The 70,780-nt window shown below is 39.6% G+C and overlaps 8 protein-coding genes, 1 long non-coding RNA gene and 1 other non-coding gene across 10 annotated transcripts; 4 read left to right on the top strand and 6 right to left on the bottom strand.

The window, feature by feature from the left end:
- The first annotated feature begins 4,764 nt into the window (after positions 1-4,764).
- On the top strand, positions 4,765-13,236 carry LOC131240839 (prefoldin subunit 6). Its single transcript, XM_058239335.1, has 5 exons — positions 4,765-4,934; positions 5,055-5,125; positions 5,208-5,332; positions 9,781-9,841; positions 12,953-13,236. The coding sequence occupies exons 1-5, from the start codon at positions 4,859-4,861 to the stop codon at positions 13,004-13,006; spliced, it is 387 nt and encodes a 128-aa protein (XP_058095318.1). The 5' UTR covers positions 4,765-4,858; the 3' UTR covers positions 13,007-13,236.
- On the bottom strand, positions 13,180-15,000 carry LOC131239103 (pentatricopeptide repeat-containing protein At3g49170, chloroplastic-like). Its single transcript, XM_058236660.1, has 2 exons — positions 14,496-15,000; positions 13,180-13,313 (listed from the first exon to the last, which is right to left on the bottom strand). The coding sequence occupies exons 1-2, from the start codon at positions 14,998-15,000 to the stop codon at positions 13,180-13,182; spliced, it is 639 nt and encodes a 212-aa protein (XP_058092643.1).
- A 231-nt stretch (positions 15,001-15,231) lies between these two features.
- LOC131239102 (pentatricopeptide repeat-containing protein At3g24000, mitochondrial-like) lies at positions 15,232-15,972 on the bottom strand. The gene is made up of 2 exons (XM_058236659.1): positions 15,575-15,972; positions 15,232-15,475 (listed from the first exon to the last, which is right to left on the bottom strand). Exons 1-2 carry the CDS (start codon positions 15,970-15,972, stop codon positions 15,232-15,234), a joined length of 642 nt encoding a protein of 213 aa, XP_058092642.1.
- A 9,627-nt stretch (positions 15,973-25,599) lies between these two features.
- Positions 25,600-25,706, top strand: LOC131241749 (small nucleolar RNA R71). The gene has a single exon (XR_009169310.1). It is a non-coding gene; the product is annotated as a small nucleolar RNA R71 (small nucleolar RNA).
- A 6,098-nt stretch (positions 25,707-31,804) lies between these two features.
- LOC131239101 (putative pentatricopeptide repeat-containing protein At1g56570) lies at positions 31,805-33,799 on the bottom strand. Its single transcript, XM_058236658.1, has 4 exons — positions 33,495-33,799; positions 32,777-32,906; positions 32,552-32,689; positions 31,805-32,389 (listed from the first exon to the last, which is right to left on the bottom strand). The coding sequence occupies exons 1-4, from the start codon at positions 33,797-33,799 to the stop codon at positions 31,805-31,807; spliced, it is 1,158 nt and encodes a 385-aa protein (XP_058092641.1).
- Positions 33,800-34,712: 913 nt separating this feature from the next.
- Positions 34,713-35,540, bottom strand: LOC131239100 (pentatricopeptide repeat-containing protein At5g13270, chloroplastic-like). Its single transcript, XM_058236657.1, has 2 exons — positions 35,325-35,540; positions 34,713-35,255 (listed from the first exon to the last, which is right to left on the bottom strand). Exons 1-2 carry the CDS (start codon positions 35,538-35,540, stop codon positions 34,713-34,715), a joined length of 759 nt encoding a protein of 252 aa, XP_058092640.1.
- A 96-nt stretch (positions 35,541-35,636) lies between these two features.
- LOC131239099 (pentatricopeptide repeat-containing protein At5g03800-like) lies at positions 35,637-37,529 on the bottom strand. Its single transcript, XM_058236655.1, has 3 exons — positions 37,309-37,529; positions 36,099-36,210; positions 35,637-35,942 (listed from the first exon to the last, which is right to left on the bottom strand). The coding sequence occupies exons 1-3, from the start codon at positions 37,527-37,529 to the stop codon at positions 35,637-35,639; spliced, it is 639 nt and encodes a 212-aa protein (XP_058092638.1).
- A 2,018-nt stretch (positions 37,530-39,547) lies between these two features.
- LOC131238714 (uncharacterized) lies at positions 39,548-40,383 on the top strand. Its single transcript, XR_009168028.1, has 2 exons — positions 39,548-39,686; positions 40,310-40,383. It is a non-coding gene; the product is annotated as an uncharacterized LOC131238714 (long non-coding RNA).
- A 482-nt stretch (positions 40,384-40,865) lies between these two features.
- On the top strand, positions 40,866-42,756 carry LOC131238713 (protein HIGH CHLOROPHYLL FLUORESCENCE PHENOTYPE 173, chloroplastic-like). Its single transcript, XM_058236324.1, has 4 exons — positions 40,866-40,980; positions 41,102-41,225; positions 42,010-42,123; positions 42,347-42,756. Exons 3-4 carry the CDS (start codon positions 42,022-42,024, stop codon positions 42,500-42,502), a joined length of 258 nt encoding a protein of 85 aa, XP_058092307.1. The 5' UTR covers positions 40,866-40,980; positions 41,102-41,225; positions 42,010-42,021; the 3' UTR covers positions 42,503-42,756.
- A 4,330-nt stretch (positions 42,757-47,086) lies between these two features.
- Positions 47,087-52,892, bottom strand: LOC131239098 (pentatricopeptide repeat-containing protein DOT4, chloroplastic-like). The gene is made up of 4 exons (XM_058236654.1): positions 52,488-52,892; positions 48,967-49,153; positions 48,820-48,891; positions 47,087-48,324 (listed from the first exon to the last, which is right to left on the bottom strand). Exons 1-4 carry the CDS (start codon positions 52,890-52,892, stop codon positions 47,087-47,089), a joined length of 1,902 nt encoding a protein of 633 aa, XP_058092637.1.
- Between the last annotated feature and the right edge of the window lie 17,888 nt (positions 52,893-70,780).

The following is a 70,780-nucleotide window of genomic DNA, read 5'->3' as shown; positions in this document are numbered from 1 at the left end:
TAATAAGTGGACCATCCTAATGTTCCTTCAAGAATTTACCCAGTGGGACCTACTGATGAGTGGACAGGGTCACCGACACGCACGCAACATCGGCACGGTACAACCAAGTTAGCAGACGGTATGTCAAGGAGACTTGTGAATCAAGACTGTCCATCTTGTTCGGTCTATCTAGAGTTGTACATGAGCCAAACCGAGTCGAGATGGGCACAACTCGGCATGGAATGGCCAGAGCCTATCCCAGTTCGAGTTCGGCTCACCTCAATTTATTCAGTAGCTTGGGTCAACTCGAGCCGAGTTCGAGCTTGAGTTTTTGAGCCAAGTTGAAGCTCAAGCTTTTGAGTCGAGCCGAAGTGAGTCAAGTTCCGGCCGAGCATCAAGTCAAACTTAGGGCAGCTCAACCTCAACTAAAAATCCTTTCGAGCTAAAAAAATCAGCTTAACTGGGCTTGAACATAACTTCGAGACGAGTTATTTGAGCCGAACTAAGCAAGTTGACCAAGCTAGCTCAATTCATGTTATGCTCTAGGTCTATCAATCACGGTCGTCCATTCCTCTTCACCTTATCAATTGTCTAACTCTGTGAAGGGTGTAATGGTCCCCTAAACATGAGCGGGTCACATCCATTCTACCATAAGCGAGAGATCACCTAAAATGGTCGTCCATCGACCTACCAAACTCTGGCAAGCAAGTCAGGTGACCCATTTTCTGTGGAGTTATAGGATACTCAGGCTGCATGTACACTTGCACTCAAGTTACATCTCATATACTAACTCAAAATGGATACAAAACAGAGATTAGTCTATGCATGCATGAATAAATTTTAAAAAATAATTCACAATTTCAAAAAATAAAATAAAAAATAAAAATCTACAAACCGCAAGTTAAATCGTTTTCAACAAAAAAGAAAGCATCCATGAAATGAAGGTTGGGTTGTCCAATAAATATGATTTTAGAGTTAGGACTCAGCAACAGTTGTTGGCTAATTGCTAGCTTAAACTGGTGGATGCAGCGCTTTTCTACGGGTTACAGCAGAATTTTGCTACGTCCAACAGCTCTACTCAATTTCCTTGGTTAGCTTAGCACTCATGAAACACTGCTTAGTGTCTCTGCATGCGCCCGCTTACACCCTTTTAAAAACTAGACATGGAAACTTCAGCGAGTATCCAAAATGAATGAAGTAGGTTTAAAACTGGCCTTAGTCATCCAAATATCTGCCTTTGAGATGGTTTTAGCAAACAGGTTGACCTTTGGAAAAATGACTATAGAAGTTGCTTTACAAAACTACTTAATGGTTAGTTTTCTAATGGGACCAGCAACAGTAGATTCCATGATTTATAGCCTGTTTAATTAGTGGTGTTTGTTGCATGTATGAGTTTCAAGTGCCTTATGCATGGAGCTTAATAGTTTGCCAGAGTATCAAAGAAGTTCTCCTTACATAGGAAGAGACCAAAGGCATGCCATGGATTGAGTGGCTACCACATCACAACATTCCATGGACCAAAAATAATGTTGGTCATATCAATTTTGTATGAGAAAAATGAATAGTAAGGAAAAGTCCAACAATCAAGGTTCAACATATGCGTGGCTCACATGATGAGTGCGCTACCTTGATTTTCATATATGGCATTTTCTAAAATGCCTTTGGAAACATCTCCTGATCATAAATATCGCTCTCAAAACCTCTCAGAGTCAAGTTTGAAAGAAAGAAGCCCAAACTGGCATGTATGGTCCGATATGAACTGGTTTTGCCCCGAGCCTTCCAAATTCCAATACAGCCTACCTGAATGCTCAAGTAGTGGTGACTTTGAGTCACCCAGGACCTGACCGTGTCGACTTGGATGACTCGACTGGAATTCTTAGAGGATAGTTTGCATGGGGACCGCCCATGATATTTATTGGAAATCCATCCCGTCCATTGGGCGACCACCCATGATGTTTATAGTAAATCCATTCCGTCCATTCTGTCCATTGGGTGCAACCCTTAGTGTTTGTTTCTTAGTCCAAAAACAAAGCTAAGTGGATCACAATGGAGGCGACACCCACTATAGAAAAAAAATGATTATGTTGTGTTTGGTCCCACTCCGGTGTCTATTTACCCATCTCACCCATTCACTCCATGAACCTTACTAAGATGAAGATCATCATGATCAGCATCTGTCCTACCAACACGAAGAAGATACGAACAAAAAATCAATATGATCCAGAACCAAGGTGGGCCACACCACTTGAATTCAGAAGACTTGGGCTGATATTTACATTAATTTGGTGTTGGTAACGTAAGTTTTTGATCGACCTATTTTTTGGGATGCATTGTCTTCGTAGTGGGCCACGCTTGATGGATGGGTTGGATGCCAGATATGCGTCAAAATAGAGGAGCAAACACCTCGACATGATGGCATGTACACTGCAAAATACTCACTCCGACTTGAGTGTCACTTGATATTCGAGCTGAGCGTGAGATTGGGTCTGCATGCAGTCGTGCATTAAACAATAAATAAATAGTAATAAAAAATAAAGAAAGATTGTGGAATCCGCTGTCGCTGAGTCACAATCTCAAATCGTATGGGTTGAGCAATTCTAGCTTTCGTTTTATTTGTCCAAATCTTTTTACTGAGATAGGACCATTGGACCAAGGGGGACTCAGTCTTTTGCATGTGTTCGTCATACGGGGCGGATTTGGTCAGGCCAGCTAACGGGGACGCGGATTTCCTGTGAAAGCCTTTGGTACTAAGTTAGTGCGCTCGGAATCTGGGTGGGGCCTACCTTGATGTTGGTGGGAAATCCACCCCGTTCATCCGTTTTGTGAGTTTATTTTAGTATGTGAAACTAAAAATAAGTTAGATCCAAAAACCAAGTGGGCCACACCAGAGGGAAAATTGGAGAAAAAAATGTCTACCATTGAAACCTTCTTGGGATACACCGTAGATGTTTATATGCCATCCAAACCATTTATAAGGTCATTCCCACTGGGATTAATTGAAAACAAAAAATCTTAGCCTGATAAAAAACTTCTGTAGCCATGTAAATATTTCAACGGTGTCCCACTGTTTCCCCTCGTGTGGCACACTTGGGTTCTGGATCAAGCACGTTTTTGGTTTCATACCCTAAAATGAGCTCTTAAAACGGATGGACGATATGGATTTCTTACAAACATCAAGGTGGGCCCACTTAGATTCCCAAGAACTTTCAACGAGAGCCTTTTGATGGGCGTCCAGGTAACCGATGTGCTGTATATCCATGCCATCCATCAAAATTTCCAGGGCAGGACCACACCTTCCGTCAGTGATTGACCCTGGGCCACCTTGATGTATGTGTTGTATATCCATGCTGTATATTAATTTTGCCTTAATATATGTGTTTTATATCAATGCCGTAGATAGATTTTTTAATGTGTGATAGAAGAAAAATGAAGATCCAAATCTAAAATCTAAAGCGGACAACACCTTAAGAAACACTAGTGATCAAAGGCCTACCATTAAAAACTTCCTAGAGCCCACCTAGGATAGGAATGGCGTTGGAACCCACCTGTAACCAGCGTTGGAACCCACCTGTAACCAGTCCTGGTGGGTGCTTGCACCTACGTTCATTCATTTTGTCAGGTCATTTTAAGACATGAGGTCAAAAATAAAGCTGATCTAAATCTCACATGGACCACACCATGGGAAATAGGGGTGCACACCGGTCGGTTCAGTCTAGTTCTGGGGTGAAACTGGAACTGAACCGTTACTAACGGTTCTACGATTTTCGGAATTGGAACCGGATTATTAGCACCCTAGAACCAAAATGGAATCAGAACATGAAAAACAGTTCAAATTCGGATCGGTTCCCAATTCAGCAATAGACTGTGACTCAATCCATTGCTCGAGGCTCTCCATCGAAATCCACCTCCATTGTTGTTTCAATATGCAGCCTGCCCAAACCCATCCGCAATCATCATTGTTTCCAGCAAGGTTGCACCTGCTGTTCGAAAAACCCCAACCAAATACTATTGGCACCACTATCATCACCGGCCTCTGCGTTCACCGCCGTTCCCCGAATCTGTTGCCAATGCTCCATTATTGAACTTGCATCCAACGGTAGCATCATTTCTGGTATATTCTCTCCTATTAATCTCATGCTATTCTTTAACTAACCCTTGATCATCCCTCATCATCTTCAATCCTTCCATGGTTCGGTTTACAGTTCGGTTTGGTTCTATATGGCCCTAAATTGGAACTAAACCGTATTCAACAACTCTTAGAAATTTGGAACCAGAACTGGTGCAGTCTGGAACCGGGCCAAACCGGACCGTTAGATTAGTGTCATTCCGGTTCCACGGTTCTACTGATTTGACGTGCACCCCTAATAGAAAATGGTGATTTGACGCCCACCGTTAAAAAAACTTCATGGGCTAACTATAATGTTCATTTTCTATCAAACCTGTTGATTAGCACCTGGTTGAAAGGAAAAAACACAAATATCAGCTCGATCGGAAACTTTTGTGCTTCAAGAAGTTTTAATGGTGTGCTTTGAATCACCACTGTTTCCTAAGGTGTGGTCCACCGAAGATTTGGATCTCCCTCAATTTTTGGCTTATGCCCTGAAATGAGCTGGCAAAATGATGGACGGCGTGGATAAAATACATACGTCATGTGAGGCCCACATAACACTGACAGTAGCGACGTCGCCACTCCAGGTCCAGTAGTCCACAACTTGAACGGTTCCGATCATCAGACACTCAACACGCGGCCCCAGTGCGCAACGCCGCCCAATGAATACTGAGTCGCGACAGAGGCTAAACGAACTCAGTAGGAACGACCCGCCCTGCCCGAAGTAAATAGAGTGAAAGAGAGCGCCTCGAAGAAGAATCGGAAGAAGAAATGGCTTCGTCTGCCGTCAGAGAAGTACAGCACGATCTTGAAAACCAGGCCAATGCTCTCAGCAAGCTCCAAAAAGGTAATTTCAACCCTTTCTCTCTCTCTCTAATACCCTAACCCTCCCTTTCCACCCATCCTTCCTGCTCTCTTTCCCACCATTCTTAATCCTATTTTTCTTCCTTAAATATCCTACCTGCAGATATTGCGAAGAATCATCAAGTAAGAAAGCAGTACACGATTCAGCTTGGCGAGAACGAACTGGTCCTCAAGGTAATTTCACATTATTCCCTGCCCATTTCCCCTATTTCCATGTATAATTTCCGACGAATTCATATATTCGTTTGATTAGTAGGAATTGGATCTGTTGAATGAGGATGCGAACGTGTACAAATTGATCGGTCCGGTGCTGGTGAAGCAAGACCTGGCTGAAGCCAATGCTAATGTCCGCAAGAGGATCGAATACATCTCTGCTGAATTGTATGTTTCCTTTTCCGTTCTCTTTTCGCTTCTCAATTTTCGCCCCTTCTGTTTTCTGTTTTTTTTTTTTTCCCGGATGAATTCGTATGGTTATTTCTTTAATCCAAAAAAGAAAAAAGAAAAAAAAGAACATGAATAAAAGAAAAGGAAATTTATTCTTCTTTCATGACATCTATAGAGGCAGGTTCCTCTATTATAGAATAAGCTCATCATTGTACTAGTTATTCACCTGCATGCAAAAGTTAGTCACATGCTTATTCATTCACCTGCTGAGAAGCTCCCTCTCGCAATCTTTCTATTTTAGAATATCTTTTACGTCTTTCCTATTAGGTTGTGCCTTTATTTCCAGCAAGTATGAGAAGAGGGGATTTTGTTGGGTTGTCTTTGGTTATGGTTTATTTGTGTTGTCTTTGGTTTACTTCTCTTTTTTCTCAAGGAATGAACAAGTGAATTAGGAGGTACGATTTCCCTCAAAGAAATCGAATCAGGCCATTCGATACGTGCAGGAATGTAACAATTTGGTACCAGAGCAAGGATCAACACAATTTATGCAGGCCACAGCTTGAGTAGGAATGGGGGAATTGATAAAACTTTCAGAGCAGATCCATCAACACTATCAAGCTCTGGTGCAAATCTTCTAACACCTTAGGGAGGCGAACGAGCACAACAACAGTTAATGGCTGCCTTGCAGTTTAAGTCTGAAGGTGCAAAGTAGATAATGAGGAGTCTAACATGCAAAATGAAGTCATTATCAATATGAATAAACAACTCCCAACAAAAAGAAGGAAGAAGTTGAACAAGTGTTGTGAATGAAGACTGCTAACACTCGATGGGGCCAATACAGGCAATACTTGGTGAAATGAAAGAACAAACCCTATTCTGAATGCACATGGATCACGGGTAAGGACTTGAAAAGATTGGATCTGGGCCTCTACTACTTGAATGAAGTGTCTAAGTCATCGGAATCAAGTTCTTTACAACTCGGGGGGAATTGATGCAGGCCCATGGCCCATCTAGGCCCACTGTAGGTAGGGGTGTACATCGAGTCGAACCGAGTCGAGCTGGCTAGCTGACCTTAGCTCAAACTTGGCTCGACTTGGTCCTCAAGCCTAACCGGCCAGCTCGGCTCGGTTCGGTCAGCAGCTCGGGCTAGTTCGAGCCGAGTTTGCCTGTGCAGCATTTCCATAAACACCTGGATTACACCTTCAAAATCCCACTATATGTAAAACAACAACAAAACTTTTTCAGGTATGTTATCAAACACCTTCTAAGCAACAAAAAAAAGAAAAAAAAAAAAAGGGTGTTTGTTTCATATACATACCTTCCTTACCACCAGCCACACTTCGTTGAGTCATTTCATCAAACACTTGGTGAGCAACATCAATATCAAAGTAACCGAGGCACCGAACTGGTTCGATCCGAGTTCGATTCGAGTTGGGTTCGATCCGAGTCGAGTTGAGCTGGGGCCAGCCCGAACTCGGCTCGAACTCATTTTTGAGCTAAAAAAATCAGCTTGACTCGGCTCAAACTTAGCTTCGAACCGAGTTGAATCGAGCTTTTTCGAGTCGAGTTGAGCTAGCTAACTGAGCTAGCTCGGTTCGTGTACACCTCTAACTGTAGGACCCACCAATAATGTATGCCCATAGCCCACCGTAGACCAAACGTGTGCTGATTTTTAGGTTGATTATTTATAGATTTGGAGATTATAATTTACTATTTTTGGAAGATATGGGAGGCTAATTTTAAAATGTGATGAGAATGTAATTGATATGACTGAAGATATGGGCTAGATTTAGAGATTTAATTGCTTACATGTTTTATTTTCATTGAACTTTTGTCATATTGAGAAAGATTAGATTAGTTTGTAATAAATTGTTATTGATTCTTTTAGTTGTAGAGATTTCAATTAAAGATTCCTTTAGCATCTATAAAAGGGGTTAGTGGTGTAGGAGTAGGTGGATTCGAATATTTTCTAAATGTGGTTTTTCTTTTAAGTTTTGTAAGAGAAAAGGTTGATATCAATAAAAGTTTCCTCTCTCGCTCTCTACTCCATTTTTCTTGTGAGTATTTTTTTTTTTTTTTTTTTTTAAAATTTCTTTACAATTTGGGTATCTAAATCTCATTGACTTGATTACTGAGTTGCACCATGTTTGTATGCCACTGACCCTTGCATTAAGTGAGCCCAACCATGACAATGGGATGCCCCAAAAGGCAAGCCTATCCAATCATATGTGGCCACACCATAGAAACCAATGGACAACCTCCAAAAAGCCATGAAATTCACATGGTGGCCCACATAATGGTTGGATCAATTTGATTTTTGGGGTGTCCAACTTTCATGGTGGGGTGACCCTGTTATACAGAACCTATAGGGTGGATGGCATAGTCATGCAGGACACATGATTTAATGCTAGCATGCAACGTGGAGATTATGAAAGAGTCTATAAAGTAATTCAATTAACAAAAGATGCTAATCCACCAAGTAATTAAGAGTAAACAATAGGAAAAAAATTTGATTTAACTTAAATCACATGCCCGCATGCTAAGAAATCACATAAACAATTAAAACTAGTCCTGATGGAAGAATAGAACTTCCAATTTAGCATAGGCACATTCCATACTCAAGGGACAAATTTGTAGGTTTTATGATTAGGGTTAGGAATGGGAAAATCTGAATTTTGAAAAATTAGGGTTCATGATAATTGGAGATTTTGGAATTAAGGTTTTTAGAAATTGAGGAAAATAAGAAAATGAGGATCTAGGGTTTATGGTAGGATTACGGATGGGGAATTGATGGGTTTTGATGGGGAAAGTAAGGGAAAATCAAAGGATTGAGCAGTTGTCCATATAGTCAGCCTAGGGGCTCGCATATGTGGGTCGTTAGCTACGGTTTTTGGGTCCTCAATAGTTTATTTCGGTTGGGGTTGAAGTTGGATGATGAAAAGTTGAAGAAAAAGATGATTTGGATGGTTTTTGAGAGGAAGGGAAGAAGAGAGATGAAGTTTTTGGGAAAATATCTCTTTTAGATAGAAAGGAATAGAGAAGGAAGATGATATAGAATAGAGTCCGGAGTGGAATCTCGGTTTGAAAAATGTGATTTCATCTGCTAAGTTGTTTATAACTATTTTTGGTCTTTTTAATTTAATTGAAAATGTTCTTAACTTAAAAACCAAGCCGACATCCTTAAAAAAAAAAAAACCAAGCCGAGTCGCAAATGGTCAGGACAAGGCTGTGATGATGATGATGACGCCTGAGTGGAGTTTCGTGGAGACTCAAATGATTCTTAGGGTTGACCCCCAATCCAGCTGGAGATTTGAGTTGAGTTTCTGGCTTTCGAACTACGATTGAAATTTGGAACCTAGTCCCTTAATATGAACATCAAGGGAGGTAGTTACAATTTAGTCATTTCCACTTTATTAAGGTAATAGTTGCAATTCCTTACCTTAATTCATCCAAATGTAGTCCTAGTGTTCACCACGTTAGTGCAGAAGACTTCCAATTGGTGGAAAAGAATCATGTATTTATATGTATTCATCCAAAAAATCATGTATTATATTCGATGAGGTTCATGTTGGAAACTTGGTGGTATGGCTTTTTATGTAAAAAACGGAACAATGATGGTCAGATATCATAGGGAGAATGGCTTGCCTTCTAGAGCTAACCATTTAAGAAAGAGAGTGAGATGATTTTGTTACTATTAATGGGCATAATCCAGTACACCTAGCAACTGGAAGATGAAATGCTGCTATTTTTTCTTAGGCTTAGTTTGGATGGATTCGACAACAAATATTCCTGCAGAATATGCATGTCCGGTAGATCTTTAACTATAGGGTCACAACGAGAGAAGTTTGCTTGGACACTTGCAATCTCATGAGGACAATTCACGAGAACCAACTTTTATACTTTAAACCTTTTGTTGAATGATGTGGAGGAGAGATTGGTAGTGGATAACTGGTATTTGTTGAAAACCAAGCAGCAGGATGCAGTCAACAGTTGCAAATTGCAAAAATGCAGAAACCACCAACTGGATGGCTGGATCATCTGATGGGGGAGATATATGGGCATGGCCACTGTGCATGATGAATGTCACTAAATGGGTTGCTTAGCTTACTTAAAGGTGGGCACCATGCATACCGTTCTGGGCTGGAATTTAAAAATGGCATTTCTATTGACTGAGGATTATACAGTGCCTATAATTTTGCTTAGAAAAACGCCTATAATTTTCATATATTTAATATTTGTCTTTCTTTGACCTGTCTGACAGTTTCAAGGTCTAAAAACCGCCTGACATGAGTGGTTTTTTTTTTTTTTTTTTGCATTCTTCTCCTGTAACCACCCTGTTCAATTCTGTGTTTGTTGTGTTCCACAGGCTTGCATTTCATAACTGTAATTGTCACATTGTTCAAATGTTGATTCATAATACCTAAGAATTTGTTTCTGCCCCATAGGAAGCGTCTTGATGGAACTCTTCAGGACTTGGAAGAGAAACAAAACAGCAAAAAAGAATCGGTTTGTATTGTCTGCCTGTCATCTCTTATATCTTCATAAAGATTATATGTTAATAACTTAATGCTTTCATATTTTGCTTTAAGTGATGTTATAGAATGGTAGATAGAATCTACCTGAGTCAATGCATGAATGTTGTTTTGGTTTCTAATATCTATGTCTTTGGCTCAATTGACCTAGCACCTTTCAAGATTATTTTCTCCATCTAACCTATCAGGTTACAATCGATTGATTGGTGGAGCTGCTATTTTGTTTCATGACTCAATATATAGAAATTCGTCTGAAAAGAAGGGGCAAAGCCCAAAATTGCAAGACTGGAAAATAAGGAGATCACAGGGCTAAATGGGAACACTATCTACAAGAAATTTATTGTTGGTTGTTCTGTTGAATTCATTCATTTATTGTTCTTTCCCATTTTGTAGCATCCATCACTTCTAGGGTCTTTAGCTATGTTAACTTGGTGGCCTCTTTTTTGGATTTTTTGTTTTTATTTTTTAAATTTTTTTGGTTAATCTTCCTTTAGTGTTGCTGCTGAGGTTAAAGTATTTCAGGATACATATGATGTGCATGACCTTTGGAGAAAAAGATGTATGCACCACAAAATGTGATATGATTGAGCTTCTTCTTAATATTGACATTCATATTATACAGTGAAATTGTTTGGTTTATAATGAAATAATCCACACCATAATACTTCTAATTCATTCGTTGTGTATTTTGTGTACACGTGCAAGAATGTAGGTCATTGTACAAAAAGGGTGTGGTGCATTTTTGTAGCGGTACATGGAGGTTCTTTGTAGAGTTCTGGGCTTTGCTAATTGAAGTTGAGCTCTATTGGGTAGATGCGATTGGAGGATTTGGTGATGGCCTGGGAGGGAGGGAGACATTTGTTTTACAAGCAGCAAGATCTCTAGGATTTCTTTCTTGTGCAGGATCGTTTAGTCTTATGAGCTTTGTGGTTTGTTGGAGAGTTAGATGCTATGGAGAATTGAGGTACAATAATTTAGCTAAAGAGTTCTGTAACATACTTTGTGATGATGCATGGCATTTGGAACAAATGGTCTCTGCATGCATTCAAACATAGGTGTCTGGAGTTCTGCAGACTTGTAGGTGGTTAGGGGAACTCAAGGTTGTCTCCTTGTGTCAGGGATTTGTACCCGTTTCAGTAACAGTTCCTTTCAGTAGACTTTACTGCTGCTCATCAAAATGTAAAAAAAAACGGGGGCACCATTGAGGAAGTTGCAGAGCAGGGGTTTTTCTTTCCTGCTTCAGGAGGGTTTCTTTGTTTTGGAAGGTAAACTGCATGTAAAATCTAAAACCCCAACATTGAAGTGAAGACAGCCCACCATTGAGCCATGGCTCGAACTCCCCTTACCCATGATCTTAGATTTACCCAATTCCTATCTGCTGGGTTTCCCATTCAGTGGCGCAGTGCTGCTTTCTTTTATGGATTAGTATTTCTGGGACGTACTGGTGATGGAAGACATGCTTGGAGTAAATCTTCACATATTGTTGGGGGTTTGGTCAATGGGATCCTCACAGAAGGCTGATCGGATTGCTTTATTTTAGTATATAGGAAGCTATTTTGCCATCAGTTGGAGTTAACGTGCTCTGTCGGTGATCTCTTTGTAATCTGCCATGGGTTCTCTGCATGGTAATGCGAGAGACTAAGAGCAGGATGATGTAACAATTGTTGTGATGGTTTGCAGCACTTGTAGAGAAGCGACTGATGGGTGTTCAGAGATTTGGGCTTGTTGGAAAGGGCAATTATTTTCTTTCTAACGGTGATCGTCATTAAGATTCCTCTCCTCTGTTAACATCTATGTTAGTTATAGCAGTTGCTGTGGGGTGATATCTTATCTGTGTATGGTGGTTTTCAGTAGGATGGAATCTTCACCATGTTGCATTGGAAGATGTACATCATTCCAGATAGCATGAAGTTCAGTAAGTTTGAGGTGGTTTTATTCCGTAGATATTAGAGCTGCAACTTGGGTTCAGGTTGATTGACCCAAAGGGAGTTCGGGTCAGCGTGGTCAAGGTCCTCTGTCTGTTGGATTAGGGTTGGAAAATGCCAGCCCGATTTAAAATTGGGTTGGGTTCGGGTTGAGCTAATTCGGGTCAGTTTATGTCAGGTTGGGAATTATCACATGTATTTGAACCGGGATGGGTTGGTCAGAATGGGTTGGGTTAGGTCATGAATATGAGAATTTGGGTGGGTTGGGCACCTCGGATTGGAATTCAGGTTGGGTTGGGTCCTCTTGAGGTTGGGTTGACCCTCAACCTGACCCAACCTGCCCAAGTTGCACCCGTAGATAAGAGGAATTGGCGAGCTTTGCATAATGGGGACATCCCATCCTGCCACCATCCTGGGTAAAGAGGAGGGTTAATCTCCAGTTTGGCGGATATTGTTTTGGATCAAACTTTTGCCTTGTAAATAGTTAGAAATACTGTTTCAGATATTAATCGCTGATGAAGTGGAGTTCACATCAATTACTATTCTTGGGTATGATGATTTATCCACAGTCACTGTAGTATTTCGACTTGAGGATGGAGGGTGTTGGGTTCTCTCGTCTTTGGGCCCACCATCGATATTTATTGTCCCCTTCGCCAAAAGTCCTAAGTGACGGGCCATGGCATGTTGATTGGATAAATGGGTGGAGTGGGGGGAGACTTTGGCTCAGCATTCTCATCTTTTACTTTGAGACAACTTAAATTGATGGTAGGTGTGTCCCATTTATGGAAAGATAATCAAATTGCAAAAATTTCAAAAACCTTGTATATGTGAACTGATGAAGCTAAAATATGAACTCTTTTGACCTTCTGTTAGCACTACACTTCACCTGTGTGGGCCATGACCAGATGATAGATTTAGTCACAAGGTAGTACAGGAATAATAATAATAAAGAAAAAGTGGAACTCAACACTCCATTTCCTTTTTAGTGCGGCAATTTTGGAGAAGCAGTAGGCAACCACTATGAATGGAAGGAAATTCATGCTTTCCAAAATTTTTATTTCTCCTTTCATACAAAACTCAAAAAAATAAAATAAATAAATAATGCTGTTGTTTCATTTCACCCAAAACTTGGATTGACTGAAGGTATTGCTATTTTGCAGATATTAAAATTACAACGGAAGATGCAAGCTCTCCAGGCTGGGAAGAAGTCCTAGTCTCCCTTTGTGGGCATCCATGGGCTGGCTCACCGCCGCTCTTTTTTCTTTTTTTTCTTTTCTTTTCTTTTCTTTTTTTCGTTTTTTGGCCGTTTCTTCAAGGTCCTCTCTCTACTATTTATACATGAAGCTTGTAGTAAAGTAACTAAGCACCTGCCCAACCGGCTTCCAGTCTATTCAGGATGTGAAAGGGTTTCAATTACAATGCTTCCATGCCTGTTCTTTTTCTCCTCTTTTGTCGCTAAACCAAGGATGGTGCCACAATAGTCCATCTTAGCCATGCGACCATCAGTTTGTGATTTGCAGCCTATAAGTGGACAGTTAGAAGAGATACAGCAATGGTCTACGGTCTATGTTTGATGAAAAAATTTCCCAAGATTGGTAATGCTACTAGGGTCAACCAATTTGGGAGAGTTTTGGAGAATGGTCCATCCAGTGGGATGCATTTGAGCAATGGTCTGGATTGCCGAACCATGAGTTCCACTAGTCAGAAATGAAAAGCCATGCATACTGTGGAAAACTGCAAGAAGTCCTATGGCTCATCTTTGTAGGTATTTCGAGGGTCATAAAATTGATCAAGGTCCCGCAAAAGAGGGTTTCCCGCAATTTTGTCAATCAGGCTTGCTAAGAATCAATTCCAATTGGTTTTCAGTGAGCGGGCTTTCAGCGCTTATTTCGCTGAGTGGGAGATCAGATAATGGTTTGTGAAAGTGCATCCAAACATATGAACCAACTGTGGTTTTGCTTAAAATGGTGTTTTGGCATCAAACCACCCTTTTCAGGGTGCATCTAAATGGGCCCTTTTAACTAATATGACCAAAGGAAATGCTTGGTATGGTGAAACTTCCATCTTAGCTAAATTGATAAGCTCTTTTTTTCTTTTTCTTTTGACACCGGCCATTGTATGGAAACTGTTGGGTGCTATTTTCCTAATAACTGTTACATAGTAGAATAATGAAACAATGGCTATTATCAGCACAAACCATTTTCTCATCATACAATGGCATTAGCCTATGGTTTTTCAGCTAAAAATGCATAATTTGCAATGTGCTTGTGCTTTTAATTTACGACCACAGCGCGATTAAAAAACAAGGTTTTAGAGATGGTGTTATGACATCATAGAAGTATGCAAATGTTATTGTGATACATATATAATAGTAATGTTGGCTGTGAAATTGGTTGGGGAAAAAAAGAAGGAAAAAAGGTGTTATCATCGGCACATATTGTCATGGTTGAAAAACGGCTGTAGCATAAAACAACCCTTATTCGGCCCCTTGATGCTGCTGTTTAAAAAAAGAAATAGCCACTCTACAAAAGTGTAACATCCATTGTTTGTGAAAGCTATTTTAACTGCAACAATATTATGTAAACAGGCTTATCTATATAAACTATGATCTCTAGCAGTTAATTGGTGCTATATAAAATGAGATGAATTCATTTTTTAAGTGGCAACCAAACATGCCCTTAGGTTGCACTTGAATCCAACTACGGCCAGGGTCTTTGTTCATATTCCCTTTTCTCATTTTCCTTCTCACTTCCATGGAATCTTCCCACATTGAAGCTGATCTATAAATGTTTGATAACAGGACATAAGTGGAAGGTTGATCTCGTTCCAACTTGACTAGTATTTCAGCGATCCGGTTTCCTGCTTCAACATTCATATGCTTGCCGTAGGCACCCAGCATTGTCCTCCACAGGAGAGCTTTTGATTGGAATGACGCCTTGTTTATAAAGGCTTCTGCTTCATCCATGCGTTCGGCTTGACCGATTAGACCGACCATGCATGCATTGTGGTTTATTGTTGCATCCAAACCGTAGTCATTCTTCATGGACTCAAAGTGATGCCAGCCTTCCTTTACAAACCAAATATGGCTACATGACGAAAGAACCCCAACAAAGGTAATGCTACCAGGCTCCACTCCGGCCTCGTTCATCTTGTCAAACAGCTCAAGAGTGTCCTTTCCGAGCCCGTGATGGGCATATCCGGACACCATTGTTGTCCAGGACATCACATTATGTCCCCCCATTTTATCAAAAAACTTGCGTGCGTCTTCACATTTACAATATATGTTCATGATGCCGCAATTGACATGTAAATGAGATTCAAATTCAGTTTTGATGGTTTTGGCATGAATTTGTTTGCCCATGTCCAATGCTACCAAGCTAGCGCAAGTTGATAGGCAGCTAGACAAGATGTAATCATTGACAGGAACTGATGACCTATCTTAAAAGTCTGAGAGACGCTTCAGAGCTTCTTCACCATGCCCATGTTGTGCATACGATGCCATCATGGTGCTCCGTGTGACAAGATCTTGTTCGCCCATGTTTGAGAATGCTTGGAAAGCATCATTTACACTACTGCACTTTGCATACATGTCTATCAACGCACTTCCAATGAAGGCATTAGACTGAAATCCTAATTTTATGTCGTAGGCATGGGTCTTTCTTCCTTGATCAAGTGTTGCTAGTCTTGAACAAGCCTGAAGAATGGCAACAATAGTAAACTGACTTAGTTTTGTCAACGTGGAGGAGTGCGTATTACGAAACAACTCCAATCCTTCCATTTACCTCTTCAATTCGATGTACCGAGATATCATGGCTGTCCATGAAAACTCATTATGCATATCCATTTCTTTAAACACCATAGCGGCTTCATCAACTCCTTTGCATTTTGCATACATCTCGATGAGAGCATTTCCTAGGCATTGATCGGATTCCCCAAAGGCTTTCATGATGTATGAATGAATGGCTTTGGCTTCTTCCAACATATCAAGATCTGCATAAGCCCCAAGAACATAGTTTAGGGTGGAATGTTTTGGCATCAATCCTAGTTTTCTCATCTTCGAAAACAATTCTACAACACTTACATCATCGAAATCTGAAATAAAACTTGAAATCATGGCAGTGAAGCATATTTCATTCTTATCTCTAACATCAAGGAATCCTTTATAGGCGTTGGCTTTCATTTCGAAAGTAACATACATCTCAATGATAGCACTTCCCACAAATGAATCCAGCACAAATCCAAATTTCACAAAACATCAATGTACTTGTAGACCAACTGCTGGAATCTCTAAATCCGAACACAAATTGAACACGCTTGTAAGTGTAAATAGGTCGAGTTTATAACCTTATGAAATGAACTGCATAAAAAAAATCCAAACCCTTTTCTGCATTGCCACTCTGATGAAAACCAGCTAGTAATATGCTCCACACCACGTCATTTTTCACTTCTAGGCTTGAAAACACTGCAAGCATCATTCATAGCTCCCCATTTCGCGTAAATATCAACTAGAGCGGCCCCCACAAAACCATCATTTTCTAAACCGGCCTTGATGACCCAGCTGTGAAAGAACCTACCCATATCGAGATTTAAGATGTTGGCACATAATTTGATAAGAATTGAATATGTGAAACAGCTTGGCAACATTTTAGAGAGCAGCATCTAATGAAATAATTCGATGGTCCTATTAGAGTCCAAGTTTCGCACATAACCGTCAATCAATGTATTCCACAAGGCTTCAAACTTTGATGGAATTTCTTCAAAAAATCTATGGGAATCATTCATATCACCTCACCAAACATACAAGTCAAGAATAAAATTACTACAAAATGCATTATATTTGAAACCGCATTTGATTATAAGCCCATGAAGGTGTAACGCCCTAAAAATCGAGGGTCGAGTATAACTCAGCTCCCGAGTTCCAAAACATCACTTATGCAACATGTTTAATGATAGTTGTATGTTGCATGTATTAGTGCATGAAACATGAAGTAGATTAAACCAAATCAGCAAAACATAATTTAGGGACAGGTGAAATATGCAAGGCGAAAGACTGAAGAAATATATATATATATATATATATATATATATATATATATATATATATATATATGTATATATATATATATAAAACCTAACTAGAGTGTATGCTCTGCCAGGTCATAATTACAAGTGTTTGTTTCAAAATACAAGTATCAAAATGAAATAAACCACTGCAACAATAACCCTAAATCCCCGTAGCTCAGGACACGGCTCACATAAACCCGCCTGAGAACTGCATAAAGGAGAATGCCTCCTCATCATCCTCATACTCCTGCTCTGCCTCATGGGTCGCATCATCATCTGCATCTAAGACAGAGTTTAGTTGGTGTTTAAACACCGTCCTAGAATGTGGGAGTGAGTGATCAACTCAGTAGAACTATATAGCAAAGGTTAACATGTTATCAATTCAATCAAGCAGTAATAATAAAGCAGTACAATCAAACAAGTACTAATTACTCTTGTTAATGGAAGGATGTATGAAGAAATGATGCATGCCCTCGCCTGCACTCCCTCATCGTCTTCATCTTATGGTACGCATGACAACCTCTCGCAATGCTCCACAACGCTAAGGCACATGCAATGCGGTGCATGAACATGATTATCAAGTTCTTATTAATCCTTTTCATACAGCAGAATTGGGAAGCTAAGGTACCACCCTTTATATCATTTGCCCAGCATTGATCCATCTAGGGTCATCAGTCCTAGTTAATCACATACGATAGGCAAGTTCAGGTCACTACTACCAACACCCTACCAACTGGCAGTCTATTTTCGAAGGCGCGTCACCAACCCGACTGGGGACCACAGCCAGGCTACGTCGAGGTAGGCCTGCTCATACTCGAGGTCACTCCACTGTCGCCCTACCAACTGGCAGTCTATTTTCGAAGGCTCGTCACCAACCCGACTGGGGACCACAGCTAGGCTGCACCAGTGTAGGCCGACAACTCGAATACAGTGTCCCATACCACCGTATTCGGCTCATGAGTGTAAGTTGCTCACTGGTCACTACGGGGAGGCTCGTCGCCCCAGCGTAGGCCAACAGCTCGACCACAGTGTCCCATACCACCATGACCGACTCATGAGTTTTAACGGATCATGGTACCAAGGTTAAACGGGCATTTCACTAGTAAGTTTGGTACCTCAGATTCAAGCAGTAGCGTCCAAACATGGTGACATACATTGGGTCAATCGGGTTAATTGATGAACTCGACTAGTATGAGCACACGTTGAGTTGATCGACTGATTGCTTGCCTCCAAGTGCAGAGGTTCATAAGTAATATCCTGTGAATACAGGGTCGATCCCACAGGGAGATGAATCGCGAGAAGGAAAAAATCAAATGCAAAACAAACTAAGTAATAAAAACTAAACTGATGATTTGATTTTTGGATTTTTGAATGGATGTAATTCAATTGAATAAAAAACACACAAGCTTCAAAGTTCCACACATAGGTTAATGTTCCAAAATCATGATGACTTGGACAACACAACTAGGATCTGAGCACTATGGTCAGCCTAATCGGAAAATAAAACACTTTAAATATTTTAATAAATGATATAAAAGATTAGAAAATAATGGATTTGCACCATTGACATATACTCTCAAGCGCCAGTGATTTTAAGTATTCAATATCTATAGGATAATGAATATCAAAGAAATATAACAGGTTGAGAACATCTCCTATCTAGGAAATCTGATTAATCTAGGGTAAGCCTATCCATCAATGTGGATCTCATATGATGGAAACATATGGATCTTACAAAAGGAAAAAAACAAAACCTAAATAACAGATAACATGCATACATCATTCTTCTCATCATTAAAACAATTAATCATCATAACTTAAAGAAATATTAAACCCATGTGCTTCCCTTCTAGCTTGGGCTAGAGGGAACTTAGAAAAACATAATTAAATTGCAGAAATAAAAAGTAACAAGAAAGAAAGAAGAAAAATTGTAAATAGAAAAGATCTAAAAGGAAAGAAACAACTTATAAATCTTTAATAAAACTAAAAACTCTTAAAAAAAACCCTAAATATTGCTCTTGAATGCTTTGAATGATATTTTAGAATGCCCTAGGAGGCCCTATTTATAAGTAGGGAACTCCAATTTTCATACAAAGTTGAAAACCCTAGAAAACGCCTCAAATATACGTATTTTTTCAAAATAGACTTCTCGCTGCATAGTTCGTTTAAAACAGACTTCCTGCTACGCAGTTTTCCAAAATAAACTTCACAGCTTCAGAATACACTTTTTTAGGACAATTTCAGGATTCTTCACTTCAAATCTTCAATTCTCTTCATTCCTTGCTTGGTTTTCTTGGATCTTTAGCATATGAATTCTTCAATCTTAATCTCCTAAGATCCCCCTCTTGCCTTGGTGATTTTTGAGCATCAAATTCTTACTTTTTAACACATTTTTCAATTCAAGCTCTTAAATTCACCTTGCAATACATATATGAGTAAAATAGAATATTAAGATGATTTATGTTCATAAAACCAAGATATAAATGGAAAAATTATGCAATATTTGAGGCTCAACACACCCCCCAACCAGCATTTTGCTAGTCCCAAGCAAAATAAGCGAAGAAAAATAAAAATAAGAATAAAAAATAATTCTAGAAATAAAATTAAAATGAAAACCAAATTCTAACTACACCACTTTCGCAAATAATCTCGATTGCATTTAGCATATGCAACAAGCCTTTAAACCCATAGGTTTCCCGTAGTGGACGAGTTATAGTCTCGTGAGGGTTTCCAGAAATGTTACCCACAAACATTGAAAATAAGAAAAATATTTCAACACTATAAAATTTATACAATTATGCCTCTATTCATCATATGAATTCCAAAACAAAACAATACTTACCCTAGATATGAAGTTAGCTAGAATCTTAATTTTTTAATCCATTACATCCTTGAGTTTAGAGACCTAATCAAAATTTAGAATAGTTATAACCCAATATCCTTAGGTGCTTTGTGACACTAGTCTAACTTTGAGAAATATGCATGTTCCCTATCCTAACTCCTTTCAATCATCCCAAGAATATGAAATCTCTAGTTATCTCATTTTTTTTATGACATTTCTTCTTTTATCATCATATCCTCATTATTATAGACCACCCTTAGATGAAGATTCACATCGGGTTTGCTTCATAACTTAAGGTATCGTACTTGTAATGGTAACAGTAATGGATACTTAGGTATTCTTACTCCGGATTACTGACACGATTGTTATGGTCATTGCATTCATGCTCTATAATAAAAATTTCTTTTTTCTATCACTCTTTTTTTTCCTTTAATATTCTCTCTTTTAAACATATATCAATGGTACTAGTTCATTCAACCTTGTTTGAATCAAAAGTTGTTATTTTAGTTCACATATCATATTCCTCACTTAGTTAGCTAGGGTGTATTGTGAATTCAGTACATCAAATTACAACTCACTTTAAACCAGTGATTAGATAATTGAACTCAAGTTTATAATTTTCAGTTGTCAGAATTCGGACTACTATCAACCTAGACTAAATATTAACTTTGCCTTTGGAATTCGCATAATATCATGTTCACATTCTTGTATAAAAATATTATTTTGAAAATATTAAATTTATTTATTTATTTTTATTTTTATTTTTCATAAACCTAAAAAAATAAAAATAAATAAAAAAATAAATAAACTTAAACCTAACTAAAACCTAAAAATAATAAAAATAATAATAAAATAAACTGAAACCCCCAAAAAAAAACTTTCACATGGATAACTATCCACACCCCCCAACCTAAAATCTACATTGTCCCCAATGTAATGATAATGTAATGCAGAGAACAATAAAAATAAAAGAAAGGGTGGATAGTACCTGCCATGAAAAACTCACCTGTTATGTGACACTAAAAAAAATTGAATATGATATAAATCATACACAAATGCTCCGTCAGACCAGGAGCATCATTCTGAATATTCTGGCTCATGAAGAGGGACGGACTCCTCTCCCAAATGAAAGTTTTCCACATAAGTCTTCAATCTCTGACCATTAACTTTATACACATTGTCATTACGTGGATTCTCAATTTCAACAGCCCCATGAGTATAAACATTCTTCACCATGAAGGGGCCTGTCCATCTTGATCTTAACTTTCCCGGAAAGAACTGGAGACGGGAATTGTACAATAGGACCTTTTGCTGAGGTTCAAAATTTTTCCTCAGGATATTTTTGTCATGAAAAGCTTTGGTCCGCTCTTTGTAAATTTTAGAATTTTCATAGGAGTCTCTCATCAACTCCTCTAATTCATTTAACTCTAATTTCCTTTGTCTACTTGCTTGATCCATATCAAAGTTTAATTTCTTTATTGCCCAGTAGGCTCTATGTTCCAATTCCACAGGCAAGTGGCAAGCCTTCCCATACACCAATCTGTATGGAGACATTCCAATCGGGGTCTTATAAGCAGTCCTATAAGCTCATAAAGCGTCGGATAGTCTGAGGGACCAATCCTTCCTATCTGGCCTTATAGTTTTCTCTAAAATGTGTTTAATTTCCCGATTAGAAATCTCAGCTTGCCCACTCGTTTGTGGGTGGTATGGGGTACTCACTTTATGCTTGATGCCATATTTCTTCATCAAAGCCTCAAATGTTCTATTGCAAAAGTGAGACCCGCCATCACTAATGATGGCCTTTGGAGTTCCAAATCTAGCAAAAATATTTTCCTTGAGGAATCGTATGACCACTTTGTTGTCATTGGTCCTACTTGGAACTGCCTCAATCCACTTTGAAACATAGTCCACACCAACTAATATATAAAGAAATTCAAAAGAAGATGGAAATGGACCCATAAAATCAATACCCCAACAATAAAAAATCTCCAATGGTAAAATTGAGGATAAAGGCATCATGTTGCGCCGAGACACTCTTCCCAACCTTTGACATCTATCACAAGCAACACAGAAAGCATGAGTATCTTTAAACATGGTGGGCCAGTAAAAACCACACTGAAGGATTTTTGCAGTGGTTTTCTTAGCAGAAAAATGGTCACCACATGCTTCCATATGACAAAAAGAAATAACACTTCGAACTTCATCCTTTGGGACACAGCGTCTAAAAATTTGATCAGTCCTATATTTATATAAATACGGATCATCCCAGAAGAAGTTCCTAACCTCGGTTTCAAAACGCTTTCTATCTTGTGACTTCCAATGATATGGCATTTTCCCCGTTACAAGATAGTTTACTATATCTGCATACCAAGGCAATTTGGAGATCACAAATAATTGTTCATCAGGGAAAGTGTCCTAGATATGTATCTCCTCAGTGGAATCATCTAACATCAATCTAGAAAGGTGATCGGCCACTACGTTTTCTACTCCTTTCTTATCTTTTATTTCTAAGTCAAATTCTTGGAGTAGGAGGATCCATCTCAAAAGTCTCGGCTTTGCATCCTTCTTAGATAACAAATATTTCAAAGCCGAGTGATCTGTGAAAATGACCACTTTGGATCCCAGCAAGTAGGACCTAAACTTATCCAAAGCAAAAACTACTGCAAGTAACTCTTTTTCAGTTGTTGAGTAGTTCACTTGGGCCGAGTTTAGAGTTCTACTCGTATAGTGAATAACGTAGGGCCGTTTATCTTTCCTTTGGCCCAAAACAGCCCCTATGGCATAATCACTTGCATCGCACATTAGTTCAAAAGGAAGTGTCCAATCTAGTGGACGCATGATAGGTGCAGTGGTAAGGGATGATTTAATTTTATTAAAGGCACTTACACACTCATCTGTCCACTTAAATGGAACATCCTTTTGAAGAAGATTAGTCAAGGGTCTAGTAATGGCACTAAAGTCCTTGATGAATCTTCTATAAAAACCAGCATGCCCTATAAGTGATCTAATATCTCTAACAGTTCGGGGGATAGGTAGATTAGCTATAATGTCAAGTTTTGAGCGATCTACCTCGATTCCATTTTTGAAGATAACATGGCCCAAAACAATTCCCTTTTGAACCATGAAATGACATTTCTCCCAATTTAAGATAAGGTGTTTCTCTTCACACCTAGACAAGACAAGAGATAAATTGTTGAGGCATTCTTCAAAACTACTCCCAAATACAGAGAAGTCGTCCATGAAAACCTCAAGAAACTTCCCAACCATATTTGAAAAAATACTTAACATACACCGTTGGAAAGTTGCTGGGGCGTTACACAATCCAAATGGCATCCGTTTGAAAGCAAACGTGCCAAATGGACAAGTGAACGTGGTTTTCTCTTGGTCTTCCAGGGCTATCTCTATTTGGTTATATCCAGAATATCCATCAAGAAAACTATAAAAGGAGTGACCAGCTACCCTCTCTAAAACTTGATCAATGAATGGTAGAGGGAAATGGTCCTTCTTTGTGACTTGGTTCAATTTTCTATAGTCAATGCAAACACGCCAACCAGTGGTGACACGTGTTGGTATGAGTTCATTATTAGAATTCTGCACAATAGTTATTCCAGATTTCTTTGGGACTACTTAAGTTGGACTCACCCAAACACTATCGGATATTGGGTAGATGATTCTCACATCCAATAATTTGATCACCTCATTTTTTACAACTTCATCAGGTTTAGATTGAGACGCCTTTGAGGTTGTCTAATTGGTTCGGCGTCATCACCGAGGTGGATCCGATGGGTGCATATGGAATGGCTTATACCCTTGATGTCAGAAATGGTCCAGCCCAAGGCTCCTTTGTGGTCCCTTAGAACTTTCAACAATTTAATCTCTTGATCCTTCTCTAAAAATGAAGAGATCACCACAGGATAAGTTTTATTTTCACCTAAGTATACATACTTAAGCTCATTTGGCAGTGGTTTTAAATCAAGCTTTGGAACATTGGTTGGTGATGGTAGAGGTCGCAAGTCCTCGATAGATAGGATTTGAGTACGCGGTCTCCATTGGTACATACCAATGTCCGGGGGGGTAGTGCTCTCATTGTCATCAGAAATTTCAGCAAGCACTTTTTCTAAATCAGAATTTTTCAAGTTTCCAATGACTTGAATCAATTCCTCAATCAGACTAGGTTCTAATTCCTCTTCTTCTATCAAGCAGTCCATGAAATTCAACTCATGGATCTCATTATTATCAATGGGCTGCTTACATAGATTGAAAATATTTAGCTCTAGAGTCATGTTACCAAAAGACAAGTTCATCATTCCATTCCTGCAATTTATGATTGCATTTGAAGTTGCTAGGAATGGGCGGCCTAAAATGATGGGAACTTGAGCGCTAGCATTTACACATGGTTCAGTGTCTAGTACAATAAAATCCACGGGGAAGTAGAATTTCTCCACTTGGACTAGCACGTCCTCTAAAATTCCTCTTGGTACCTTAATAGAGCGGTCAGCGAGTTGGAGTGTAATCGTGGTTGGTTTAAGCTCGCCTAACCCCATTTGTTTGTAAACCGAATAAGGTATTAAGTTAACACTTGCACCCAAATCTAGCAAAGCATGCTCAATTTGAAAATTTCCAATAATACAAGGAATAGTGGGACTTCCCGGATCTTTGTATTTGGGAACAACTCTTTGTTGAATGATAGCGCTCACTTTCTCAGTAAGGAAGGCCTTTTTGTGCACATTTAATTTTCTCTTTACAGTGCACAAGTCCTTAAGATATTTAGCATATGATGGAATTTGTCTAATGGCATCAAGCAGAGGAATATTGACAGTAACCTTTTGGAGCACATCCAACACCTCTTGATATTTCATGGGGACAATTGGATTCCGAAATCTAGATGGGAACGGAACTGGAGGCTCATATGACTTAGTGTCTTTATCCTTTTGCTGTTGCGGCTCTTGAACCATAGCCGGTTCATCATTTTCTTGAGATAGTGACTCATCCTCCGGTATTTCTATTGGTTGCATTATCTTGTTATCGACCTCTTTTCCACTTCTCAAGGTAATGATGGCCTTAGCTTGTTCATGATGTAACTCACTTGGATTTGAGTCTCCAATAAAATGTGTGTTTCGAGGGTTTGGCACAGGTTGAGAAGGAATGGTGCCTTTTTCCCTAACATTTAGTTGAGTCTCAATCCTAGCCACAGCTGTCTTTAATTCCTGATTTGAATGGATTAGAGACTGATTCATTTGAGCTTGAGAGTTCATGAATGTGATCAATGCATCCTCCACAGATGATCGCTTTGGCGGGGGCACATATGGTGCATTGTTAGGTGCCCCAAAGAAGTTATTTTGTTGAGGCATTTGAGGTGCATTGGGCACATTAATTTGTGGTCCATTCCTCCAACTAAGATTAGGATGGTTACGCCAATTTGGATTGTACGTGTTTCCTAATGGTTGCATAACTGACCTTTGGTAATTATTTATAGCATTTGCTTGATCATGCTCATGCGTGATATTTTGTACAACTGAGATTATTGGACAATCCTTTGTGTCATGGTCTGTACCACCACAAATGCTACAAAAATTACCCAAGGAAGTGTTTGCTTTAACCATATCAACCTTCCTAATTTCCAAGGCTTCGACCTTTCTAGGCAATGCAGCGAATTTTGCATTAAGGTCGTCTTCCTCTCTTAGGACATACATTCCCGCTTTCTCTCTAGGAATGGGTCTAGTTTGATCTGATTTAGCAGAGACATCCCATGTCTGAGTATTCTCTGCTAACATATCTAGAAAATCCCAAGCCTCATTATGATCTTTGTCAAGAAAGGTTCCACCACACATCATCTCTATGAACTGACGGGTATCCATGGTGAGCCCCTTTCGGAAAGCATCAATCACGTGCCATGGTTCATAACCATGATGTGGACAAGTAATTAGAATGTCTTTGAAGCGCTCCCAAGCTTGAAAAAATAGTTCATTCCCCTTTTGGGAGAATGACATGATTTCTTGTTTTAGTGCATTTGTTTTGTGCTCGGGAAAGAACTTTTTCAAAAACTCTCTACTTAAGGCTTGCCATGAAGTGATGGTATTAGGTCTTAGAGAGTTAAGCCATGCTTTGGCCCGATCCTTTAGAGAAAATGAGAATAACCTAAGCTTAAGTACATCCCTATTGCCATTGTTTACTTGTAACGTTGCAATTACTTCCTCAAAGTCCTTGAGGTGCAAGTAGGGGCTTTCAGAATCTAAGCCATGAAATTTAGGAATTAATTGAATCACACCTGGTTTAAAATCAATGTTCCCTGTGTGAGCAGGGAATACTATACAAGATGGTAAAGTTGATCTCTCAGGGTGTAAATGTTCACGTAAAGTCCGTGGTTGATTTAACACATTCCTATGAACTTCATTTTTATCCTCAAAAGGAGGATTATTTTGATTTATAGTTGGATCTGACAGATTTGGATTTGAATTATCAACTGGGTCTGCCATGGAATCCAAGTAATGTTGAGTGCCTCTTCTAAGTAAATGATCAAGGCCTGGAACTAGTCCCCCTTCAGAGGAGAGTCGATTGTTTTGATCCCTACTCCAACGGGACATAAACCATTCACACCACACAACAAATACCACTAATTCAAATCGCAAGTATGATACTTAAAATAAAAATAAAAACTTAAATCAACAACCCAGGTGGCAAGGCCGACCATGAGGGTTTAATCCAAAAAGCAAAATAAATCAACAACCCAGGTGGCAGGGCCGACCATGAGGGTTCAGTCCACAAAGCAAAATAAATCAACAACCCAGGTGGCAGAGCCGACCATGAGGGTTCAGTCCACAAAGCAAAATAAATCAACAACCCAGGTGGCAGAGCCGACCATGAGGGTTCAGTCCACAAAGCAAAATAAATCAACAACCCAGGTGGCAGAGCCGACCATGAGGGTTCAGTCCACAAAGCAAAATAAATCAACAACCTAGGTGGCAGAGCCGACCATGAGGGTTCAGTCCACAAAAAAAATAAAATAATAATAATAATAAATAAATAAATAAATAAAAGTAAAACTAATGCAGAAATTAAATTATGTTAATCTGGAAAATAGATTCAACGGATGATCTTTGTGATCAAACAGCAACTATAGGACAACCATAGCACTTGGGTGATAAAATCCCAAGCAGGGCAACCTTATGTCATAGTTAGTGCTTGAAAGACCCAACTGAATTTATTTTCAAAGAAAAAGAAAAGAAGAAAGAAAAAAAATAAAAAATAAAATAAAATAAAATAAAATCTACAGAAAATCTGGAGGGTTTAGAAGAAAACTTACCTTAGCTATCTTGCACAGATCTGATCTATCCCAGTCTCTCCTCGGCAACGGCGCCAAAAACTTGATTGCTTGCCTCCAAGTGCAGAGGTTCATAAGTAATATCCTGTGAATACAGGGTCGATCCCACAGGGAGATGAATCGCGAGAAGGAAAAAATCAAACGCAAAACAAACTAAGTAATAAAAACTAAAATGATGATTTGATTTTTGGATTTTTGAATGGATGTAATTCAATTGAATAAAAAACACCCAAGCTTCAAAGTTCCACACATAGGTTAATGTTCCAAAATCATGATGACTTGGACAACACAATTAGGATCTGAGCACTATGGTCAGCCTAATCGGAAAATAAAACACTTTAAATATTTTAATAAATAATATAAAAGATTAGAAAATAATGGATTTGCACCATTGACATATATTCTCAAGCGCCAGTGATTTTAAGTATTCAATATCTATAGGATAATGAATATCAAAGAAATATAACAGGTTGAGAACATCTCGTATCTAGGAAATCTGATTAATCTAGGGTAAGCCTATCCATCAATGTAGATCTCATATGATGGAAACATATGGATCTTACAAAAGGAAAAAAATAAAACCTAAATAACAGATAACATGCATACACCATTCTTCTCATCATTAAAACAATTAATCATCATAACTTAAAGAAATATTAAACCCATGTGCTTCCCTTCTAGTTTGGGCTAGAGGGAACTTAGAAAAACATAATTAAATTGCAGAAATAAAAAGTAACAAGAAAGAAAGAAGAAAAATTGTAAATAGAAAAGATCTAAAAGGAAAGAAACAACTTATAAAGCTTTAATAAAACTAAAAACTCTTAAAAAAACCCTAAATATTGCTCTTGAATGCTTTGAATGATATTTTAGAATGCCCTAGGAGGCCCTATTTATAAGTAGGGAACTCCAATTTTCATACAAAGTTGAAAACCCTAGAAAACGCCTCAAATATACGTATTTTTTCAAAATAGACTTCTCGCTGCATAGTTCGTTTAAAACAGACTTCCTGCTGCGCAGTTTTCCAAAATAAACTTCACAGCTTCAGAATACACTTTTTAAGGACAATTTCAGGATTCTTCACTTTAAATCTTCAATTCTCTTCATTCCTCGCTTGGTTTTCTTGGATCTTTGGCATATGAATTCTTCATTCTTAATCTCCTAAGATCCATCTCTTGCCTTGGTGATTTTTGAGCATCAAATTCTTACTTTTTAACACATTTTTCAATCCAAGCTCTTAAATTCACCTTGCAATACATATATGAGTAAAATAAAATATTAAGATGATTTATGTTCATAAAACCAAGATATAAATGGGGAAAATTATGCAATATTTGAGGCTCAACATCGACATGAAGTGCATAAGCACTTCGTGTGGCCTAATCACTGCCGACATCCCAAGTATGGTTCGAATTTATCGAACACATCCTGCGTGGCGAAAACAACCTCAGCCACCAGTTCGAGGCCTGTTACCGATTACCTGGACTGTGATATAGTCCTAACCACGTACAATCATAACAATTAAGCATATGAGATAATCAAAGCAGTAATGAAGACTTAAGTCAAATCCTACAATCATTTGAGTATACCATGGAATATAACTTAAACATGTTTATATAGTACATGGAAGAAATCATACACTCAGTTAAACATGAATTGTATACAGTACATGGGGGAAATCATACACACAGCTAAGGTAGTTGGGATTCGTATCTCAACTCCCTACAAATCACAATTTACTAACTACTAACTCATTCAGTCATTTTTACAAACACTTGGACTACACTTTGCAACATACATCACATATGTCGGCCATATTACATATTAGGGCAAATCCTTTTTGCCAAGGAGTTGTCACATACATAACAATCATATTCTTACGACAATTAATCATGGCAACCACAACATCAGATTTCAAATGCATACAAACATTTCAACAAACACATGAAGCACTCTATTTACAACATAGGTTATACATATACGTAAAACGAAACAGATATCGCATTTGGCATATGAAATGACACCCACGTCAGTAATAAATCATTATCTGACATTGAAGGCCTTGAAAACTATAACCTATACGTATATAGTCCGCACCTTACGCCGGTAGACACATAACGAACTCAATTCGTCTGTTAATACATCATTTACGGCACAACGACAACCTATAGTACGAAATAGGTTAGCTATTTCATCTATTACACTATTTGAATCCCTAGAACAGATTAGGGTTAGGATTTCTTACCCAAGTACGGAGTCGGAATCATCAGATTAGCGACACAGATGTGGTAGCCAAGCCCGTGGAGCGATGGGATGGAATCCCAGGAACTCTCTCCCACTCTCTCTCTCACTTCCTCTCTCTTTCCTTCTCTTTTTGCTCTCTTCTCTCTCCTAGGTTTTCTAAATTCATATGGAATGAGAGAATGAGGGTTTAAGACCCTTATATAGGCCCAAAACTAACGAAAATAGCCCCAAGGCCATGGTATACTTAGGTTATAACCAAATCGGGCGTATTCCGATCCAACGGAGCATTTCTGGAGGTCCTTTTGCTGAATGTGGTCGGACTTAAGCTCACAGATATTGGATCTTGATCAAGTTAAGTTTTTAGTCCGATCGGGTTTACAAATCGTCCATGGCGGATCAGTTTCAGTTCAGCGGTCATTGAAACTCGATCGGGGCCACAAGTATATTGGCATATGTGGGCCATCTTCTCTGAACCGAGAGTGAATTTGGGTCAGAATCCAACAGTCAGAATGCTTATAATCGGCGCGCAAGCGACGCGACTCAGATTACTTAAATTTATTTTTAATTTCTAAATGGATTCACCTTTCTCACACTCTTCACTCTGGACTCAAGCAAATCGTCTCAAGACATCATCTGGACTTGATTTTTGAGATGATAGTTAAGTCCAACTAGGCGATCATAATTGTCTAAGTTTATCGCTATCGGACTTTCGACGTGCGGTTCAGGTCCGTCATAGAGTTTCTGAATGCTCCCGTGAGCAACTGGGTTTAGAGTTGGATCCTAGATTTCAGGGTAACGTAGAGTTAACGATTCTACAAGTTTTGGGTCATGCAGATCTTATTTAAAGTGATTGGTGCTAATTTCACAGGTAATCTAGTTTAGCGCTAGTTAATCCTTGTTAATTTCTAAAGGATTTGGTCCTAAGTGGTTTCTGTTTGAGGTAGTGCTCGGGTTTCTGTATGGATTTTTTCGGGATGTTACAGAAGGAGCTTACCTGCCACCAATTCACCATTAATTTCGTACGCCTTGAGCGCTGATGACAACCCAAAATCATTCGGTCACAGCCCTATACGACACATGAAAGAAAACAACTGCATATTGAGATCGGCAAACCCATGTTGTACATACGATGATAACATACTCATCCAAGAAACCAAATTAGGTTCTGACATTTCTTCAAACAAAAGGTGAGCACTAACCAAATCCCCACAATTCGCATACATTCGAGGGATATTGTTCTGTATAAAAACATCTCGATTGTACCCATCTTTTATAAAGATTGAGTGAAGCGACTTTTCACGATCTAAGTCTCTAAAATCACCAAAATGCTACAAAAGCAAGGCGCAATGTTGCATATGGAAGTCAACACCGTTTTCCCTGGAGATGGTGGTGATATGGGCTTTTTGTGGAGATTGAGATATGAAGTTATTGGAATGGATAGAAGGTCTCTACAATTGCGTTTTAAAGAGAGGAAATCTTGGTACGGCAAAAATTCCATCTTAGCTAAACTAAAGCTCTTTTTTTTTCTTTTTCTTTTGACACCAGCCATTGTATAGAAACTGTTGGGTGCTATTTTCCTAATAACTGTTACATAGTAGAATAATGAAACAATGGCTATTATCAGCACAAACCATTTTCTCATTATACAATGACATTAGCCAATGGTTTTTTAGCTAAAAATGCATAATTTGCAATGTGCATGTGCTTTTAATTACAACCACAGCGCAATTAAAAAACAAGGTTTTAGAGATAGTGTTATGACATCATAGAAGTATGCAAATGTTATTGCGACACATATATAATAGTAACATTGGCCGTGAAATTGGTCGGGGAAAAAAAGGCATTATCATCGGCACATATTGTCATGGTTAAAAAATGGTTGTCGCATAAAACAACCCTTATTCGGCCCCTTGATGCTGCTGTTTCAAAAAAGAAACAGCCACTCTACAAAAGTGTAACATCCATTATGTGTGAAAGCTGTTTTAACTGCAACAACATTATGTAAACAAGCTTATCTATATAAACTATGATCTCTAGCAGTTAATCAGTGCTAAATAAAATGAGATGAACTCATTTTTAAGTGGCAACCAAACATGCCCTTAGGTTGCCACTTGAATCCAACTACGGCCAGGGTCTTTGTTCATATTCCCTTTTCTCATTTTCCTTCTCACTTCAATGGAATCTTCCCACATTGAAGCTGATCTATAAATGTTTGATAACAGGACATAAGTGGAAGGTTGATCTGTTTTCAACTTAACTAGTATTTCAGCGATCCGGTTTCCTGCTTCGACATTCATGTGCTTGCCGCAGGCTCCCAGTAGTGTCCTCCACATGAGAGCTTTTGATTGGAATGGGGCCTTGTTTATAAAGGCATCTACTTCATCCATGCGTCCGGCTCGATCGAGAAGATCGACCATGCATGCATAGTGGTTTAATGTTGCGTCCAAACCGTAGTCATTCTTCATGGACTCAAAGTGATGCCAGCCTTCCTTTACAAACCCAACATGGCTACATGACAACGGAACCCCAACAAAGGTAGTGCTATTAGCTAGGATCCACCCCAGCCTCTTTCATCTTGTCAAATAGTTCAATATCGTCCTTTCCGAGCCCGTGATGGGCGTATCCGGACACCATTGCTATCCAGGACACCACATTATGTCCCCCCATCTTATCGAAAAACTTGCATGCATCTTCAATGCTTCCACATTTACAATACATGTCGATGATGCCGCAATTGACATGTAAATGAGATTTGAATCCAGTTTTGATGGTTCTGGCATGAATTTGTTTGCCCATGTCCAATGCTACCAAGCTAGCACAAGCTGATAGGCAGCTAGACAAGATGGAATCATTGACAGGAACTGATGGCTTGTCTTGAAATTTTGAGAGAAGCTTCAGAGCTTTTTCACCATGCCCATGTTGTGCATATGATGCCATCATGGTGCTCCATGTGATAAGATCTTGTTCGCCCATGTTGGAGAATGCTCGAAAAGCATCATTTACACCACTGCACTTTGCATACATGTCTATTAGTGCACTTCCAATGAAGGCGTTGGACTGAAATCCTGATTTTATGTCGTAGGCATGGGTCTGTCTTCCTTGATCAAGTGTTGCTAGTCCTGAACAGGCCTGAATAACGGCAACAGTAGTAAATTGACTCAGTTTTGTCAACGTGGAGGAGTGCATATCACGAAACAACTCTAATCCTTCCATGTACCTCTTCGATTCGATTTACCCAAATATCATGGTTGTCCATGAAAACTCATTATGCATATCCATTTCTTTGAACACCATAGCAGCTTCATCAACTCCTTTGCATTTTGCATACATCTCGATGAGAGCATTTCCTAGGCATAGATCGTATTCCCCAAAGGCTTTCATAATGTGTGAATGAATGGTTTTGGCTTCTTCCAACATATTAAGATCTGCCTAAGCCCCAAGAACATAGTTTAGGGTGGAATGTTTTGGCATCAATCCTAGTTTCCTCATCTTCGAAAACAATTCTACGGCACTTACGTCATCGGAATCTGAAATAAAACTAGAAATCATGTCAGTGAAGCATATTTCATTCTTATCTCTAACATCAAGGAATCTTTTATAAGCATCAGCTTTCATTTCGAAAGTAACATACATCTCAATGATAGCACTTCCCATAAATGAATCCAGCACAAATCCAAATTTCACAAAATATCAATGTACTTATAGACCAAGTGCTGGAACCTCTAAATCCGAACACAAATTGAACACGCTCATAAGTGTAAACAGGTTGAGTTTATAACCTTTCGAAACGAACTGCATAAAAAAATCCAGACCCTTTTCTGCATTGCCACTCTGATGAAAACCAGCAGTAATACGCTCCACACCACGTCATTTTTCACTTCTTGGCATGAAAACACTCTGCAAGCATCATTCATAGCTCCTCATTTCGCGTAGATATCATGGAGCGGCCCCCACAAGACTATCATTTTCTAAACCGGCCTTGTTGACCCGACTGTTTAAGAACCTACCCATATCGAGATTTAAGATGTCGGCACATAATTTGATAAGAATTGAATATATGAAATAGCTTGGAAGCATTTCAGAGAGCAGTATCTAATGAAACAATTCGATGGCCCCATCAGAATCCAAGTTCCACACACAACCGTCAATCAATGTATTCCACAAGGCTTCACACTTTGATGGAATTTCTTTAAAAAATCTACGGGCATCATTCATATCACCGCACTTAACATACAAGTCAAGAACAGAACTACTACAAAATGCATTATATTTGAAACCGCATTTGATTATAAGCCCATGAAGGAGCTTACCCGCCACCAATTCACCATTAATTTTGCATGCCTTGAGCGCTGATGACAACCCAAAATCATTCGGCCGTAGGCCTGTACGACACATGAAAGAAAACAGCTGCATAACGAGATCATCATACCCATGTTGTACATACGATGATAACATACTCGTCCAAGAAACCAAATTAGGTTCTGACATTTCGTCAAACAAAAGGCGAGCACCAACCAAATCCCCACAATTCGCATACATTCAGAGGATATTGTTTTGTATAAAAACATCTCGAAAGTACCCATCTTTTATAAAGATTGAGTGAGGCGACTTTCCATGATCTAAGTCTCTAAAATAACCAAAATGCTGTAAAAGCAAGGCGCGATGTTGCATATGGAAGTAAACACTGTTTTCCCTGTAGATGGTGGTGATATGGGCTTTTTGTGGAGATTAGGATATGAAGTTATTGGAATGGATTAGAAGGTCTTCGCAATTGGGTTTTAGAGAGAGGAAATGCTTGGTACGACGAAACTTCCATCTTAGCTAAACTGATAAGCTCTTTTTATCTTTTTCTTTTGACATCGGCCATTGTATGGAAACTGTTGGATGTTATTTTCCTAATAACTGTTACATAGTAGAATAATGAAACAATGACTATTATCAACACAAGCCATTTTCTCATTATACAATGGCATTAGCCTATGGTTTTTTAGCTAAAAATGCATAATTTGCAATGTACTTGTGCTTTTAATTTACGACCACAGCGCGATTAAAAAACAAGGTTTTAGAGATGGTGTTATGACATCATAGAAGTATGCAAATGTTATTGCGATACATATATAATAGTAACGTTGGCTGTGAAATTGGTTGGGGAAAAAAAGGGAAAAAAGGCGTTATCATTGGCACATATTGTCATGGTTGAAAAATGGTTGTCGCATAAAACAACCCTTATTCGGCCCCTTAATGCTGCTGTTTAAAAAAAGAAACAACCACTCTACAAAAGTGTAACATCCATTATGTGTGAAAGCTGTTTTAACTGCAACAACATTGTGTAAACAAGCTTATTTAAGTGGCAACCATACAGCCCTTAGGTTGCCACTTGAATCTAACAATAGCCGGGGTCTTTGTTCATATTCCCTTTTCTCATTTTCCTTCTCACTTCAATGGAATCTTCCTACATTGAAGCTGATCTATAAATGTTTGATAACAAGACATAAGTGGAAGGTTGATCTGGTTCCAACTTGGCTAGTATTTCAGCGATCCAGTTTCCTGCTTCGACATTCATGTGCTTGCCGCAGGCAGTAAGTAGTGTCCTCCACAGGAGAGCTTTTGATTGGAATGACGCCTTGTTTATAAAGGCCTCTGCTTCATCCACAGCTCGAACGAGAAGATCGACGATGCTCGCATAGTGGTTTAATGTTGTGTCCAAACCGTAGTCATTCTTCATGGACTCAAAGTGATGTCCGCCTTCCTTTACAAACCCAACATGCCTACATGCCGACGGAACCCCAACAAAGGTAATGCTATCAGGCTCCACTCCGGCCTCTTTCATCTTGTCAAACAACTCAAGAGCGTCCTTTCCGAGCCCGTGATGGGCGTATCCAGACACCATTGCTGTCCAGGACACCATATTATGTCCCCCTATCTTATCGAAAAACTTGCGTGCATCTTCAATGCTTCTACATTTACAATACATATCGATGATGCCGCAACTGACCTATAAATGAGATTCGACTCCAGTTTTGATGGTTCTGGCATGAATTTGTTTGCCCATGTCCAATGCTACCGAACTAGCGTAAGCTGATAGGCGGCTAGACAAGATGAAATCATTGACTGGAACTGATGACCTATCTTGAAATTCTGAGAGAAGCTTCAGAGCTTCTTCACCATGCCCATGTTGTGCATACGATGCCATCATGGTGCTCCATGTGACAAAATCTTGTTCGTCCATGTTTGAGAATGCTCGAAAAACATCATTTACACTACTGCACTTTGCATACATGTCTATCAGCGCACTTCCAATGAAGGCATTAGATTGAAATCCTGATTTTATGTCGTAGGTATGGGTCTGTGTTCCTTGATCAAGTGTTGTTAGTCCTTAACAGGCCTGAAGAACGGCAACAGTAGTAAACTGACTTAGTTTTGTCAACGTGGAGGAGTGCATATCACGAAACAACTCCAATCCTTCCATGTACCTCTTCGATTCGATGTACCCAGATATCATGGTTGTCCATGAAAACTCATTATGCATATCCATTTCTTTGAACACCATAGCAGCTTCATCAACTCCTTTGCATTTTGCATACATCTCGATGAGAGAATTTCCTAGGTATAGATCGGATTCCCCAAATGCTTTCCATGATGTGTGAATGAATGGCTTTGGCTTCTTCCAACATATCAAGATCTGCATAAGCTCCAAGAACACAGTTTAGGGTGGAATGTTTTGGCATCAATCCTAGTTTCCTCATCTTCGAAAACAATTCTATGGCACTTGCATCAATGGATCTGAAATAAAACTAGAAATCATGGTAGTGAAGCATATTTCATTCTTATCTCTAACATTGGGGAATCCTTTATAAGCATCGGCTTTCATTCCGGAAGTAACATACATCTCAATGATAGCACTTCCCACAAATGAATCCAGCTCAAATCCAGATTTCACAAAAAAATCTCTAAATCCGAACACAAATTAAACACGCTTGTAAGTGTAAACAGGTCGAGTTTACAACCTTCCGAAATAAACTGCATAAAAAAATCCAGACCCTTTTCTGCATTGCCACTCTGATGAAAACGAGCTAGTAATATGCTCCACACCACGTCATTTTTCACTTCTAGGCTTGAAAACACTCTGCAAGCATCATTCATAGCTCCCTATTTCGCGTAGATATCAACTAGAGCGGCCCCCACAAAACCATCGTTTTCTAAACTGCATTGATGACCCGCCTATGAAAGAACCTACCCATATTGAGATTTAAGATGTTGGCACATAATTTGATAAGAATTGAATATGTGAAATAGCTTGGAAACATTTCAAAGAGCAGCATCTAATGAAACAATTTGATGGCCCCATCAGAATCCAAGTTCCAAACACAATTGTCAATCAATGTATTCCACAAGGCTTCACACTTTGATGGAATTTCTTCAAAAAAATCTACGGGCATCATTCATATCACCACACTTAACATACAAGTCAAGAATAGAACTACTACAAAATGCATTATATTTGAAACCGCATTTGATCATAAGCCCATGAAGGAGCTTACCCGCCACCAATTCACCCTTAATTCTGCACGCCTTGAGCGCTGATGACAACTAGACCCTTTTTTGCATAAAAAAATCCAGACCCTTTTCTGCATTGCCACTTTGATGAAAACCAGCTAGTAATATGCTCCACACCACGTCATTTTTCACTTCTAAGCTTGAAAACACTCTGCATGCATCATTCATAGCTCCCCATTTCACGTAGATATCAACTAGAGCGGCCCCCCACAAAACCATCGTTTTCTAAACCGGACTTGATGACTCGGCTTCAAAAGAACCCACCCATATTGAGATTTAAGATGTCGGCACATAATTTGATAAGAATTGAATATGTGAAACAGCTTGGAAACATTTCAAAGAGCAGCATCTAATGAAACAATTCGATGGCCCCATCAGAATCCAAGTTCTGCACACAATCGTCAATCAATGTATTCCACAAGGCTTCACACTTTGATGGAATTTCTTCAAAAAATTTATGGGCATCATTCATATCACCGCACTTTACATACAAGTCAAGAACAAAACTACTACAAAATGCATTATATTTGAAACCGCATTTGATTATAAGCCCATGAAGGAGCTTACCCGCCACCAATTCACCCTTAATTATGCACGCCTTGAGCGCTGATGACAACCCAAAATCATTCGGCCGCAGGCTTGTACGACACATGAAAGAAAACAACTGCATACCGAGATCGGCATACCCATGTTGTACATACGATGATAACATACTCGTCTAAGAAACCAAATTAGGTTCTGACATTTCGTCAAACAAAAGGCAAGCACCAACCAAATCCCCACAATTCGCATACATTCGGAGGATATTGTTCTGTATAAAAACATCTCGATCGTACCCATCTTTTATAAAGATTGAGTGAAGCGACTTTTCATGATCTAAGTCTCTAAAATCACTAGAATGCTGCAAAAGCAAGGCGCGATGTTGCAGATGGAAGTCAACACCGTTTTCCCTAGAGATGGTGGTGATGTGGGCTTTTTGTGGAGATTGGGATATGAAGTTATTGGAATTAATAAGGTCTCCACAATTGGGTATTAGATAGAGGATTTTTCTGTGGAATGAGAAAATTGCATATTGATTTACTGAGATCATAGAAAAGGTTGGAGTTCTTTCATAGGTGTGGAATTTTTGGAGGCAACAGATATTTGTATATTTAACCGTTGGAATTGGGAGGGAAAACTATGCTTGAAGAGTCATACTCATTCACTCTAAATTCTAAAATGTATACTGCTAAACATGCAATTGAAACCGTCCAAATTATGGGCCCCGCTTTAGATGGGTAATACACTCATGGCCGTGCTAGACTGATTTTCTAATGGTTGATTCGTGGACATCAAATAGACGATCAAAAATGAAATATTCAGCCGCCCATATTCAACAAACACATGCCCATTGGTTAAAAGGTTAGGCTTCTAGCCTACAAAGAAAAAAGAAAGAGAAAAAAGGGTTGAGACAGGGATGCCCACCGTTAAAATCATCCAAATCGTGTGTGGGGTCCACCTTGGTGTATATACACCTTCCAATTTATTCATTTGATGTGCCCCACAGTGATGAAGGGGCTCTTGGAAAATTACAACATTTCAATACTCACTCTCGCCACACCATGTGATGGTAGAAGTTTTATCCATGATTTTACACCATTACTTATAGTGTGGGTCACTTAGGTCTTGGACTAGCTCAGTTTTTACTCTTTACGATTCATGGTGCAAATGCGACAGTGGACTGATGGATTTGATATATGTTCATCCCACGTAGAAAGGGGCACAATGATAATTTATTTTCATAATTTATTTGAGAACTATTTATTATATTATCTTCTAATATAAAGGAAGAACTTGCTTATTATATATGTGAGATATTGTTATTGTTGCGAAATAGTTTATCCATCATACCACTATTTATGATACTGTTTAAAGAGTAAACCGTTCAATTACAGGTCTTTTGCAGTAATGTGGCATTCTCTCTCTTGGAGCCAATACGGGTCCACACCTTAGAATAGTAGATCGATCCAAACAAAGATCATAAAATAGTGTTGATCACAGAAATCACTATTTGCTACAGTAGCAACCTGTGCTATAGTACTAAATAGTGTGAGGTGTAGTGTTTAATAGCTATGTATAGTTACACTACTGACTTCCTTTAATATAGGCACCCAGTAGTGTCCTCCACAGGAGAGCTTTTGATTGTAATGACGCCTTGTTTATAAAAGCCTCTACTTCATCCATGTGTCCGGCTCGACCGAGAAGATCGACCATGCATGCATAATGGTTTAATGTTGCGTCCAAACTATAGTCATTCTTCATGGACTCAAAGTGATGCCAGCCTTCCTTTACAAACCCAACATAGCTACATGCCGATAAAACCCCAACACACTACAAGAAAAAGAGCCTCAGCCGACTGATGGGCCCACCCTTTGCCGGCTGCCGGTTTTAACGGCTGCCGGCAGGGTCCCTGTATATAAAAGGAGGAAAAAAAAAAAAAAAAACCTAACCTATTTCCCACTCTCACGCGACTCTCTCTCTCTCTCCCTCTCTCTGTCGCTCCCTCTCCGCTCGCTCTTCCTCTCCCTCCCTCTCTGTGCTGCTCTCTCTCCCTCTCGCACGCACTCCCTCTCTCTGCTTCTCCTTCTCCGTCTCTGGCCCTCTCCCTCTCGTGTGCTTTCCCTCTCCCTCTCCCTCTCCCCTTCCCTTTTCGCTCTCTCCCTCTCCCTCTCCCTCTCCCTCTCCCTCTCTCTCTCTATCCCTATCTCTCTCTCTCTCTCAAAACCCTAGTCCTCTCTCTCTCTTATCTCCTCGGCCCTCTACTACAACATCATGTATCTCTCTCCGCTCGATCTACCGCACATCAAGGAACATTCTGCTGCAACATCAGGTCTCTCTCTCTCTCTCTCTCTCTCTCTCTCTCTCTCTCTCTCTCTCTCTCTCCCCTTATCTATTCATATCAATTTGGGCAAATTTTTTTTTTGCCATTTTTAATCCTTCAAGTAACATTATGCAATGATTTGTGTATTGGGAATTTTTGAGTTTCGAATCCCTAATTAGGGATTTTTAGCGTCGATTCCCTAATTGTGGATTAGTGTAGAGGTGTTGTCTAAGAGAAGACAGTCATGTATCAGAGGTCCATTTGCATGAAGATGCTGATATCTTAGTCCATGAGCCTGTAGCATTCATTTGGTTATGCGTTATACAAGATGCTGAAGTTGGTGGGCCATCATTGATCAAATAGACTGCATTGTTTGGATCGGTGGCCCATGAGATTGGAGGATTATGCGTATCCAGCGGGCCTGATTGGTAGACATATGGGTGCTTAAAGTAAAGAGACCATATTGGTTTCTTGTGTTGTGCCTGATTTGTTAGCTTTTGTGAGAAATGCTGCTGCTGCTGTAGGAGATTCTAGCTGTAAAATCTTTTGTTAATTGGCAATGTTACATGGTTTATCAATTCTTCTCTGTTGTGTACTGAGTTTTCATTGGTTTCTACTGTGTTTGGTTATAGTAAACGACGAGAGATACAAGTGGAACTGCAGGCATTGGGATTCCATCAATGCCTGGAAATGCAAGCTTGCTTGGGTGAGTTGCTTGTCTTCTCCTGTTGGATTCCTGAGTTCCTTATGGTAATAGTGGTAATTGCCTCCAATATGTTATTATCTTGTTCTTTTCCTTCTTGTTTTTTTAGTATAGTTAGACATTTCTCTAGCACTGCTTGTCATTTGTTGCTCACCCCTTATGCCTCACAACATGGTTGGCATAAGAGTTGATTTTAAGTATTGTTACAGTTTAAATCTTACACTTGGCTTTATGAAAATCATGAAATGAATTATATATCAAAAATTATGAATCTATAAAAAGTGTGATAGGAAATGTGATGAAGTCTTCTACTCATGTACAATAACAATAGTTGAGTGAGATTAATGAAGTATTCTACTCATGTTCTCATATGAGTGGTTGGATCAGGATAGTTTTCTCGTCTTGATGCATCCAATCCAATAATTTCTCCTTTTTTCTTTATCACATTACTATAGCTTGTGTTGAGGCCACATCCTTTTTGCAGCTCACGTACAGCAAATTTGAATATGATGGGAAAATTGATCCGTCTTTCGTGGAAGGTCCATTTCAACTTCCATTATCAAGAATTGCAGCATATATAAATGACCCAGTCACTCCCAGGTCTCATTTGTGCACTAATACTTCTCATGAACTTAAATGTTTCTCTTTAAGTGTAAATGCTTGAAACTGATATGCCATACTACATTGTCGCCCTTTCATATTATTGTTTCATCGATTTCAGGTTCATACATGTGAGCTCTGCGGGAGTTACTCAGCCTGACAGGCCTGGACTTGGTTTAAGCAAACAACCTCCCGCCGTCCGCTTGAATAAGGAGTTGGACTTCATTCTCACATTCAAATTGAAGGTTTTGAACTGTCACCATGCTACACTACTTTTTATCCATTAGCATGTGAAATGTGTTGCTTATGCCTGATGAAGAGTAAAATTGTAGCATTTTGAATTCAGAGTTTGTTAACAGATACACAAACAAGTTCATTGGAACTAATTGAGTGCCTTTCTTTACCCTAGATCTTGCATTTGTGGACTAACTGAATAAAATTGAGCTAACTTGACTAAATTTTATTTCCCAAATAATAGCCTAAAGAATTAACTCCATTTCTCTCTAAAGAGGATGTTTATTAATTTACAGATGTATCATGTTACACGCAGTAGAGATTGCATTGAGTGTTAACTCCACTTTTATAGGTAATGACCCCATTTTTCGAATTGGGACCCAATATGATATTTAAGACTTGTCCTCTATGGAGAATTTTGGAATAGCTCCATCCACTATTGGATGCACCATAGGAATGATTTTGATGACCAAAAGGTTACCCCCAATATTGACATTGCAGTTTATTGGGCCATGCAAATGCCAATCAGACATAGGCGTAGATTTCCTCAAATTTACATTGGTTTTGCTTTTACTTAGATGTCAACTATTGTATGCATATAAACTTCATAATGAGATGGGAACAAAGGTATGTGATGAAATGGATTTGAAGGAGATCAAGAAACATCTGACTGAACGAACATCAATTAAGTGAGCAGTTTTAATCGAAAAACTAGTGCATTTTATAAAGCATATATATTGTTAGATTTGATGGGATAGCTAGGCTAGGCGTGACCCTGTGCTTCAACTTCTTCAGAGGGAGGATTTGATGCGGGAAAGTAGAATTCCATATACAATTGTAAGGCCTTGTGCGCTTACTGAAGAGCCTGCTGGAGCCGATCTCATTTTTGACAAGGGAGATAATATAACGGTATTCATTCTCATCTCAGTTTTTTTTTTTTTTTTTTTCTCATTCATCTTATAGTTTTCTGGTGGTTATTGACTGTTCTTTCCTATATGTGGAAAGTCAAGTTATCAATTACTTTCCATATATTCTCAATAGCATGCTTGAACAGATTTGTCGCTTGCAGCAATCATAGGTCTATACCCAGCGGTTTCTGACCAGAGCATTCCTAATCATGTGATGAATACAGGGGAAGATATCGAGGGAAGAAGTTGCTCGTATATGTATTGCTGCTCTTGAAAGCCCATATGCACGCAACAAGACATTCAAGGTTATAAATTCGTCCACTTTTGGCAATTTTTGTCATGAGATATGGAGTATCATGTGCATTATTTGTTGGTTTTAGCAAAATAGATGCCATCTATCTCTCTAACAAAATTAAACTAACTTTATTAACTCTTGTAACTTAAACATGGTCATTTATTGGTGCTAGACTTGGATACAAGGTGTTGGACACGGGCATCCTAGAATGCCTGACATATTGACACATCCATGCAGTTAAATGTTGAATGTTTGTTGTTATTTGAATTACTCATGAAACTGGGTCCTTACTCATGCCTCAGTGGTAGACTCACAAGAGTTTCAACACGAGGTCATGGGTTCGAGTACCCATTATTTGCAGCATTTAAACTCTTTTATTCTCTTTGAATAAAGCTCTTTATTGATAAAATGTTTAGAGATTCAAGAAAGAGAGATTGATCAGGATCCAAGAATCAATTGGGCCCCACTAAAGGAAAAGGTGGGTAGAGAAATTCAAGCATGTATGCAAGTCAGTGGTTTATAACTGTTTTCTCATACTCTTTCCCTTTCCCCTTGGCTCTTCGAATTTGGGACGTCTTTCTTTATGAGGTTAGTGTCTAATTGTTCATCTTATATGATTTTTTGTTCCCTGTTTTATCTTCCACAATGCCATTTTAGGGTCTGAAGTAAGACTGATATTAAAGGGGCATGGAATTGCCCCCTTTTTTTTTTTCCTTTCAAACCGTAGGTTCCTTATAAATACCAAAATGTCACTAAGACCATATTCAATGGAAAAATAATAATAATAATAATAACATTAAGGTAATTTAAATGATGATTGCAATGCGCCATTTGGTCCCCAACATGGGTAGAGAGATAATGTCAGGTAGGCAGCCAATTGTTGAACTTTTGCTAGTCATGAGAATTCCTGTTTTGATAATATAAAATGTTGTTGAAGTGCTATAGTCTCTGCACCTCTTGTTGTGTCTGTGTTACATGTTCTAGTACGTGTCAACATGTGTGTGCTAGTGGTTGACATGTCTATGCCCCTTACTGATCTATATGCATGCAGATATTAGTGTATGCAGTGTTTTAACACCCAGATCAGATTGGACAGTTGAGCTGGTTTGGACTGGACCTGACCACTAAAATAGGTCTTGTCACCAAAATTCTGTTTTGGGAAAGAAACCATTCAAAGTTCAAACTGTCTGGATGAAACAGCCAAACTCTATTAATTTATGATGTGATGGTGTCATGGGTTGGACTAGCAGTTGTACCCAGCTTTGCAAGAGGTTCGGGTAAAATCCTTTTCCTATATTTTGCTTTACGCTCCACATTCATTCAACTCTCCCTACATTTCTGCTTCCACTATTTTGGTTGGTAACTTGATATTTGGCCACCGGCTGATTGTTTTGTAATTGAAGAGGATTACAAGAAACTTAAAATCTGGCACAAAGGAACATTACCCCATCAAATGGATTGATACTGCTTACAAATTTTCTGGTAGGGTTTCTATCTCATGTCAAAATGGATACGAAAATTTCTATCTTATGTCAAAATGGATACGAACATTACCCAATGCAAATATCACTATTATAACACTTGGCCTAAAAAAATCATTGTAAAAACCAACATGAACATTATAATAGTACAGTTGTGCAATGTCTGCCACGAGTAGATCCCAGTTGAGCTGTATGCAGATACAAATGCAAATGTATATGCATTCAAGGCCCTTGTGTATGAGATCTGTACTAATCATCGGGTAAGCTATAACTTCGGGTATAGCAACAAGAAGATTTTACGAGAAAGAAAACTAAAGATTGCAGTAGAGGCTATACTGAGAAATTTCAAAGATCTGATCATAATCTCATTAATTATAGAGGTCCTGCAAAAACTTGTTAATGCATATTGCAACATCTGCTAGCCCCAAAACCCAGGGAAGGCAACTGCATGTACCCAGGGAGTGGTTTTAGCACATCTGCAGAGGCATTCCCAATCTAGAAATGGAATACATCTGCTAGCCCCAAAACCCAGGGAAGGCAACTGCATGTACCCAGGGAGTGGTTTTAGCACATCTGCAGAGGCATCCCCAATCTAGAAATGGGATACATCTGCCAGCCCCAAAACCCAGGGAAGGCAACTGCATGTACCATATTGCCTTCAGAGATAGAGCGCTATTACGCCCATCAAAATTGCAACATGCACCTGCATGCGTCATTGCCTGTCCAAAAGCAGAAAATCTTGCCCTAACCAAACCTGCAGTATGCTCCTGTGCTCTCCACATGGACATTTGTTTGACTTTTGGTCTGTTTTTCTGAGGGTGGAAGCTGTGATCACCCAATAGAGGATTCTCGTGTTTTTCCACACGGCAGGAACCCTGCTAGTTCCTGCCCCAAAACAGCCTCCTCTGCTCTTGTTTCTCATCACATCACACTCCTACGTGTGTCATGTGGACGGTATGATATCTAGAAGTGGATACTGAAACAGCCTTGAATATGGGAACGGGGATACAATTCTCTTCTCAAGAATCCAAGATATGGATATGGGTAATATCCCGTTTGTAACATGATATTCATATTTAGTACTGTGATGAAATATTTGACCCAATTCTACTAACTCCTAGTTTTATTAAGAAGGCTAAGACCTTGTTTGGGAGATGCCTAAAGGTGAGTTCATCCCATTTTTGTTAACAGTAATTATGTATTAGAGATCAAGATCTCTAATACATGATGAGTTCATGTCAATAGTAATCATGCATTAGAGCACCTCTCCACACTTTCACCTTCCAAATGGCAACTATCCCCATACAGGCCCTATATTTGCCATGCTTAGTGATGTTCCTCCAAAGAACGTTCTCCACATCCATCCAGTCACATGCACCATCCATACACATCATCCTTTGAATGAAGTTTCTCTGGTTTCCTGAGAATTAGTGGCTTTCTTTGGGATATGAACTAATGGCTTGCATGTCGTGGCCAGGAATGTAAGTGTTCCCACTAAATTAGTATAACCCCGTAACTGGTGATTTTTTTTTTTTAATTTTTTTTTATTTTTAATTTTCTGAATGTTGCCATAACATGTGATAATGTGGACTTATGCATGTGAATGTTTACTTATTTGTTACAAATCTTAATTATTCCAAGTAGTTCAGATGTGAAATTTGGCGGCAAGCACAACACATATATACATGCAATAGATGTATGATGGGAAACCCTTCCCATGCACCTAGTTGGGTTCAGACACATGGGAGGTCCACACCATCTGGACTGTGTGTTTGGACCAGCCCACTCTTCTTGATCTTCCATTGGCTGCTGGGTGCCTACTATCGTTTTCCGTTGGTCCCATGCTTTCAAGCTTGAGGATGATAATTCTCATGGATTATGCATCTATTTCCTTATGTCTGTATGCGTCTGTATGTCTTCGCATGTTTGCCACTGTTGGAGATATGCTTCTCTATTATACAGTTTCATATATGAAGCTTGACTTGCAGGCAGAAAGAACGCAGAGGAAGGGGGGAATGATAATGTGTGCGACAGTACTCGTCATCCTCTGCTTCATTATGTTGGTGCTTCTGGTTCTCAAGACGATATTCTTGTGATCCTGTGTAATATCAGTCTGAATCTGATCTCGAATGGAGCCTTAGTTTCAGCCTACCCTACAGCTTTACATATTTGGGTGGCAGATGCATTGGAACCATGAGAAGGGGGCTCAACATGCAATTTGCTGGACCAGGTAACGGTCAGTTGCAAGAATCGCAAAAGCGGATGGCTGTTCTATAAACACATGGAGTTCATATTCACCCTTCCATTGGCCAGTGCGTGTTGTAGCGGGGAAAGCTGATTCGGCGAGTCAGGTTTTGAAAATGTAAACAAGATTCTCGTACAATCAACTCCAAAACTAGAAAAACCAATAGCAAGCAGACAGGGATCCTAAGACAACTAATCCAAGGCCAAAGGCCCACAACTAGCAACAAAGCAATCCAAAGAGACTGGACCCTGAGCATGAAGGCAGGCTCAACAAGCTAGCTGAATCAAATCTCATAAGAGCTCTCGGTTTCTGACATTTTTCGGCTCATGCCTAAATGATCATGTATTGCCTTTTTTGTATATACAGGTACTCATAAGAGCTCTGTGAGGAATCTGCTGAGAATCCTAAAAATACAACTCTTTACATATTTGTAGTGGGATTCCATCGCTATGTTCTTGAATTATTTAGTAGTTTTGCTTGATTAATCTATAGAAAAAAAAAAAAAAACTAGGATGTGGGTTACCTTTTCTTTTCTTCTTTTTTTTTTTTTCTTTTTTTTTTTTTTTTAAAACTTTTTGATAAGAAAAATTTTCTCTATTGCTACGGATTGTCGGTGGCCATGACCTTCAAGCTACGGTTAATCCGTAGCAAAAGATTAAAGCGCACGTCACCAATGGCTACGGTTGTACTGTGCAACGAATGTTTAGCTACGAATTCTATCCGTAGCTTTTTACAATGTAGCGGCGGCCAGCACAACTGTCAGTAAAGGTCCTGACCGCCGGCAAAGCCTTTACCGACTGAGGATTTACCGGCTGTTAGCTGACCGCGGGCAATGGATTTTGTGGCGGTTTTTCGGGCCTTTGCCGGCAGTTTTGACCGCCGGTAAAGGCCATTTTTCTTGTAGTGACAAAGGCAATGCTATTAAGCTCCACTCCAGCCTCTTTCATCTTGTCGAACAGCTCAAGAGTGTCCTTTCTGAGCCCGTGATAGGCATATTCGGAAACCATTGTTTCCAGGACACCACATTATGTCCCCCGATCTTATAAAAAAACTTGCGTGCGTCTTCAATGCTTCCACATTTACAACACATGTCGATGATGCCACAACTGACATGTAAATGAGATTCGAATCCAGTTTTGATGGTTCTGGCATGAATTTGTTTGCCCATGTCCAATGCTACCAAGCTAGCGCAAGCTGATAGGCAACTAGACAAGATGGAATCATTGACAAGAATTGATGACCTATCTTGAAATTCTGAGAGAAGCTTCAGAGCTTCTTCACCATGCCCATGTTGTGCATACGATGCCATCATGTTGCTCCATGTGAAAAGATCTTGTTTGCCCATGTTTGAGAATGCTCGGAAAGCATCATTTACACTACTACACTTTGCATACATGTCTATCAGCGCACTTCCAATGAAGGCGTTAGACTGAAATCCTGATTTTATGACATAGGCATGGGTCTGTCTTTCTTGATCAAGTGTTGCTAGTCCTGAACAAGCCTGAAGAACGGCAACAGTAGTAAATTGACTCGGTTTTGTCAACGTGGAGGAGTGCATATCACAAAACAACTCCAATCCTTCCATGTACCTCTTCGATTCGATGTACCGAGATATTATGGCTGTCCATGAAAACTCATTATGCATATCCATTTCTTTGAACACCATAGCAGCTTCATCAACTCCTTTACATTTTGCATACATCTCGATGAGAGAATTTCCTAGGCATAGATCGGATTCCCCGAAGGCTTTCATGATGTGTGAATGAATGACTTTGGCTTCTTCCAACATATCAAGATCAGTGTAAGCCCCAAGAACATAGTTTAGGGTGGAATGTTTTGGCATCAATCCTAGTTTCCTCATCTTCGAAAATAATTTTACGACATTGGAATCTAAAATAAAACCAGAAATCATGGCAGTGAAGCATATTTCATTCTTATCTCCAACATCGAGGAATCCTTTATAAGCATCAGCTTTCATTCCGAAAGTAACATACATCTCAATGATAGCACTTCCCACAGATGAATCCAGCACAAATCCAGATTTCACAAAACAACAATGTACTTGTAGACCAAGTGCTGGAATCTCTAAATCCGAACACGAATTGAATAGGCTCGTAAGTGTAAACAGGTCGAGTTTATAACCTTCCGAAATGAACTGCATAGAAAAATCCAGACCCTTTTCTGCATTGCCACTCTAATGAAAACTAACTAGTAATATGCTCCACACCACGTCTTTTTTCACTTCTAGGCTTAAAAACACTCTGTAGGCATCATTCATAGCTCCCCTTTTCGCGTAGATATCAACTAGAGCGGCCCCCACAAAACCATCATTTTCTAAACGGCCTTGATGTCCCGACTGTGAAAGAACCTACCCATATCGAGATTTCAGATGTCGGCACATAATTTGATAAGAATTGAATATGTGAAACAGCTTGGAAACATTTCAGAAAAAAGGCATATGATGAAACAATTCAATGGCACCATCATAATCCAAGTTCCGCACACAACTATCAATCAATGCATTCCACAAGGCTTCACACTTTGATGGAATTTCTTCAAAAATTCTAAAGGGATCATTCATATCACTGCACTTAACATACAGGTCAGGAGCAGAACTATTACAAAACGCATTATATTTGAAACTGCATTTGATTATAAGCCCATGAAGGAGCTTACCCGCCACCAATTCACCCTTAATTCCGTACGCCTTGAGCGCTGATGACAACCCAAAATCATTCGGCCGCAACCCTGTATGACACATGAAAGAAAACAATTGCACACTGAGATCGGCATACCCATGTTGTACATACGATGATAACATACTCATCCAAGAAACCAAATTAGGTTCTAACATTTCGTTAAACAAAAGGCAAGCACCAACCAAATCCCCACAATTCGCATACATTCGGAGGACATTGTTCTGTATAAAAACATCTCGATCATACCCATCTTTTATAAAAACTGAGTGAAGCGACTTACCACAATTTAAGTCTCTAAAGTCACCAGAATACTGCAAAAGCAAGGCATGATGTTGCAAGTAGAAGTCAACACCGTTTCCTCTGGAGATGGTGGTGATATGGGCTTTTTTTTGGAGATTAGGATATTAATTTATTAGAATGTATAAGAAGGTCTCCGCAATTGGGTATTAGAGAGGATTTTTCTGTGGAATGAGGAAATTGCAGATTGATTTACCGAGATCACAAAAAAGGTTGGAGTACTTTTATAGGTGTGGAATATTTGGAGGCAACGGATATTTGAATATTTAACCGTTGGAGTTGGGAGGGAAAACTATGCTTAAAGAGTGATATTCATTCACTCTAAATTATAAAATGTATACTATTAAACATGCAATTGAAACGTCCAAATCATGGCCCCGCTTTAGATGGGTAATACACCCATGGCCGTGCCAAACTGATTTTCTAATAGTTGATTCGTGGACATCAAATAGACGGTTGAAAATGAAATGTTCAGCCGCCCATGTTCAAAAACACATGTCCGTTGGTCAAAAGGTTAGGCTTCTGACCTACAAAGAAAAAAGAAAGAGAAAAAAGGGTTAAGGACCAGACGCTACATTATTTTTATTACAATACAAACCTTGCTTTTCAAAATGTGGGGGTCCATATTTTGAAATAGCTGAGACAGGGATGCCCACCATTAAAATCATCCAAATCGTGTGTGGGGTCTACCTTGGTGTATATACACCATCCAATTTATTCATTTGATGTGCCCCACAGTGATGAAGGGGTCTTGGAAAATTACAACATTTCAATACTCACTCTGGCCGCACCATGTGATGGTAGAAGTTTAACCATGATTTTACACGATTACTTGTAGTGTGGGCCACTTAGGTACTGGACTATCTCAGTTTTTACTTTTTAAATTCACAGTACAAATGCGACAGTGGACTGATGGATCTGATGCATGTTCATCCCATGTAGGAAGGGGATCAATGATATTTTTTTCCCAAAGAAAACGAATATGGGAGTTTGATAATGCACGAGACCGCTACTGGTTCATAACAGGGTTATACTGTGGGCCACCACATGTTTCTGTTATATCCTCTCCATCCATCCTTTCGTCAGCTCATTTTAAGAAATGATCCCAAATATAAATCCAAAAAGTAAGTGGGCCACATGAGTGAGGACTGAAATCCCACCATTGAAACCTTACTAGGATCAAAGAAGTTTTGGATCAGGTTTATATTTGTGTTTAGCCTTCATCACGTGGGAATCACCTTATGAACGGGATGGATGGCATCTAAACATCACAGTCGGCCTGAGGAAGATTTTAATGCTAGTGTCTCTATCCCCACTGTTTCCTATGATACAGCCCACTTGAATAATGGATCTCTATTGTCTTTGCGATCATGTGCTAAAAGGAGCTGACGAAACAGATGGACGGAGTGGATATAACAGAAACATCATGGTGGGGCCCACAGAGCTTTCGGTCACAAGGAGCCGTGTCACCCGGGGTACAGGAAAGTCGCGTCCCATGGACAGTGCCACTTTAAACAGGACGTGCGAGTGCGTAAGTACAAAATGGTCCAATTCATGGGACCCACTGTAGTTATTAGTGCATTCTTCTTCTTCTTTCTAATTCAGACCATTGACTTCTTTCTGTATTAACCGTCCCTTTGATGTCCAACAATCAGAATGTAACAATTATCCTTTCACTGTGATTTTCTTGTTATGGGCCCGTTGATAGTCAGAATCATGATTAGGATCGATGCAAATATTGCCACGTGTACGGTAGAAATGTACCTAGATATGAATAGTTATAACTCCTCGTTGATGGGGTAGGACCATAGAGGTGGCAATGGGCTGGGCAGACAGACCCTATGGGCCCCCAAACTTCACCATGGGCCTGGCACAGGCTTGAAGTCTAGCCCTTGTATTATGGCTGGGTCGGGCTCAGGCTAATGATGAATGGCCCAACCCAGTCCAATCTCCATATGGGCAAATTAAATAAAATATAATGGATGGTTTAAAGACACCTGTGAGAAGTTCTTGTACATAATAGGTTTGTGGTTTAAAGACACTCATTAGCCATATTTCAATGTTTTAAGTCATTTATACGGATACTTTTAGATTGGACTACTTCAAACCTTTGATCATCTTACCATTTTCCTAAAAGGCCTGATTGGCCCAGCCCAGTGGGGAAGACTAAGATCAGAGCGAGGGCCTTTTCAGCTCCCGTTAGGGCGAAGGCCGGGCTAGAGACCCGGGCTTATGGTGCTAGGACCATGGCTTATAGGACTAGGACAGGGTTAGGGCCAATCCGAGCCCGCCACTAGCCTGGCCCAATGCCACCCCTAGATGAGAATCTGACCAATATAACATTTTGAATAGTCCTCCACCATCAGGCCCATCTGATCCGGCATGCACATTCAACCACGGTGTGTGGAATTTGACCCGTGAAAAAAGGTATAATACGACTAGTGGCATGAAATTTTATCATACAGCTAGTTGCTTTGAACGGACGCGATTAGTTCAGTCCCTGGCACACGGATTGTCCATTCATTACATATTGCTATAGGTAGGCCACAGAGCAAAAATCCCCCGAATCAGATCACCCTCAATCTTGGAATATTAGTTATTTTTGTTATAGCCGTTCATCTTGATGACTGGACTTTTTTAGCTGCTTGATTTTGATGTCCATTCTTATTAATTAGATGGTCAGGATTGTTAGTTCGTGGGCTTCTTTCATGCCTGCCAAAAGTCAGCAGAATGAACGGACAGTCCAGATCGATCACGTGTGTCCAAAGCAACTAGTTGTATCATAAGCATTAGATTCAACCACCTTCATGATTGTACTAGGAGATGTGATCATGTACGGACACCACAGCTTGTGGTGCCATTCCATGGATGTATACACACGCAACGTCAAGGCCGTTCATTAGGTGGGCCCCGCCATTTATAAAGGACTTTTCTTATTCTCGGCACCCTTCAAAAGATCTGAACCTTTTTCTGCGTTTTGTATCGTTCTAAGGTATCCGAGGGAGGACTCACTGATTCCACCAATAACAAATCTGGACCACAAGATTCTTAATGGTGTGGGCCTTTTCTAATGTACGGTCTGTCAGATATTTTTTACCTTTAAAAGAAAATTAAAAAAAAAAAAAATTATAAGAATTTCACAGATCTAGAGTTAAAATTTATATGCTATCAACTTACATGCAACGGTAACTTACATACAACGGCTAATAGTACATCTCTCAAGATGCGTATAACCACGTGGCAGCAACTTAACCGTATATCTTGAAGGGGTGGTGACTATTGCCACAAGGGACTATATTCATGCTCAATAGCGATGTCTCCATAATCAAAGGGAGAGTAATCTCTTACATCTCCAAATTCAACCATTCCAACTTCATCCGTACACGTGTCCAAGTACCAGTGGTCCATGCCATCACAGTGTGGGCCAGACACCATGCCCATGTCCACCCAATCAAACGGGTCGTCGATGCGACACATGGCCATCGAGCAATCCACACCGTTCTCCAATCCAGTACTGTCCAATCCATAATCCATGCAATCATCATAATTCAATTGCACTGGGCCAGTACCACTGCCGTCGATCACGTTGGCATCAATCTCAGCTTCTAGAGATCGCATCACGCATCCTAGCCGATCATCCTCGGTCTCTTCGGCCTGAGATTCTTCCAGCAAGGCCATGAGAAGAGCACCATCGATCTCAGGAGTATTGTGGGCCACGACAGACTCCCAGCCTTCAGATGACACAGAAGCCATGCTGTGCAAAAAAAGAAAAGCAAACTCCAAACTACCAAAAGAGCTGATAGAGGTACGGAGAGAAAGGAAGGGAAGAGCAGGTGTTGAACTTGCACCCTATCTTTCTATACTGGAAGGCTATTTGTAGGCATTTCAAGACCCTACATCACAAGAATAACTTCAACGGCCCACCATAGTCATGTGCACCTAATTCTTTCAAAAGGCAAACAAACAAGTGGGGCCCACTTGAGATTAGATCGCTTAGAACAGTGGGGAAACTTCCTACGGCTAAAATAGCTTTACAGGTAAGCAAGAGCCGGTGCGGGTGCGCATGTGACTCAAACAGCGACAAGGAAACAAAAAATACGTAGAGCAGTGAGATAGCAATACCTTTTGGCAACTTGCACTGAAAAAAGTATATAAATTATAGGGTCCTGACACGTCCCATCTTATCCCGTACAAGTGGGCCCTTTGTACGGCAATCCATACCATTGATCTGATGGGGTCGTAGTGGATGAGAAACCCATCTTAACCATCAAAATCATTTACACTTATTTTTCAACCATCAAACCAGTTGCTTCTCAACCATCCATTTTTAGGCCACTTATGTAAGGGTGAACATCATCCTCTCTGGAAGACGTGTACGGCACAGAGGATCCATAGTGGACCACATCAGATCAACAGACTGGATCGCTGAACGGCAGGCCCTACATTCATCCAACATGGCACATCAGGATATTATTCAGATTGGGTTGAATGAGAGCCGGAGAATGCAAGTGGTGCAGGGAGTTGGAAGAGTCGGCACGGGGCACGCACTAGACAAAGAAAGGCAAGTGATTGGATTTGAATAAGGAAGGGTGTTGCCCTTGTTCTGACCACTCAACCCCCACGCATAGGTGCACATGGTGCCACCACAACGTGCTGGTGGGTTTAGATCTCCCAATCCCTTATCTATAATGGGTGGTGATTCTGCACCATGTGATGTGCCCCCTGTGGGCCCACACCTGTCATTTTTTTTACCAAATTAACGTCTACTGTCATTATTAAATATTTTATTGAGTGAAGTAGTGCTCGTGGATTCTAGGGGTCAGTTCATATACACCGTCCCACTATGATCATGTTTGAATGAAATCTACTCCGTCCATCATGTGAAACCCCTCGTTTTCTACTCCGAGCCTAAAAATCAGGCCGATCCAAATCTTAGGTGGGCCACACCATGCAAAGTCATGTCTAAAACCTGTTATGAATCTTGAAGTTAGGATCTTGGCCAAGATTTTGTGAGAGTCGTCGTTAAGCTGATTGGATTATTTCTTTTAGGCTCTTTCCCATGGTTTTAAAAAACGATAACAATAAGATAGTATTTGCTATTTTGTTTTCATAGCAGTCACCCCGACAGACAACATGGTGATGAACGGGTCTAGTATTCTATATATATATATATATATATATATATATAGCCTAATTTTTGGGGCGTCTATTTATCCTCGTTGGGAGAATATTATGAATGGATTGGATGGAATATAATAACATAGTAGCCCCACACGCAATTTTGAAAGTTTTCAATGGTGGGCATCCCACCCCAAGAGTTCCCTGTGGAGTGACCCACGTGTTCTTTGGGGGGGTGCATTTGTAATTTTTAGCTGCACATTATGGACGGTGTAGATGTGGGCCCTTGATGTGTGGATGGATTCGGATTGCGGAATAAAGCACACAGCACCAGATCCGTACTGTGTGCTACTGGAAAGTTCCGTTTGGCCCACCATGTTGTATGTGTTTTGTATCTACACCGTGCATCTATTTTGCCCACTCATTTTAGGGCATGAGCTAAAAAATGAGGCAGACCCAAATCTCAGATGGACCACACTATGTGGTGATTGAATGCTTACCGTTAAAAACTTCTTATGAGCTATAAAAGTTTTGGATCAAGGTGATATATGTGTTTTCCTTTCATTCAGGTCTGTATGATCTAATCAACAGGTTAGATGGCAAATAAACATTACAGTGGGCCATGGGAAGTGTTTAATAGAGAGTACTCAATCACTATTGATTGCTGTCATGTGGTTCACCTGATATTTGGATTCTGCCTATTTTTTCTTTTTCCTTGCTCAAAAATAATCTCAGAAAAGATAGACAGCATGGATAAAACACACATATGGTGCAGCCTACAGACCTTTTCTAGTAGCCCATGTGTGCTCCGCTATGCAATCCCAATGCATCGCCTTCCAAGCTTGAGTTTCTACGAGTGGAGCCCATTTATCCGGTGACTCTGAATGTTGATGTGGTGGCCCTATATTTATAGCAGGTTAACTATTATAATATGTGAATCAAGCACATTCTTAACATACACGGGCCCAAAGAAGCTCAAGGAGAAATCGATAAAATCCAGAATAGTTCAACTAGTAAATAGGTCAAAATTCCACCGAAAATTTTGGATTGCTTGTTGGTTGATTTCTGTCGGTTTAGACAAGTCGAAAAATCTATCGACAAGTTGAAATACCTTGCAACATGTCGACAGATTGAGTTGATAAGTCGAAATTCACGGAATTTTCAGTTTTAGTCTTTGGACGTTTTTGAACCACTTTGTCAATATACCTTAAAAATTTACATGTTTTTTAGAATTCGTTTCTCTCGTAAGTTCAAGAAATTTCTTGTAGATTCAAGAGAGCCTTGTGGATTCAAGGTGTGTATCACTCGAGGAAGATGGTACTTGACCTCATCACGCCTTCACCTACATTAGTTTGGTATTAAAGCGAGGTTTTCTCCTCAGATCTATAGCTTCTAACAATGGGTTAAGTAGCATTCCCATAGATAGTATTATAGGAAATTTCTTTAACAGCAGCGGCTTTCGAAGTGGTGTAGCGAAAGAATTGGCAAGTCATGCAAGGACTGCAGGCAACAATCAACCATTTGATGAAAGTCGTATGACAAATCTATGTTCGTAATAATATGCAATATGAGATCGACGTTGGAGCTTATAGTCATCATGTTCGTGGTGCAACACTAATAATAAATCGCAGACCACCACCCAATAATGGTGAATCGCAGACCATCACTTTGATCATGAGGAAGCCATTGTATATGTCAAAGGTAAAGATATATTTACAGCTATAAAAGATCTTTCGAATGAAGTTATTGTAAACCAAAAAGTCTATAATATGATCATCGATGTCAGGAGCAGAAAGAATCTCGTATAAAAAACAATGGTGGAAAAGCTACCACTGGAAACAGAACAGCATCTATATATCTTCGCACGTGATTGGATGGATCAAGGAAATTAATAAAACAAATATAATCATATGATGTCGTATATCATTTTCCATTGGTAAATATTATAAAGACGAAGTAATGTGCAATATGGTCAATATAGAAGCTTATCACATATTACTTGGTTGACCATGATAATATAATATTGATGCTACGCATATAGGCCGTGATAACAAATTTATATTTATTAAAGGCAATAGAAAGATTATCCTCATTCTTATGGGAACGGAGAACCAACCTAAGACTTCTAAAGTGGAGGGACAGTCTCTCACGATTGAATAAGATTTCGTCAAACAATATGCAAAAATAAGAGATGTAAATGCATTGGATAAAAGAGAAAAGGATGTGAAGCCCGTGAATATCCCAGGGAATTTGAAATTAGTATTGCACGAGTTCAAAGCATATAGTGCTCGATGAACTTACTAAGGAATTGGCTCTTATACGAGATCTATGAAACTACATTGATCTTATCTCAGGAGCAAGTCTAACTAATTACACTCATTATTAAAAAGAATGCGAGATCTTGTAGTTACAAGTGAAGGAACTAATCCATAAAGGTGCCAGCATAGGATCAGTACAAGGAAGAGGCTAACAAACATTGGTGTCAAAAGATGTTTGAAGTTGATGATAATATGTTAGTTCACTTGCGCAAGGAAAAGTCTCCGACTATGGCATATAGTAAATTGATGAGTAAGAAGTTAGGTCTTGTTTTGATTCATGAAAAAATCGATGATCAGGCCTTTGTTCTTAATATTTCAGAGGGCGTTGAGATCTCAAGGACTTTCAATATAGCAGACCAATATAAGTATTGTAAATCAGTCTGTTGAAAAACTCGAAGAAGTCGAACACATATCGTAAATCAAACTTGGTGATAAGATTTTTTTTTCAAGTATCAAGTCTGATGTAGGACATGGATAAAGCACATTCGATCGCATGGACGGAAAGAAGCCTAATGAGAAATCGACAAAAATTTAACATAGTTCGATCAGTCGATAAATCTAATCGACAGGTCAAAAATTAGCTAGAAATTTCAAATTGCGTGCTAACTGATTTCTCCTAGTTTAGACAGGTAAACAAACCTATTGATATGTCGAAATACTATTCAATATGTCAATAGATCGTGTTGACAGGTTGGAATTCACAGAATTTTCAATTTTAATCTCTGGACATTTTAAAGCCATTTCAACGGGTCAACAAATTATGAAAATTGCATATTTTTCAGAATTTATTTTCTTATTTGATTAGAATTCTTTTTATTAAATTTTATGATTATTTTTAGGCATTTAAACTCTCTTTTTTTAATGAGAACTCAATCAATAAAATTATTAGAAATTATCTTATTTATTTTGGGACAGGAGGAAATGCTTGTGGATTTAAAAAAAGCCTTATAAATTCAAAGCGTTTATCACCCGAGGAAGATGGTGCTCGACCTTATCACGTCCTCCCTCCCCAAATATCCGGGATGCAAATATCCTGACCGTTGCGAAAAACACGATTAAGCAGAGAATACGGGAAGGGTCCATATTCATGGGAGGAAAAATGTCAGACATTTGAGATGCCCACGGTCCTCCAATGTAGGAGATGTTTTGGGATCTCCTGTCCATGCTGGGATCCATCAGATCAACGGTCCGCATAAATGAGTTATCGGCCCTGATTTTACAAACTTTAGGCGCGAGGATAATTGTCCTGATATGTATGATTAGTAATTCTGGGACCCACTTCTTCAACGGTTCCCTTCATCCATACCCATGGCCCAACTAGGGACTATGATCTCACTCAGTAGCCCGCGGATTACGAAAGGGACCTCTTATCCGGACTCAGATTGCGTAGTTTAGAACACAGCACCGAGGCCGCGGTACTATGTGCCGTTGGAAAATATCTGTCTGCTCCACCATGATGTATGTGGTTTATCCACACGGACCACAACTTCTATCCATTTTTCCAGCTCATTTAAGGTAAGATCAAAAACATGAGGCAGATCCAAATCTCAGGTGGACCACACCAAGGGAAACAATGGTGATTGAACGCCCTCAGCTCATTGAAAAGCTGTGGTGGACCACACCAAGGGAAACAATGGTGATTGAACGCCCTCAGCTCATTGAAAAGCTGTGGGGCCCACCATGATATCTGTGTTTTATCTACGCCGTCCATCCATTTTCCAGACCTGTGGGCCCTAAAATGATCTGTAAAAATGGGTGGTCGGCGTGGATAAAACACATGCATCATGGTGGGGCCACGGAGCTTTTCCAGCAGCATTAATACCGACGTCGGCACTGCCCCGCTGGGTGCTATGCACGCGATCCGACTCTTTTCTTATCGACTCATCAAAGAAGGAAAGAAAGGACGGAGAAACCGACAAGTGTACAATCATTGTGTTACCATCGGCATAAGACGTGGGTCCCACGTGAAAATGATTGACTGAAGATGTCCGAGCGAGTGGCCCCTTGATTGCAGCTACAAATGGCTGTTGTGGTCGGGAGCGGATGAAGTGTTACGCCGGTAACACCTTAGTGAGTGTTTCCCTGGACGTGGGGCCCACCATAATGTAATTTTTGTATATCCAAACCGTCCATCATTTTTTTCAGATTACACAAGAGCATAAACCTGAATATGAAGCGATTCCATCCCTTAGGTGGATCTCACCACAGAAAACAGTGGCCACTGACCATTAAAAAAAAATTTGGATCGAGCTGATTTTTTTTTTTTCCCCTTCATGAATATCTATGTGATATTATCAACAGGTTGGATGGCAAATAAACATTACGGTGGGCTCTAGGAAGTTTTATTATTGGGTTTTCGGTGATCACTTTTTCCAGTGGCGTGATCCACTTTAGATTTTGATCTGCTTCGTTTTTGGTAGTATGCGCTGAAATAATCTGTAAAAACTGATGGACGGCGTGGATATACAACAAATACATTATGTGGACCCACGGTCAGGAAACACGCACTACCCTGTTACTCGGGTAACACCTAATCCGCTCCCGTTGTGGTCCAGAGAGGCTTGCTAGAATACATGTCGACTTACCGCTATGCAAACACGCTGTGGATTTAATCTTTGGATTCAGCTAATCTTTCAATCATCCAAACGGTTTATATCATGGGCCTCACCATGGATTAAGGATATCCTGAAAATCCAAAAACTTAGATAGGTAATAACATTTTGATCAACTGACACCTTTCCTTTTATTATAGACGGTGGAAATAAACTTCAATAATCAGAGGTTTGAACTACTCAATCTGACATTTTTTTAAATATTCGGCCCATCATATAAACGGTTTGGATTGTTTGAAAAAACCCCTATCGAACGGCTGCATTCCCGAAGTATCTATTTTTTTAATAGGTAGGGATGTATTCTACCATGCCACTTTCTGTCCGCGATATTATACATGGAGGGTCAATATTGAAACCACCTATCATTTCTACAGAGAACCCTTTTTTCCGATATTTGTATTACCATGCCCCATATCAGTACTAATCCACTACCAGAACCAGAAAAATAGGAGTGAACACTAAAAACAAAGGGTCTATATATCATTTCCTTAGTTTATTTCAACTTCAGTTATTAACTGATTTCCGGTGCAAGCAACTGGAAATCAAAATATTAGATGCCCCACCTGAAGGGCTAATCACAAACGCGCAACACGTGTCAACTTGTACGTTTGGATCTGGAACGTTCATCGCATGGTAGCAATGGTGATTGTTTGTATTGCAAGAGCCTGTCTCAATCAATTTATTCAGTGGGCCACACATGTAACGAAGAAACGGACCTTTAGAAAGATGATATATAAAATGTCCAAAATTCAGCTCCAACATGCTTTATAGCAAGCCCAATTTTAGGGTATGACGGAAGGCATCGTGGGGCCCACTTTATGAACGTCCAGGATTCTGGATGCATGTGTGGAATTGGCACATGTGGTGCCTCCGTGCTTATCGCTTGAGAAAGCTCATCTGGAGGTAGGGTTTCATTGAGCTTTGAAATATACGGATGTGGTTGAGTTAGCACAGAGACAACTGGGCGGCCTGTCAAGTGTGCTTGTAAAGACCCGGCTCAATCACGTAAGGTAGTTTATTTGATACTCTGGCAGAGTAGGATAGTTAATACGCTGTTACCAATGAATTGTAAACGTGGCATATATTAGCTCAAATTAACCATTTCGAATTCTAGGGCATAGTTTGGATAGACCACAATGCCAAAATCATATTGGCTTAGTAATCCTAACTTCTGATTTGTGGATATTTGTTTGACGAATTCAGTCCGTTGGATAATTCTCATTTCAACCATCTATTACATGAAGTGGACCTTTCTATTTATAATCCATCTGAATTGAATTTCACAGTTTGGACGGTTTGGATTGTGTTGCATGTATGCCACGTATACAGCCTTTTGATGCCTGAGTATCAACTATTATGCAATTGCGCGATTAATCTTGCTTGGTCCAGTGGCGTGGATGACATGTCACGCTCACTTCCCGCGTCTGGCGTTGGACCGTTAACGGTAAAAGTGGCTTAATTAATGTGTCATGGTTATATGTTTCCTGGCCACATTATTTGCACAGCTACTCTTGTTTTGAGTTCTGACAAGTGGGGCCCACCATTCTTCTGATGGGCCACGCCATTGAGGGCCCGTTTGGCCGAGTGGATTGGAAGGGATTGAATGGTATTAGGGTGGATGGCATAGATTTCTAGTTAATGATGGTGTTATCAGTGGATTGTCTTAAGATCCATGGAATTGCTGTATCCCTATATCAGGTCTGTTTGACACGCCTGGCCAATCTCAGGATTTAACCTACCCATCCCTTCCAATACCTCGGGCCAAACTCGTCCCAGGAAAATTTGAACAGAATAGGGTGAATTGGAATGGATTTAAAGGTAATGATGATGTTGTCAGTGAATCGTCTTGAGATCCATGGAATTGGGATCAGATTACCCAGTCTCTTTGGCACGCCCGGCCAATCCTGGGATTTAACTTCTAATCCATTCTAATACCATCCAATCCCTTCCAATCCGCTAGGCCAAACCGGCGCTGATAGATTTTGTCCCTACAAGATCCTCCGTGGAACAAGCGTGATGGTCAGAATCTTCCTGTTTGTGATATTTGGGACATGGTCATTGGTCAATCAACGGTAGGATGAAATCCTGCGGTTAGTGAACCATGGGCATCACTTGGATGCGGATTGCCTGCCACCGGGGAGATATTCCTGTGCCCCAGGCTGCGTGGAGCCCACAGAAATGTCCTTACAAATCCACCCTATCTATCTGTTCTTAAAAACCACAATAGGGTAGGATTCTAAAAATCAGGCAGATCCACAACTGATGTGGGCCATGCCACATGAAACAGTGGGGATTGAACACCTTGAGGTGACAGAAGTTTTGTATCAGGATGGTATTTTTTCTTACAGTTTATCTTAGTGATAATCATATTATGAACGGTTTGGATGGTATATAAACATCAAGCTTTCGTGGTGTGGCTCACCTGAGTTTTGGATATGACTAATTTTTAAAATCCAGTCATATTGTCGTCTTTCAAAACAGATGGACGGAGTGGATTGATCACGGACATCTCTGTAAGTCCCACACGGCCCGGCACAGGTATATCTAAGCAACCATGGTGAAAGAAAATAATAATTTTAAAAAAAAAAAAATTTTGATACTCTGTCAGACTTTGATAGATTATACACGTGCACTTATAAATTACTTAACAATTGCATACTTGGAAAATAAGGAAGTCAAATTAATAATTAAAATTTTGTGCCCAGTATCAAGAACCAAGAGTTATACTTAGTTGATTACCATATCATAGGATTGGTGGACAGTTATTGGACGGTCAGAAAATTAAAATATCCAATAGTTCTATTTCCACAAACAAGAGTCCACAATCTCATCTTAGACCTCTCACTTAGGTACATTGGATTTCACAATTTAGTCGGTTTAACTTGAGTTAATGTATGTCATGTGTATAATTTTTTAGTGCCCGCGTGTCAAGGGTCATGCGCACTCAGAGCATCTTATAACTCCTCGCCAAAATCTAGTTTACAAAGCCTTGGAGTCGAGGATTGTATACAAATCCTCCAATCTTTGAAGTCTATGTACCGATAAAATAGGAAGAATCGTCGGATCCTTGTATAAGGTACTTAGATCTGCGGTTTGTATAGGTGAGGCCATGATTAAGTGATCCAGACCATTGGATCGAACAAGTTGCAAATGTCAATTATCATGTGCGATTAGTCAGCCTCAGCGGTGCATGGTCAAGTACGCTTACCTGATGAACGGCATATGTGCCGCAAACAGGTGAATGATTGACAGTCGGCAATTACTTGATGAGAATCGAAAACAGCTGCTGCCCCTTCATTAGCAAGCAAACCCATGTTCAAATTGCAATGATGAATACAACCACATGATACAACTTACCTTATTATAATAAAGTAATATCTCTTGGTACCCATATCTTTTTAATTACACATCCTTTCTGTATTATCAATTAATTAAAGAGAAATGCTTCGGGTACTCTTATACTATTAAGAAAGATTTGATTTCTATTGTATTTTTTTCTTTTTTGCTTCGATTTAATTAAGCATGATTGATTGTCATCTTTCCAATTGAGCTTAGTGCTCTTATATATATCCAGAGCATCCTACTCAATGAAATATAAAGAAAATTCAAATTTAATTTTTCTATATTCATTTATTAATTATCATGATATCAGAGCCCTTAGTCCAGAGCTCCTAAATCTTTTCATGGAATCTCTCTCTCTCTCTCTCTCTCTCTCTCTCTTAATGATATCCTGTTGCCCAACACCCAGCTCGATCGCATTGCTTGTGCCAGTGTTGAAACCCAGTCTACACTAGCATTAGTGGCATCATCACCATTGTCAACATTGCTACCTCCCCATTTACACTTTGATGACGTCAATGCCCACGCCATCATTGCATGTTGACTTAAACCGATCTCAACTGATTGATATTGACTGTTTATTAGGTTTAATACACATTCCATAGGTTAACATTCAAAGACCCAACTAATCGTCACTGTGGTCATCATTATAGCTTTATCTCAGCTAATTGTGGTGGGCTACATAAATCCTTTTATGCCATTACACCTCATTGAGAGCCATAACTTCAATTAAACCATATGTCATTAAACCTTTCTTTAATGTCCTCATCCATCTTATTTTCATTTTTCTCTTATTATTTAAGAGCCTTCAACTTGTATGCACATTTAAGGATAAGAGAACCCTACATATAACAAATGTGTCTCTAGGCTACTAATTTATTGGACACATGGTATGCTGACGATATTTTAAAATAATTCAATTATTGGCTACATATAATAAAATCACATCAATAGAATGATTTGAGGCATCCAAATGTTTAACATCTAATGAACGGTTAAAAAACAACGGTGAGTCACTTGTTTGTGATCCTTGCATTTGTGGCCCACTTTGAAATTTCTTTTTTTTGAGCCAAAGTACATATTTTAATAGGCTTATGACAATCCTTATATCAAATATCATACACGTACATATATGCATATATTAATTTGAGATATGAAGGTTGATTTAGATAATCAAATTTAAGTCATATGTATATATCCAAGAATCCAAAGCCCTTCAAATACAAGCTTCTAAGCAGAAGATTTGAATTCTAGTGCATCTCAACCAAACACAAATGAAAATATAGAATAACTTGATTCCAATGCAACTATAGTTTAGATTCCAATGCATTTTAAATTCAAGCTCTCAAATCAGTCCTTGCGTTCTTCCTTCATATTTGCTTTGGCATTGTAACTTATACATATAGGACCTATGGCCCTCATGATCTATGGTTAAGACTGTCAATATTGTCGGATAAGATCCATAGCATCGACCGTTAAGATTTGTATTGGTTTTTCAAGACAACTCTAATACTTTTAATGCAACTACCTTATTAACTTAATTATACATAACCAATTAAAAAAAGCATAAGTTTAATGCCAACCCTTGATTTAAGCCTACAACAATTGGGATTTCACTTTATTTCTTCGCCGATGGTCTTCAATTTTATTACTAGTCTTTTGTACATATCCTTATTTATGTCAATATGTCCTCTCAAAACTCATTTTTTTCCTAACACCCGCTATGTTAACTTTCTAAAAACCTAATTTAAAGCTTTCTCTAAGTTAATAAAAGCGGCATAGAAATCCTTCATCTTTTCTTTATATATTCCGATCAATTATCTCCGTAGCAATAGATCTCCTTGGCACGAAACCAAGCTAATTTACAAACATTCAACCAATAGAACAAATATATTTCATTCAATTAATGATCATTAATGTGGAGTCTAGATCCTTTAAACAAATGTAGTCCAATCCTCAAGTTCATTGTGGGTTGGCTAGGGCATTAGGAAATTATAACCATCCCATCCATGACTTGGAAAATGATTGACCGTGGAAAATAAGGCCAAATAATGGATGCAAGTTTTTGCTAATCCAATCAGTGCAAATTTTCCATGGTAGACTAAAAATGTCTTTTCAAACTTAATGGACGGTTTAGATAGATCCATTAGAACATCCAAGTAAACTAATGCAACTATGAGCACTACAACTTACAGTGCCATGAGAGCATTAAAGCATTTTTCTTTATTAAATACAATTAGATAAAAAAAACCATGTTTTATAAGGAAGAAAAATCAATGCAAGTGATGTGCAAACCCACGTCATATCTTGATGTACCGACAACTTGGTTTATTGTAATAGTGAAGGTACATTTGCTCACGAACAAAACAAATTCTGGCAGCCAACTACTAGACAATGCATTATTGTTCGCTACCAGATAACATTCAACATGTTATGTGTGTGCAAGATCCAACCTGTTGAATAGTCATGTGGATGACCTTATACTAAAAACAGTATAATGGACATGTCAGATAGACCATACTTTTGTTTTGTTATTATAATCAATTATATGTTACTTTATATGGTATTGCTCACCTGATAAGTTTATACGGCTGATTTTTGTATAGAATCATCTTTTTAGTGCGGCCAATCTGTTGGACAGGCTAGATTTCTAATTCACATGATAGGTTGGATGTTATCCAGTGGATGGACTACGACTTTACGTCCAATGGGTTGGATGTATATTGTCGTTGATATAAAGCTTCGAGATAATTATTACTGTAGACGCTACCTTTTATCTAGCGTCTTTTATGAGTCATGAAAAATCTACCTTCCCAACTTAGACCTTTTACGCACGGAGGAGCATTTGAGGATGAAAATACCCCTGTCCGTACGTGCAATGCCATGGAAAAGCAGGGGTATTTTCGTCCTGAAATGCTCTGTCCGTACGCGAAAGGTCTAAGTTGGGAAGGTAAGTTTTGGACTCTTCATAAAAGACGCTTGATAAAAGGTAGCATTACAGTGGTAATTTTCTTCCGGCTTTGGCTAGCTCACACACGTATAAGACAGCTCATGTAAGGCACACACGTGCCAAGCATGTGTCCGATATCCAACCCGTATCATTAGAGGATTACCAGTATATCGATGCCCTGGGCCTCGAATCAGGTTGATCCACTTGTCAAGTTGGCCACGGTTTACAAAAAAAAAGAAAGAAAAAGAAAGCACTGCTGGGAGGAAATTAGGCCCACTTGCTGAGTGAAACAACATTGTTTTAGCAGAAATTCTGACCAACCTGATGGATGGATTGGATCTCGCACCTATGTGACATGCTGGCACGTGTGGCGTGTACATGTGCTGTCTTGTACACGTGTGGACTTAGCAAAGCTCTGAAACTTCTGGTGGCCCATTACGTTGGTGGGCCACTTCGTAAAGATCAAAGGGATTGGGCTGTTGTAGCCATCTGATAAGAGATTTGCATGGTAAGGATTACAGCAGTGGTCGCTGCGGTCCACATTGAATCGTTAAAATGTAAGGAAACGGGTGATCAGAGATGTCCAATTGCTGAGATTTTCGTCTTTCTGGTCCTCAACACGGTGGAACACCAGATCAACGGTTCCAAATATCATCTGTTTGCATGTGAAGCGCATACAAGCTTTGTGCAGCACGCTCTTCGTACTTGCAAACCTCTTCTTCCAAGCTGCAGCGTACTTTGAATGAGCATATGAAGCCCATACATTTAGGCATCCAAGCCGTGGAAAATGTCAGCCCATGATGAAGATCATCTGGCATGAAATCAACGGACGGTTATTTATCTCTGGTTATAGTGACCGGCGGTTGCTTATCTGATGCAATGTACAGTAGTGACCCACATCCGTATGTTGAGTTGGACCGTTGGTTGTCTGTTGATCCCATTGGTGTGAACATCTGGTGACCGGATGGGCCTGATTTTTATGTCATATGATCTTCCTGGTGGGACATACCGTTTTAATGGCATTGATTTCCTACAGAAGTTGCGTGTTGTCCGGAAAGATGGTACGCTGTAAGCTCTCTAATGCAAAGATGCATCTATTGAATCGAGTCGATGTAATGTAAATAGCTGTGCGTTTTTGAGCGATCCCTTCGATGTGGTGGCTGGCCCACATAAACAAAAGTTAAAATATCGGAAGCGGATTGCATCCTTGGACTCGCCTGGACGGACTTGGTCCAGGCAGGGGATCTGTGGGGCCCACCTTGATGTATTGAATTTTATCCACGCCGTCCATCCATTTTTTCCAAATCATTTTAGGTATAAGTCCAAAAATTATGGCAGATCTATAGCTCAAGTGGACCACACCACATGAAACAATAGTGATAATGATGCTTACGGTTGAAACCTTTCTGGGGCCCACCATGATGTTTATTTGCTATCCAACCTAGTCATAAAGCCACATAGACCTGTATGAAGGGAAAACACAAATATCAGCTTGATCAAAACTTCCGAGGCTCCCAAAGTTTTTAATGGTAAGCGTTCAATACCCACTGTGTAGTCCACTTGAGCCTTGGATCTGCCTGATTTTTGAGATCGTAAGTTAAAATGATGCGGAAAAATGAATGGACGGGCGTGGATAAAATCAATACATCACAGTGGGCTCCACAGAGTCGCTGCCTGGACCGAATTCGTCCAGCGAAGGCAGGACGCAATCCGCTTTCTAAAATATCGGCCTAAGTTCGTCCCGCTGAACCGTTCTTGGTTCCTTGCACCCATCGCCATATGTTGGTGGGACCTACCATTAATTGCCTACTATGACATAACCTAACATAATTCGGATGACTGCTTCCCGTGAATTGATTTTTCCTTCAAATGTCCATCATTGGCCACTTTGAATTTTCATCATTCATGTGATGGCTGTATATACGACATCTATAATTGGGGAATCAACGTGATTTTTTTTCCGTTGTGGGCCATCCATGTTACAGCCAACCAAATGAATGGTCTAGATTTACAAACCGTACAACCATTATGTAGTGCGTTGACTAACGAGTGATTGATGTAGGACTATCTCGTAAACTTTGGGGAAGTGCTGGGACCACTTGCACGAGGATGATTCTGAGAGGGGATTATTCGAGGAATACATGCAACCAAGGCACGCCTCTGTAGGATCCAGGCTAATCATCCAGTCGATGTTACCATCTACACCCTGGCCCAAAAATCAGGCTGGCCACTCATTAGGTGGGCCGCATGTTACGAGAAAAATGGACGTCTACGAAAAGATTATCAATGGACTATATTCTGCATGCACATCTAGCTAAAGGTGCGTTTGGTTGCACCAAACGCCAAATATCATGATATTCGGTGCCACCAAACGCATCCCAAGCGTAAAAAGAAATAGACGGTGATCTGTGGTCACGGCATGTTTACGGTACCCTCCAGGTGATGAGAGGCAGGGATCACGAACACGTGTGCCAGGTTTGGACACGTGCTGCGCGTAGCCTCTTCAGTCTCTCCTCGCCCAAATCGCCCCAGCAGTCTTCGACTACATACACCGAACAAATGCGAAGTTGTAAGGGACCGGAATCCTTCGTGGTAGGAAGAGCGTGCAACACCTGAACTCTGTCTGACAATTGCGATGTGTGTGACTTCCACTCCGTCTATCAGCTGCAAAACCCCATGTTAGGCATGATTAAAAAAATTTAGGATTATTTAAACTCAGGTGAGCCACACTATAAGGAACGGTGAGGATGGAGACACCTGCCAGAGAAACCTTCCTGGGCCAACGTGTTGTTTATTTTCCATCTATTACTTTAATCCTCACAACAGGATGATGAGACGTTCAAAAATCAGACGGATCAAAAACTCAGGTTGGCTACATTATCCTTTCATGAGCATGGCAATAGTTGAAAATCAGTGAACTCGCGTGGGTCGGGTTTGGTTGATGTCAACTCACGCCCAACCCAACCTCAAGAGGACCTAGCCGACCCAAATTCCAACCTTAGGTGCCCAGCGCAAAATCTTCTGCACTCAACTCAAGTCGATTTGACCTTACATCTACTCATGTAATTATTTTCAGCCCGGCCTAACCTGACCCACGTTTGCTGAACCTGGACCCAACCCAAATTCAAATGGGGTGGCAGTTTCCAACCCAGACCCAACTCAAGGACCTGGACAACCTTACCCAAACTCAAGTTGGGTCAATCATGTCCGGTTTGACCCGAACACAACTTGCAGCCTTATTCAATTTATACATTGCAATAAATTAATGTAATCAATCTTATCTTAGAGGATGTTTGATTTTTTTAATTTATTATTATTATTATTTTGTAATTGGTTGTAATTTGTGGTAAATAAGCATTAATTATTTATATAAGGAATTCTCTCTGGCTGCCCCTGACCCTATGATGCGACAACTAATATCTTTTGAGCTCAAGAACGAAAGATTGAGAACTAAAATTTGTAGAGCCCACCATGTTGTATGTGTCTATCCATGCCATTCATCCATTTTAGCAACTCATTTTAAGGCATGAGCCTAAAATTGAGAAGAATCCAAAGTGCAAGTGGACCACACGACATGAAATAGGAGGAATCGAACACTTAAAGTTGATAAGTTCTCGAGGGCCACAAAGGTTTTTGATGGAGCTGGTATTTGCGTTTTCCCTTCATTTATGCTTGTATGATTATACAAAAAGGTTAGATTAGCGTTACGCATCTCTATAACTTTAGAAAGTTTTCAGCTTTCAATACAAGACATCATTGCCTACCTTATTTCCTAAGGTGTGATTCATGACAAGTTATAATCTTCCTTAGCTCATGCCCTAAAATGAGCCGGAAAGATAGACAGCGTGGATTATGCACGTACATTACGGTGAGACCCACAAATTGCTGCTGTTCAATCGCCATCTATTTTGGAAAAGGTGATATGAAAAGGCAAGCTAAAATATAAGACTAATTCCTCCTCCATCAAATAGCTGTGAAAATCATTATTATATATTTATCGTTATTTATTCAAATTTTTTTATAAAAACTAATAGCCCCTTAGGCTTCATTTGCTTGCAACAAATATTAAGAAATTTACATTTTAAATAATTCTATTAGTATCATTTAAAGATATTTTTTTATTTGGATTAAATATGATAGGATTTGATTGGAGGCAGATTGCTGTCAGAGATTGTCTAAGCCCAAAGGCAAGATTTGATTCGAGGCAAGTGATTGTTAAAAATGGATGTATATGTGTGTGTGTGTCTATATATATATATATATGAAAAGGTACTATACGCTCGACCTAATGAGTCCGTCCCATGAGGTCGAGCTGTGTGAGCCCCACCGTGATGCGTTTTCGAACATGTACCCCATCAGTCAGATGCACCATTTGATCGTGGGCCTAGGTCTAAAAAATTAAGTCAATTCGTGACTAGTGTGGGCCACACCACATACAGAAGTGGGGAGGGGCTGTGCACCATTAAAACATTCATAATCATTTTTTGGGCCCACCAAGATGTGGTTTGCAAATCCAGCCCATCCATTATGTGTGTCCCACTTAGATGAGGGTTCAACCAAGTTTCAGCAGCATTCAAAACTCAGGTGGGCCCCACCAAGTGCTTTTATATGTTTTAACGGTGTCTTCACATGATTTTAGATGGTATGGCCCACCTGAGTTCCGTATACGGCTGATTTTTGGGATATCCCATAATTTAGAGGGGACCCATCAAATGCACGGTGTTGATGGTCGACATGCATCACGGTGGGGCCCACACAGCTCGACCTCACGAGAGCTTATCGTGAGGTCTAGGGCATAGTACCTTTTCCTTATATATATATATATATATATATATATATATATATAAAATTCATGCCTCCCATCCATTTCACTAGCTAATTTTAGGATATGAGCCCAAAATCGAAACATATCCAAAGCATAAATAGGCCACGGTGTCAATTGGGTACTGTTGAAAACTTGTTGGAGCAACAAAGTTTTAAATCAAATTGATGACTGTGTTTTCCATTCATCCCTATTGGTGTGACCTTATAAAAAAGTTGAATGACAAATAAACATTACTGTAGGCCATAAGACGGTTTCAACAATGGAAGCCGTTATACCCACTGTTTCCTATAGCATGATCGGCTTAAGATGTAGATATGCTTCAATTTTACTCTCATGCTCTAAAATAAACTATAAGCTATAAAAATATGATGAATGGTGCGGATAAGACATACGTCCACCGTGGTTCCCACAGAGCATAGCTTAATCTGCTTTTGAAATGGCCCCATTCAAGTACCTGCTTGACAGAGTAAGTTACAAGC

The sequence above is a fragment of the Magnolia sinica genome, chromosome 3 (genome assembly GCF_029962835.1).
Source record: "Magnolia sinica isolate HGM2019 chromosome 3, MsV1, whole genome shotgun sequence".
Lineage (NCBI taxonomy): Eukaryota > Viridiplantae > Streptophyta > Magnoliopsida > Magnoliales > Magnoliaceae > Magnolia > Magnolia sinica.
Note: the sequence above shows the minus strand (reverse complement) of the source record. Positions and strands in the feature narration are given on the sequence as shown.

Bases quoted from the DNA above. Each gene is read 5' to 3' on its own strand.
- LOC131240839 (XM_058239335.1), top strand. From the start codon at position 4,859: ATGGCTTCGTCTGCCGTCAGAGAAGTACAGCACGATCTTGAAAACCAG. The intron at 5,126-5,207 runs GTAATTTCACAT...TTTGATTAGTAG, and splicing joins AGAACGAACTGGTCCTCAAG to GAATTGGATCTGTTGAATGA. The intron at 9,842-12,952 runs GTTTGTATTGTC...GCTATTTTGCAG, and splicing joins AAAACAGCAAAAAAGAATCG to ATATTAAAATTACAACGGAA.
- LOC131239100 (XM_058236657.1), bottom strand. From the start codon at position 35,540: ATGTATGCAAAGTGCAGTAGTGTAAATGATGTTTTTCGAGCATTCTCA. The intron at 35,256-35,324 runs GTAGCATTGGAC...TCTCATTTATAG, and splicing joins TATCAGCTTACGCTAGTTCG to GTCAGTTGCGGCATCATCGA.
- LOC131239103 (XM_058236660.1), bottom strand. From the start codon at position 15,000: ATGGTGTCCGGATATGCCCATCACGGGCTCGGAAAGGACACTCTTGAG. The intron at 13,314-14,495 runs GTAGTTGGATTC...GTCCACTTATAG, and splicing joins TATGAACAAAGACCCTGGCC to GCTGCAAATCACAAACTGAT.
- LOC131238713 (XM_058236324.1), top strand. From the start codon at position 42,022: ATGCGGGAAAGTAGAATTCCATATACAATTGTAAGGCCTTGTGCGCTT. The intron at 42,124-42,346 runs GTATTCATTCTC...TGATGAATACAG, and splicing joins ACAAGGGAGATAATATAACG to GGGAAGATATCGAGGGAAGA.
- LOC131239102 (XM_058236659.1), bottom strand. From the start codon at position 15,972: ATGAAAGCCAACGCCTATAAAGGATTCCTTGATGTTAGAGATAAGAAT. The intron at 15,476-15,574 runs GTAAATGGAAGG...GGCTTGTTCAAG, and splicing joins CGGTACATCGAATTGAAGAG to ACTAGCAACACTTGATCAAG.
- LOC131239101 (XM_058236658.1), bottom strand. From the start codon at position 33,799: ATGTATGCGAATTGTGGGGATTTGGTTGGTGCTCGCCTTTTGTTTGAC. The intron at 32,907-33,494 runs GTATGTTAAGTG...ATTTATGGGAAG, and splicing joins AGTAGTTCTGTTCTTGACTT to TGCTATCATTGAGATGTATG. The intron at 32,390-32,551 runs GTGTTCAAAGAA...GCCGTTATTCAG, and splicing joins GAGTTGATGAAGCTGCTATG to GCCTGTTCAGGACTAGCAAC.
- LOC131239099 (XM_058236655.1), bottom strand. From the start codon at position 37,529: ATGTTATCATCGTATGTACAACATGGGTATGCCGATCTCGGTATGCAG. The intron at 36,211-37,308 runs GTATGTAAAGTG...GTTCGGATTTAG, and splicing joins AGTAGTTTTGTTCTTGACTT to AGATTTTTTTGTGAAATCTG. The intron at 35,943-36,098 runs GTTAGAGATAAG...GAGCTTATGCAG, and splicing joins CTTATAAAGGATTCCCCAAT to ATCTTGATATGTTGGAAGAA.
- LOC131239098 (XM_058236654.1), bottom strand. From the start codon at position 52,892: ATGGCTTCTGTGTCATCTGAAGGCTGGGAGTCTGTCGTGGCCCACAAT. The intron at 48,892-48,966 runs GTATGTTATCAT...TGTGTCATACAG, and splicing joins TAATTTGGTTTCTTGGATGA to GGTTGCGGCCGAATGATTTT. The intron at 48,325-48,819 runs GTAAGCTCCTTC...GTGGCAATGCAG, and splicing joins TAAGGGTGAATTGGTGGCGG to AAAAGGGTCTGGATTTTTCT.